General features: G+C 46.5%; 2 protein-coding genes and 1 long non-coding RNA gene across 5 annotated transcripts; all 3 read right to left on the bottom strand.

Moving 5' to 3' along the window:
• Positions 1-8,960: 8,960 nt before the first annotated feature.
• LOC123605575 (C-C chemokine receptor type 5-like) lies at positions 8,961-13,824 on the bottom strand. 3 transcript variants are annotated; one of them, XM_045492639.1, is made up of 3 exons: positions 13,727-13,767; positions 12,898-13,048; positions 8,961-11,976 (listed from the first exon to the last, which is right to left on the bottom strand). In XM_045492639.1, exon 3 carries the CDS (start codon positions 11,963-11,965, stop codon positions 10,907-10,909), a length of 1,059 nt encoding a protein of 352 aa, XP_045348595.1. In that variant the 5' UTR covers positions 11,966-11,976; positions 12,898-13,048; positions 13,727-13,767; the 3' UTR covers positions 8,961-10,906. The 3 variants fall into 3 exon arrangements, with proteins under 3 accessions (XP_045348595.1, XP_045348596.1, XP_045348597.1); XM_045492640.1 differs by lacking the exon at positions 12,898-13,048 and having other exon boundaries at positions 13,727-13,824; XM_045492641.1 differs by lacking the exons at positions 12,898-13,048; positions 13,727-13,767 and adding an exon at positions 13,330-13,678.
• Positions 13,825-19,218: 5,394 nt separating this feature from the next.
• On the bottom strand, positions 19,219-41,350 carry LOC123605576. The gene is made up of 5 exons (XR_006715815.1): positions 41,340-41,350; positions 25,979-25,982; positions 23,792-23,795; positions 20,446-22,453; positions 19,219-20,036 (listed from the first exon to the last, which is right to left on the bottom strand). It is a non-coding gene; the product is annotated as an uncharacterized LOC123605576 (long non-coding RNA).
• CCR2 (C-C motif chemokine receptor 2) lies at positions 22,447-29,182 on the bottom strand. Its single transcript, XM_045492638.1, has 3 exons — positions 28,405-29,182; positions 28,133-28,241; positions 22,447-23,654 (listed from the first exon to the last, which is right to left on the bottom strand). The coding sequence occupies exon 3, from the start codon at positions 23,641-23,643 to the stop codon at positions 22,522-22,524; it is 1,122 nt and encodes a 373-aa protein (XP_045348594.1). The 5' UTR covers positions 23,644-23,654; positions 28,133-28,241; positions 28,405-29,182; the 3' UTR covers positions 22,447-22,521.
• Positions 41,351-66,508: the final 25,158 nt, after the last annotated feature.

Genomic DNA, 66,508 nt, shown 5'->3' with positions numbered 1-66,508 from the left:
AAAGCTCCCCCCGCAGCACCGTCACATCGGGGGGCGGGATTTCCACATATGAATTTTGGGGTGTCACCAACACTCAGTCTACGACCGCTGGCAAACAACCTGTGCGTGAAAACCCATCAAGTCGTCTGGAAAAAGAAAAGGGCAGCTAAAAAATATGGAGTGGAAAACCTTGTTGAGTGTGGGAGACGTGGGGACTTTATGCCTGCACTAGGGAGGGCTCAGGCTCCCCTAGCAGTGATGGGGACAGCCGGAACACCCCCGGGGTTGATCACAGGAGAGAAGGAATTGCGAGGTGTCTTCTCTTGGGAAAGACGGGGCCCCAGGTGATGGGGTTTCGGGGTGATGGTGGGGTTCGGAGCCGAAGGCCAAGAAGGAATTCTTGAAGGTGCACGTAGGTGATTTTATTAAAGCACAGGGACAGGACCGTGGGCAGAAAGAGCTGCACTGGGGTTGTGACAGGTAACTGATTATATACCTTCAGGCTGGGAGGGGGTTAGAGACAGCGTAAGGGTCTAAGGAATTTTCAAAGCAAGGTTTCCAGGACCCTGAGGGCCTCAGTGTCAGGAAAACGTCATTTATTACCGTTCAGTAAAACCTCAGTCATGAGACCATTCAGATGTATATCAGGGGCCATATGCTTGGAGTATGATTGCCAGCATATATCTTGGGGGAGTTGAGATAAAGGAAGTTTCCAAAGGACTTTTTTTTTTTTTTTAATATTTTCTTTTCAACGTTTATTTATTTTTGGGACAGAGAGAGACAGAGCATGAACGGGGGAGGGGCAGAGAGAGGGAGACACAGAATCAGAAACAGGCTCCAGGCTCTGAGCCGTCAGCCCAGAGCCTGACGCGGGGCTCGAACTCACGGACCGCGAGATCGTGACCTGGCTGAAGTCGGCCGCTTAACCGACTGCGCCACCCAGGCGCCCCACCAAAGGACTTTTTATATGTTAAAGTAGACTTATAGGATCCGGCGGGGGGGGGGGGGGTCAGGATAATGTGAAGCCAAGATTCCTTTTTGCCCCCAGCAAAGTGTCATCACTGAGGCAGCTGAGCTCCTGGAGGGAGGTCACGCTGCCTGTTGCAAGGACTCGCCAACGGGCTGCAGGCAGTAAGGGAATTTCAGTTTTCATTTGCCTTAGTTTCCCACATCGCCATGGCAAGCACTGAAACCCCTTTCCTTGGCTCTTGGGTAGCGGGGAGTGTCCGAGGAAAGTCACACAGATTCCCCTCCCCGCTGGGGGCGGGGGCTGTGCTGTTAGCCCGGACTTTGCCCGCAGCTTACCCCAAGGTCCCTCATCACCAGGAAGCTCTGCATTGGGGCATCTCCCCCGGCGGTCTCCATTCCCCCCTCCGGGCACTGCCGGCCACACTGGGGTGCATTCGTGGTCGTCGCTTTTAGGAGCAAGAATGTGATTGGCTCACCCCGGGCAGCGCACGGCACTCACCTGGACTTTGTGGGACCAGGCATCCGCTCTAATTTGTGACCACTGCAATGACAAGATCACCAGTCCGGGGGGGGGGGGGGGGGGACTCTGACTCCCTGGCTCCACTGGTCAATGTTCACATCACGGAAACAGTGGCCGTGTGTCCTGTATGGGGCACCAGGACTCGCCCCACGCATTGAAGGGCCTCCCCGAAGAGCAAAGCACCTGAAATGATGCTTGGGCACGTAGTCATTTAACTGGAAATACAGAAATAGGGCCAACCCTGGGGGTAGGAGAGAAAATATTATAAAAACGGCATTTAGGGGGCGCCTGGCGGCTCAGTCGGTTAAGCATCTGACTGCGGCTCAGGTCATGATCCCACAGTTGGTGGGTTCGAGCCCCGCATCGGGCTCGGTGCTGACAGCTCGGAGCCTGGAGCCTGCTTCGGATTCTGTGTCTCCCTCTCTCTCTCTGCCCCTCTCCCCACTCTCTCTCAAAAATAAATAAAATGGTAGCTTAGAGAGCACATGTGAGTCTCAGAACGGGAAACGGGGAAAGCATCATTTCCACTCTAAAAAAAAAAAATGGCATTTTAAGTTAGTAGGAAAATAATTTAATAAACCATCTTGGGAGGATGGGGTGCCATCCGGGGCAAAAACCTTGGATCCCCACTTTACTCCACGCTGCAAGATGAATTCCAGGATACAAATTGTAAAAGATGAAGCCATAACAGCTTTAGAAATAAAAACGGGAGAGTTTTGCAATCTCAGCATGGGGAAGGCTTTCCTAACCATGTCATAAAACCCAGAAATCAAAGAAAAAGTTGATAAGTTCATTTGTGGGTTGCCTCGGGGCCTCCGTCGGGTAAGGTCCGACTCTTGATTTCGGCTCAGGTCATGATCGCACGGTTCGTGGGTTCCAGCCCAACATTGGGCTGTGGTGACGGTGCAGAGCCTGCCTGGGGCTCTCCCTCCCCCTCTCTCTACTCCTCTCCGCTTGCGTGTGTGCGCACGCATGCTCCCTCGCGCGCAAAATAAATAGACATTACGAAAAATAAGTTCACTTGCATGAAAATAAAATCTGCCTGGCAAACAATAAGAAATACTAATAGCCAAAGTTCACTGGGTGGTTGTCATATGCCAATTAGCCTATTAACTCATCTCCTCCTTGGAACAATCAGTGAGGTTGGTATCATGATCCCCATTCCACAGACGGGCAAAATGAGGCACGGAGAGCTTAAGAAATCTGCCCAAGATCGTAAAGTGGAAAAAACCAAGGTGCGGTAAAGAATCCTACGAGCGTTTGTGATTTGTGGAAACACAGGAGATAAGGGGATAGATGTGATTTTGGTTATATGCGCAGGAAGTACCTCCCAAATGATAAGAGACTGGTAACTTTATTGCCTCCAGGGCAGACGACCTAGCAGGCAGAAGCAGGGGTGGGAAGGAGACGTTCCACTTATTTCCTGTGGTACAAACAAACTGAAAACAAACGCGGAGACAGGGAAACTACAAAACCAGCCCCAGGAACCCAAGGAGGCTGGTGTCTCGGTGTGTAGACAGGTCCTCTCCCCACCCCTCGATGACCGCCCCCCCCCCCCCCCGAAAGGGCAGCGGGTGCTGGGACAATCAGAGACAAGAACATTCTGTTCAGCGTAAGCTATTTAAGGAGGCACGGAACCGAGAGACATTTGTAGCCAGGCTTTCTTTACGGAATGGTCAGAGGACGCACTGACTGTCCGTCTGTCTGTCTCACTCACAAGGCTGTGCCGTTTTAGGTATCTGGACGGTGCCTTGCCCCATTTTGCCTATTTTCGCTGGCATAGTTGTGCCTTCTCGTAGCCTCTACCTACGGTGCTCCTATGCAGCTCTCACTCTCCCCATGGGCAAGCTCCCTTACCCCATGCCCCGTGTCTTGCATAGGCCCTCCACGAATGTTCACTGAATGAATGAATGAATGAATGAATGGGCTGCCCACAGTTAACGCACATGAGAACTGTGTTCCCACCTTGCTGCTTCTGTCAGAATCCCAGAGGGAGGGGGTGGGGAGTTGGCCTGCCTCCCTCATTTCCCAGTTTGCTTAGAGCTGCAGGGCCGACATCTGGCCAGAATTACTTTCTCAGGTTAATCCCCCCACCCCCCACCCCCACCCAAAGCCTTTCCAAGCGCACTACACAAGTTCGGACGTATTGAACACGACGCCACCAAGTTGGGAGACCCTTTCCGTCCATTGCTGTCAATCCACGGTGTTTGAGTTCACGCCCGAGAGCCCCCTCGGGTCCGCGGGGGTTCCATTCCACTGCAGAAAGTGAGCTGGGTTGCCCACCACGCCGAGGAGCCTTCTTTAGGGGAGTGCAATTCCAGTTTGAAGAAGAAATAGCCACTATTAGGAAAGTAGCTAACGGTTCCAAGAACTTCCGCGTGCCAGGCACTGCCTTAAACCAATGTGCGATTTCTCATTAAATCCTCCGCACAAACGTATGAGGCAGTAGGTATTGCTATCGGCCCCATATCACAGATGAGGAAACGGAGGCTAGAAGCATTACAACTTGCCTAGGAATCCCTGATCCCAGAGTCCAAGTTATACTGATGCTTCTTGGATACTTACTGTATGCCAGACTTAGCCTTGTCCGTTCATAGATGCACTGAATGTTTTAAAATGAAATGAAATGAAAAATCCAGTCCCGTAGTCACATTAGGCACGTTTTGCACCAGTCTGGAGTCATCTCCGTCATTACAGAGCGTCCTTCTGGTCAGGGCTGGTCTAGATACTATATACCGACATAACTTTCAGATGTTAATAGACGTGAATAGTATCCAGAATGACAGGAAAGGACTCTGAGGTCCACAGAGGGACTCTGAGTCACCTCCCCAAGCTCCTACAGCCTCAAGGTTGGACCTCAAATCAGTCTGACTTTGAACTCCCCACTCTTTTGTCCACCAGGCTCCACTTTCCACCCTTTGAAAGGAGTGAGATAATCAATCAACAGAGAGTCCCGATTTGATGATCTGTTGGAAAAAAAATCATAATTGTCTGGGGCAGCTGGGTGGCTCAGTCGGTTGAGTGTCTGAGTTCGGCTCAAGTCATGATCTCGTGGTGTGTGAGTTCGAGCCCCCACGCAAGTCTCACTGCTGTCAGACTGTCAGCGCGGAGCCCCTTTTGGATCCTCTGGCCCCCTCTCTCTGCCTCTCCCCCGCTGATGCTCTTCCAAGTAGAAATAAATATTTTTTAAAAAATCATAATTTTCTTAAAAGGGATTTTTGAAGAATATTAGCTAGTGGAAATAAACCAAAGCACAGGAATTCTAGGGTGAATACGGGCCATTGCTGTTTTGAGGCTGACTTGTTGCTTTCTCTGAAGGATTATCATCACCTTGCCCAGGGCTCACACAGACTTCCAGAGTTTTCCAGGTCTTCAGGGATAATGCTTTACTGGACGCAGTTGAAGGGATGGCTCCCGGAGGGACAAGGAAATGGGGTGGGGAGGGGTGGGGGGAGAACTCTTTTGCCAACATAAGCAATACCAATATTCATTTGTAACACATCGCAAACAGACCTTTCCTACCCGAGAGACTTCTTCTGTCTTGAATTTGAAGCCACCAAGCTCCGCGTGGGCAACAGACACCCCATCTTTATTTACTCTTCACCTGGAATGGATGGGTTAAAACATAATCCGAAAGCAGAAATGAAAGCATGATGCTTGGTACGTCAAATAGAGATATTTTACGTTGCCAACTAAAGCTAGATGCATATGCTTTAAAGACCAGCTTGTGGGAAGACAGAGTTAATGTTCTGCTGGGACGATCGAGGAGTCGAATCCGGAGCCTTCCTGGCCTGTGTGCCACCCACTTCTAGGCCGGCAGGATTCTTCTTCAGACAGCAGCCCACATCCAGCAGGCTCGGTTTGATGGGCTGTAAGCAGTGGTTTCCAAAGTTGGCTGCGCTTAGAGCTTCCTAGAACTCCGAGCTTCTGCAGACCCATCAAATCGGAGCGCTGCGGGTAGGGCTGGGTATCACTATTTGTCCAACTCCCCCAGGTAACTCCAAGGAGCAGCTAAGATTAAGCCAGCGGCCGTAAGCACAGTCCCCACGAATTCCGGATCTTGCTCTCCCTCATCGACGTGGGTGCCGGCTGTCAGGGGAGTTAGAACGGCTCCCACCTGCTCTCCTCAATGGCGCATCGCTGGCTGGCAGGTGCAATGGAGGGAGCCTGTGAAAACTGAGGCCAGGCCTGTTATGTCACACACCTATTGTGTCAGTGCGTCTGGCACTGGGGGTGGGCTCTGCTCTTCTTCCATAAAGTGAGGGGTCAGGCTGACTGGTCCTCAGCAACCTTCCTGTTTTCAGATGATGCGATACCATTAAGAGGAATCGAAGTGAGGGAAACACAGTAATAGAGAAAGGGAAGTATGAATAAAGAAGAAATCCACCCACACGGCAACCGTATTGGATCGCTTCGATCCATGCTGGATACACATGGGAGTCATGCGAGACGGGCTCGTGGCATTGGATGGCGAAAAATGCTTTGTCACAAAACAGTTTGTGACTTTGTTGCAAGGCTGTGGGTTCAGGGATCTGCAGAGTTTGGCCCGAGAGAGCTGGGACCTTCAGTTCACCGCAGGCATCGACTTGTGTCCTCCACTGGCGCTCCTTTTCCTGGTCAGTGAGTTGAGCATTATCTACCCTGAGCTGCTGTGGAACCACCTCTTGTCCACAACAGGAATGGTAGCAGCAGAGACCAACATGAACCAGCCGAATGTATAACCACCCGAGTCAAGGCTGGCTGCGGGACGCCCTTGTTGGATACCAAGGTGACCACAGGGAGGCAGTATAGCCCAAGATTCTCAATGGCCCGGGAGGCCTTTCCGTTGGTTCCTTTGAAAAGACTTTCAAGCGTTTAAAACACGAGTTACCATCGTAAGAAAAAGAAACTCAACCAAGTTCCTGAAACATGACGGAACCACAATGACACAGAACTTATGATCGAATTAAAGTAGTGACAATATGAAGCCAAAAATAAGTGAGCCTTGGAAAAAACGCTTGTAGAAAAAAACCTAAGGCATGGCGCGCCTGGCTGGCTCAAGTCAGTTGAGCGTCGGACTCATGATTTCAGCTCAAGTCACGATCCCAGGGTCGTGGGATCAAGCCCCAGCGTTGAGCTCTGCACTGGGCATAGAGCCTGCTTAAGATCCTCTCTCCCTCTGCCCCTCCCCACATGTGCTCACTCTCGCTGTCTCTCTATCTAAAAAGAAAAAGAAAAGAAAAGAAAATATGGCACCGTCGCAACATCTATCTACAGAAATATTCAAGTTTGGCTGTGTTTCAGGAAAATACCAAGCAAGACTTTCATAGTGAGTTTTACTTAAGAGCAAAAGAACACTGTTTCCTCCCAGGAGCGGCAGCATCTCAGGGTGTGGGAGTTCTCCACGCCCTCAGGTTAAGCAAGGGGGTATGAACAAGCTATGAAGGAGAGCAGTCCGGTGGTTCATGGCCACGCCCCTTGCTCACATCTCCACATCTCCTGTGCCTTCATCAGAAAGTCAACAATGAAACTCCGATGTTCCTGTTGAGGAGTCTGTCCTTCCCTTGGATAGGAAAGCAGTGACCTGATTTAATCACAACAGCGGCAAGACTGGTAGCCTTTTAGCTGGAGGTATTTGGAACCTTGGGATACACGTGTGAATGGAATCCTAATGTCTGAATTTGCACATTTTCCCTCCCCGCTCAGGGCGTTCACTTTACTTGGACTTTATCCATGGCCCACACATAACTCCCTCCATGACAGACGCCCCTGGGCCGGGGAGCAGGTGGCTTCACCCAAGTTGTGATGAGGGGAGTCAGAACCTGAAAGTCACGATGAGTTCAAGCCTGTTTGTCAATCTAAGGACTGGGGCAGAGGAGGGGTGGGCCCAGGAGGGCCCACAAAGTGAGGGGCGTGGGGTGGATGGAACTGTGCCCCGGACCCTTCCTCTACTCCGACTCAGTCCCCTCCCTCCCTTCCTTGGGTCACACCTCCTGTTGAAGGAGTTGGAAGGCGGTCTTTCCTGTTGTTAGGGAAAAGCTGTCCTAAAACCGGCTCCAGCTGCCCTTGCCTTCTGCTCATTCCCCGGATGTCCAAGTAGGACCGTGACCTACCTGGTCTCAAGACCAGCCTGCCCCGGGCTGTACATGCCACCTGGACCAGTCGCCTCTTCCCGGAGCACCTGTTCTCTCTGGGGATAAGAGACACGTGCACAGAAAGCCAAACGTCAAGGACAAATCCATGGTCATCGCTGCAATTACAGGCCAGTTTTTAGAAGGGATTTGAAATGAAAGAAAAGCAACCTTTATAGCAGCCAGGTCCTCGCGTGTCATGTGTCTGCAGTTTGGGATTACAGAGCAAGGACCAGACTGTGACATCGTATGCCTTCTTCATTTTCTTGTTGTAATTTTTTTTTTTTTGAGTTTAGTTATTTTCAGAGAGAGAGAGAGAGCATGCACATGTGCACATGTGTGCAGGGGAGGGGCAGAGAGAGAGAAGAGAGAGAGAGAGAGAGAGAGAGAGAATCCCCAGCAGGCTCCGCACCATCAGCACAGGGCCCGACTCAGGGCTTGAAGCCACAAACCATGAGATCATGACCTGAGCCAAAATCAAGGGTCAGATGCTTAACCGACTGAGTCACCCAGGAGCCACTAGGCCTTCCTCATTTTCAAACATAGACAATTGGCGTGGGCTTACACATACATTGGTTTTCTTTTTTTCTTTTTTCTTTTGTTTATTTTTTAATGTTTATTTATTTTTGAGACAGAGAGAGACAGAGCATGAAAGGGGGAGGGTCAGAGAGAGAGGGAGACGCAGAATCTGAAACAGGCTCCAGGCTCCGAGCCATCAGCACAGAGCCCAACGCGGGGCTGGAACTCACAGACCATGAGATCATGACCTGAGCCGAAGTCGGACGCTCAACCGGCTGAGCCACCCAGGCGCCCCGCTTTTTTTTTTTTTTAAATGTGTCAATTCTTTTGCTCCAGTAGTAGAATTAGATTAGAAACTGGAAAGTTTTCAGTGTCCGTTGCTCAGAAATGCCACCCTTAGAGGCAGCATCTTCAGACAAAGTATTCTGGCAATTTGACCCAGGAAGGGGGGCAACTTTTAAAAAGCATTTCAAAGGAAGTATAGCTCTCTGTGCGTGTACGTATGGAGTTTTCCAAAACGGTGACTTAACAAAATCCTTTCACGGTTTTGTTTTGCTTTGTTTGTTTGTTTGTTTGTTTTTAAAATTTTTAAAAATGTTTATTGAATTTTGAGAGAGAGACTGAGCAGGAGTGGGGGAGGGGCAGAGAGAGAGAGAAGGAGACACAGAATCCGGAAGCAGGCTCCAGGCTTTGAGCTGCCAGCACAGAGCCCGGTGTGGGGCTCAAACCCACGAACGGCAAGATCATGACCTGAGCCGAAGTCGGACACTTAACCGACGGAGCCACCCAGGCGCCCGGCTTTCGCAGTTTTGAACGCTATTCTCTACATGTGCGCTTGACGGAAAGAATAGAAACACGGTCAGTTATTTTACAGGGTGATTTTTTACTAGGCAAGGGTTTTCTTCCAAGCGATTTGTAACTTTCTATATACATGAGCCGGATCACATCATACATGCTATGTATTCTACACACAAAGATCTCAGAGTGCCTTTGAGTTGACCCAGAGGCTAGGTCATAGGATGCTTGTGCCCTTGAAACGACCTCAAGAGCACTTCTGGTTGCTCCCCGTCGACACCCGCGCTCTCAAGGTCATATTTCAGAGCTGAGAAACATCAGTAGCACCTCTTACTATTCTGATACCTTCATCTTGTGAGTGAGTCTCACTGCTTTGATGTTGCCTCACCTAATGTCTCCCAAATGGTCTTAGCTCCTCCCGGATTCCAAACCATCTTGGGCAGGTACAAAAAAGTACAAGGAGCAACTGCCAAACACGAAATCATGACCCTGTCTTTGAAAGGAATAGATCCCTTAGTGTCTGGGGGTGTGTCGGGAGAAGGTGTTTGGAAGGAGAGTCTAAAGCCACCGCACTCAGCCTGAAAACACCGAGTTCCGTAAAATGGTGCTTCTCGGAGCTGAGTCAGCTGGAGGCGGCCTGTTTCCAAATGAATCTGTCCCTTCTCCCCTCTGCCCACTGCGAGTTAACTCCGGAAGACAACGCTTAGGGAGGCAGTGGTGTGTCCTGTGGGCAGAAACTTAGTCATCCTGGCTTCCCTCCCCCCTCCGGGGCTTCTTTGCTTAGTGCTTATAAAAGCCCTGGATGTTCATTAACGACACAGTCGTAGTTGGATGTCATAGCTGACGTAAACGTGTTCCCAGGCCTCAGACTCCCCGCATTTCCTAAACCTAGTGCTTCCAAGCCCCCTGGAGACGCCCCCTGGTTGGAGCTGGGCTGGGAAGGACAACTCCAAAGGCAGGAGCGGCCACCGCTAGAGAGCCCAGGGTCTGTCTACGGAAGGCTGTGTTAAAGCTGGCAAAACCAGAGGCTTCCTCTTCCACCAGCCCCTCCTGGTTTCGATGCAAGCCTTGGCCCCTTTCCATGCCTGACGTTTCCTTAAGGGCATCTCCAGTCCTCGTGCGTGAAGCCTAGAGGTTCTCTCTGCCTCCCCACGGCCCCTCACCTCCAACCCCAATCCACCCCAAGTTCTGTTGACTCTCATCCTGCATGCTGCAAGGGTGTCACCATCCCTGGTCCCTGGACCTACATGGAAAGCCTCCTCGCCTCACCCGACCTAAAGGCTCACCTTTCTAGGCCATCGTTCGGCCGCTCAACGAGCTTCCGGCGACAGTGGCCGGGGATCCCCCCCGCTCTGCTCTGGCTTTGACAAGCGGTGCCGTGCAGGCTCCCTATGGTCCGGGCTCGCCTTGCCTCTCCCCAGCCAGTGCCGACCCCCCACCGCAGAGCCGCCCCGCGCATGTGCGGGGCCTGCAGGCCTGGAGCTAACCTTCCTCCCCTCTCCCCTTCTCCCTGAAGAAGCCTTCGCAGCTCTCACCCGGTCCTGATCGCCTGTGGAACTTGCCAACCACACCCTGGAGGGGAGATCGCTCTTGGAAGAGCTCGTTTCTTAACAGATCACCCACAAGCACCTGCTTTCAGCACACTTACAACCTGCACCTGTTGCCTCGAGCAGATCAGAAACCGTACAATATGCATCTTGATTGGTTTTGTTATTCCTGTTTGGGTCACCAAACTCAAGAATTAGCAGTTCTCTGGGGCTTTTTTTTTTTTTTTTTTATAATGAAATTTTTGCAGCAAAGGAAGAGTTTGCCAATAAGTTGTTGTGTGCGGAGGGGAGGTGAGGAGGTTTGCTATGTCATCAACATATATTGATTCGGCTTTCCAGACGTGACGGGCTTCAATGGTGGGATAGATGCCAGGTGCACGGATGACTCTTAGGCCCTCTATGACAGTAACTTCCTTTTTAAAAGGGTCACTCCTGCCCCTAGGCTGTGTACAAACACCTGGTCCAGGTCACAAGCCGACAGAGATTTCCTGCTCTCCGGTGGATCGGGTGTAAACCGAGCTCGCTCTGTCGGGGGCCTTTCCCTGGAAGACAGGACAACGTTTGCAGAAGCGCCTGGCGATGTGCTTTTGAAAAAACACCAAGAGGTAGCTTCTGAACTTCTCCCCGACGAAGGCGTAGATGATGGGGTTGATGCAACAGTGCGTCATTCCCAGGGTCTCCGTCACCTGCATGGCTTGGTCCAGTCTGTTGGAGCTACTGCAGTTATTGAGGCCAAAGGATTCCGGGAAGGTGCTCAGCAGGAGGACGATGTTGTTGGGGGCCCAGAAGAGAAAGTAACCGATCATGATCACGAAAATGAGCTTCACGGCCCTGTGCTTCTTCTTCTCGTTCCGACACCGGAACAGGGTCCTGAGGATCGCGGAGTAGCAGATGATCATGACGAGCAGGGGCAGGACCAGGCCCAAGATGGTCATCTTCAGTGTCTGGAAGTTCTTCCAGAAATGATACTGATTGGATGGAAAATGAGGGCTGCACGTCAAACGAGAACCCTCTTTTTGGGATCTGCTGAAGATACACCCCGGCAGAGAGGCGACCACGGCCGCCGCCCAGGTGACCGCGCTTGTCACCGCCCCAAAGGTGACCGTCCTGGCCTTTAAAGCGAACACAGCGTGGACGATGGCCAGGTACCTATCGACGGTCAGGAGGATGATGAAGAAGTTTCCGCCAAAGTACCCGACGTGATAGAGCCCGGTGACCGTCTTACACATCCCATCCCCGAAGACCCACCCGTTGGCGGCATAGTGGGCCCAGAAGGGGAGGGTGAAAAGGAAGAGCAGGTCGGAGATGGCCAGGTTCAGCAGGTAGACGTCAGTCATGCCCCTCAGCTTTTTGCAGTTGATGAGGATGAGGACGACCAGCAGGTTGCCCACGAAGCCGGAAATGAACACGAGTGAGTAGAGCGGAGGCAGGAGCCTGGCTGCGATTTGCCTCACGTCGGTTTTCTGGCAGGGCTCCGACAGCTCGTATTCAATGTCATAGTAGGGGCTCGTGGCTTGATAATCCATTTTGCTCGACGCTGTGAATAAAGAAAAAGTGATCGTCTATGATACCCCCGAATGTACTTGGCGGTGGTCCGCCATGGGTGCAAACCGTCTCATCCACGAACAGGCTTTTCAACATTGGTACGTAGGTTTCTACATTTAACGGAGTTCCCTTGTTTGGCCGAAAGAAAGAAAGAAGAAAGAAAGAGAAATAAAGAAAGAAAGAAGGAAGGAAAGAAAGAAAGGAAGAAAAGGAAAAAGAAAGAACTTTTTCAGGAAAAGGAAGGATCGCTATCACCTCTGCTCACTGGATGGAGACCATGACTCTTGGTTGGGGGGGTTCACAAAAGCATCGTCTGACCCAATAAAACCTGGCACTCTGTAGCAACGTGGGACGAATGAAGCTTTAACAACGTCAAGAAACTGACTCAGGCGCTGTCTAACACTGTCTTACCGTCTCTGCTGCAGCTGCCTTCTCTGGGGTGAGCTTATACAGAGCGTCCCCCGGAGTGTGTGTTGCTAACCATGGACGGTTCCCAAGGGCACCCTGTGGGCCAACAACTTCACACCCATTCATTCAATTAATCCTCACAGTCACCCTATGAGTCAGGTCATGTTATCGTCCCCATTTTGCAGATTAGAACTCAAGGCACAGAGAGGATGAGTAACTTGCCCAACCACACACAGCTAGAAAGCAGCTGATTTTGAAGGCAGGCAGCCTGCACTCTCATCCAGCAGCTACCTAGTCTCTCGCTTCTTGGTGAGGGAAGTGGAGTGTGGTATCGTCAGCCTGGCACCTCGACGCGGTCCGGATGAAACGGGCCACTGCCCAAGTCCCCCGAGAGGGTCGTAGCAGCCAGTAGCCAGCTATAAAGTCCGGGCTGCCATTGTCACGTGTAGTCTAAGTTTGTGTTTACAGTTCCCGAATTGCTATGATTAAGAGCTCCCGCACATACCCAAGCAATCCAGGTAGAAAACATCTCAGGTGTCACCATGCATATTCTGGGTTTGCTCAGCCCCTCCATGACCCGCTGGCTAGCCTGGTCTATTTCGGTTCCACTTCCTGGTAGAAGTTTCTTTAATAAATCCTCTTGGGTTTCATGCTTCCTGTCCCTCGGATTAGGTAGCAAGGAGACACATACAGAAAATTTCACCTTAAATTCTGAGCCAGAGCAAGAACCATACATTAAAGGACACGAAATGTGCTGTAGAGCTGATATAGTAAAGGGAAAGTTTATTTGATATTTGTAGTCCAATATGAATTCGGACAATTTTTACCCTTCCCTCTTTTCTGAGAAAAACAAACAAACGAAAAAACTGGACTTAGATACAACTCGTCTTGGACATACATTCACAGGGCATCCTGCCTGGTCAGTTTCAGTTCTTACCAGAAGATCATTCTGCCAAGATTTTGGCCAAGAATCATCTCTCTGAAAAGATTTCTTTTGAAAGGTGAAGTTTCTTCCTTCCTTCCTTCCTTCTTTTTTTTTTCTTTCTTTCTTTCTTTCTTTCTTTCTTTCTTTCTTTCTTTCTCTCTTTCTTTCTTTTAAATATTGCTCCCTTTACAACAATCTTTCATTCACAATCATGTTTTGTATCTTCGATGTTATCACAGTCTGAAATTGATTCTAAATTCTAACTCTTTTCTCCTCTCGAAGATTATGTTTTAAGATAGCTCTATGAGCATCTGGTGTGTGTCCAGTCTTCTAGGGTTTCCTGTAAAGCTTTTTACTCATCACAGAAGCCTAGCTAACTAACAGACAGAGTGGCTGAGGGATGACTTACCAGGAAGGTTCTTGTAGGGGAACGGATGTCTCAGCTGCTCTGGCTAGCTGAGTTGTGCAAATCAAACATATAGGCAGCATAAAAGTAGGAAATGCATGGTTTCTACTGAAAGGGGGAGGCGGAGTTTTAATGCATAAGTACATTTCAGGGCCCAAAAAAAAAATCAAACAGTTCTTCTTCTTCTTTCCTTTTCTTTTTAATTGAACTTAAAATAGGTCAGAGACTAGATTTCTGGCCTGAGAGTTTATTTGTGGGCTTCCCTGACGACACTATTTTCTTTTGTTTTCTGCTCATGCAACTACACACAGTCTGTTAGAAAATAGAAGGACTGAAGGATATTAGTGCTAGAAAAACATTCACGTTTATCGGGTCAAACCTCTTCATTCTGCCCAAAGAAATTGCTGCTTCAGAGGCCAATGATTTATTTGTATAAGACCACAGGGCTTATCAATGGTGAGGCTGAACAGTTGAGATTCTCATTCTCTTAAGACTTGCCTGCAATGAAAACCACGGAAACCAACTTGAAATTGATAGGGGATGCTTCACGTGAAGCCCGTGGTCTCCTTTAGCCACTGTCTCCCCCATCCCCTGTGCCCAGCCCAGCCCACACCCATACCTCAGGCCCCAGTACTATTTTTCTCTGCAGACAAAAACAATTGGTCATCTAAAGGGCTTTTTTTTCCCCAAATGTTTTTATTTATTTTTGAGAGAGAGAGAGACAGAGCACAAGGGGGGAGGGGCAGAGAGTGAAGGAGACACAGAATCCGAAGCAGGTTCCAGGCTCTGAGCTATCAGCTCAGAGCCTGACGCGGGGCTTGAACTCATGAACTGCGAGATCATGACCTGAGCTGAAGTCGGACGCTTAACCAACTGAGCCACCCAGGTGCCCCTAAAGGGCTTTAACTGTAGGCTCTCATGTGAGCAAAACACATTGCCCATCTTCCTTGAGGTCGGATATATCGTGGGGCACGTCGTTACAAATTTCCTCTACCCGGTCGCTATTTTGCAGCCCTCCAAACCGGCTGGTGTTCGTGAGCGCCTGCACCACGCCAGATACACAGGCAGCAGAGATCCTCTCTCCAAAGAAAGTCTATCTGTAGTGATGAGAAATTTCCCACATAAAGTGAGCAGGAACGGACCAAAGAATAGGGTCAGGTTCAGGCTTCTAGGACAATACCACCTGCAGGCACATGGAGCTTTCTTGGTGGTTGGTTACTTACCTAAAAACCTCGACTGTTGATGGCAGAGCTGAAAACACTGCGGGAGAGCCAGCCTGAGCCTCAAGAGCGCCCTCTGGGGTCTTCCGTTTTGTCCACGACAGAATCAGAAGCGTTGGCTTGTGTGGTCTGAGAAAAGGCGGAGGAGACCCCAAACCTGGGGGGCGCAGCATAATGCAGGGCTAAGCAGGTGGCCTCCGCAGCCAGCCTGCCTGAGCTTGAAGCCCGGCCCAACCCTCAGCTTTCTCTTCTGTGGGATGGGCTGAATAATGGGTTGCCTCATGGGTTTGTGGGGAGGGGCTCATGAGGCATCCACACCCAGAATTTGGCACATAATATACACTCGATAAACATCAACCCCCTAGCTACTCATTCCGTGATCCTTTCCTAGGGAGAGTTTATTTTGTAAAAGGTTAACAAAATTGGTTCCCTGGGGTCCTTGTCTAGAGGAGGGTAGTATCAGCAAACTGGAAGCTGAAAGAGAGAAGTTAATGACTGGCGCTTGGAGAACAGGAGGAAATGATGGCTGGGGGGAAGGCAGAAAAGCTACAGAAATAGCCCAGCAGCAACCACCACCCATCCAGGGCGTACGCTTGTGTTACAACAGAGCCCAGCACTGGTCATCATAACCGGGAGAGTGAATCGGGAACAAAATCTCTGAGTTCATCCCGTGCGCGTAACTCAAGAGGGAACGCTTAGGAACCGGACTCTGCAGACCTGCTCGAGGGTTACGTCCCGGCATCAGCCTTTAACTACTTGCCTCTGAACAAGTTTCTGAAACTCCTCCAAGACTTGGTTTTCGTATCCTTAAACATGGGGCAACACACACACACACACACACACACACACCAACCAACCAACCCAACACACAAACCTATTCGATAGGTCTGTGGTCAAGATCAAAGGATATAATGAGGGCAGAGTGTTTCCCAGATATCAGCCCTCTGTGGGCTACTGAAGTGTGCTGTATATTTTGCAAAAATGTGGGTTCACAAAATGGGTAGCAAATGAATGGATATACAATTTCGCAGAAAACAGGGAGTTTTGGGTCTTCTGAGACCAGCTTTGTCTTCGCTGGTGCTGTGTGGACGTGTGGAGCTCTCAGATGCTGCCGAACGATGCTACATTTCTGCATGTGCCCGTGGCTGGCTTTCATTTTCACCACCAGGGCTGGGGCTTTGCCCTGTGTTCTGCGTGTCCAGCGTCAGGGCGGCTGAGGATGTGAGGGCAGGCTTGCCCCCAGGGGGCAGTGTGGAGCAGGTTTGGAGTCCCAGACTGTGCTGCCTTTAGCAAGAGATTCCCCTCTGCCCTTCCACTTCCTCATCTGTCAAGTGATGCCCTCGATCCCCGGGGGTTCCGAAGGCAGCTCCCCCCTTCGGTACTCCAGATGACTGTGGCCATGCCGGTTTGGACAACACTCACTGGAGGGGAAACGGGGTGATGATGCATATACGGGCTGAGACAGGGAGGCACAGCTGAGCAGGTGTCTTGTTTATGCCTCTCGGGTTTCTGGGTCCAGGGGTGGATTCTGGCCATCTCTCAGGATGGAGTTCATCCCAGCGAGTCACAAGCAAGTGAGGACCCCTGGGCACTTCAGTGTACAATCAAGGGAACATTTCAGTCTGTCTAATGTATGAAGTTAGGGGAAACAAAACGATGGAAAGTAAGGGAAAAAATCAGACATAGGCTTCCAATCTCAAAACAGTCTTTTTTTTTTTTTTTTTAGTGTTCATTTTTGACACAGACAGAGGTCACGTGGAGAGGTGGCAGAGAGAGAGGGGGCCACAGAATCCAAAGCAGGCTCCAGGCTCTGAGATGTCAGCACAGAGCCCCACGCGGGGCTCGAACTCATGAACCCTGAGATCCTGACCTGACTCAAAGCCAGATGCTTAGCTAACTGAGCCACCCAGGTGCCCCTCAACACAATCCTTTTAAACACGGGATGTGTCTCAATCCAGACTTTTTCCCACGTATACCTTTTGGTTCATTTTCCCACACATACACCAGTCCTTCATGCTTCTCTCTCTGTTTTCTTTCTTTCTCTTCTGTTCTTTTTTTCTTTTTTTGCTAAAGATCACAGTATAGGCCTTTCATCGGGTTATTCAAAAAAAAAAAAAAAAACGCTCCCTCTATGTGACTCTTCCATTGTTATTTTTATGGTGGATTTATTTATTTATGAATTACTCGTTTGTTTTTATGGCAGTATAATTTAGATGCAGCAAAGCGTACCGATCCTAGGTGCACAGCTTGGGGAAGTTTCGGTATGCACACGCCCACATAACCACCTTCCCCCTCGCTGATCGAGGTGATAGGGAATTGTCTCATCGCCCCAGAAGGTCGCCTTGTGCCGTGCCCAGAGGTAAGGGCCACTCTGACTTCTGTCACCGGGGATCCTCCTGTGCCTCTCCTTTAAGTCCATATAAGTGGAATCGTAGATGCTACCCTCTGTCACGTCTGGCTTCTCTTGTTCGACGGACTGCCATAACCAGTCTCGCCAGAGCCTTGCTATCAGACGTTCCGGCTCCTTCCGTCGGTCCGCACTACAACAGCCCGTTTCCAGTATCTGCTGTCAGTGCTCTGTGACTCCCACCAAGGACGACACTCCCGGTGTCCCCAAAGCCACCTTCCCCAAGAAATCCAGAGAATCCCCGTGGTCCTCAAAGAAACAGGAAGAATCCCTCCTTACTGACATTTTGTCACCTGTGTGCCTTAGCAATGATGCCTTAGCAATGGCCCGTGACTCCCAGCACTGCTTCACCTTCTGCCTCAGACACACGACGCGGTGAGTGGGGCTGGGGGTCATCACGCTGTCCTCTCTAGACTAATGTCTCTGTGGTCCAGGCCCTTCCCGGGATGGCGGGGGTGGGGGTGGGGGGTGAATGCAGTGCAACGCACCGATTAAGGGCTGTGAGAGGCCCAGGGTGACTTTGGCGGATCGGATGACACCTGAACCTCTGGGTTGAGGTCTACGCAAAACAGGATATCATGTAGGACTTTTCCTGTTGCCCCAGAACAGGCAGTTGCAGCCTGAGGCTGAGGGCAGGGAGGTGTTACGTACCCTCCAGTTCTAAGGAAACCACTGACACCCGGGTTACCCATCTCCCTCGGGGGCTCACAACTGTGCCCCCAGTTGTCGTGTCAACTCCTCCCACCCCAGTCCTATAAGGAGACACATCTGGGCAGGAAAGGCTTGTAGAAAAGGGTGGGATTGGTGGGGAGGTGAGAGGGGGCTCCTGTCCTCAAAGCCAAGGGTGTGTGGGGGTCTGAGAGAATCGTGCGAGGAATGGGGGGCCAGCACCTCCTTTCTGGGTGGGGCATCTCCCGGGCAGCCGGCCAGCCGGGCAGGTGAGGAGGGGACTGGAGAGCCGAGGTGGTGGACACAGGGCAGTGAGGCAGCAAGGAGGGCTCGAGGATGTGAGATGCCCCTGGGTCAAGTTCCAAACGTAGATCCGAAGTGACCACGTCCAAAGAGTTCGCCAACTGCAATCACTCACCGTGCCCAGGGCCAGCCCTCCCCCCAATTCACGGGAGGTCCGCTCACCAGCCTGGATGCCTCTTCCCTCATGACAAGCTGCTTCTTGGTGACCTCTGGTGGCCTTTGGGCTGCTGGCTAATCTTCCCTGAAGCTTCCCTGAAGCCCTGGCAAATCTTCCATTTGTTAGAGAAACCCGGATAAGGAGAAAAAGGCAAAGTGGAAGGAGGGGGTCCGGGTGGCTCACTCCCAAGGAGGCGACAGGGCCAGCTGCTTTGAGCGTCGTGCATCGCGGATGACAGCAGGGAGGAGGAGGGGCTCTGCCAAGCCCCCAACTCCACCAGAAGTCTTAAGACACCCGCCCCTGGGAATGATGATCTTCCCTGACGTCTGCTGGACTCAAACCGCCCACTCAAGGGTTCTCCTCGGGATAAAGACAGGGTTTCCGCTTCTAGAATGGAGAGGGTTGACAGCTTTTACGTGGCGCTTTCCCTGGTGGCACTCAAATCCCACTGTAGCTGTTACCACTGTGATGTAGGGCTTTCATCGAGTTAGCTACCCTCTCCTCTGGGCTCTCGGATGATTTCACATCGACCTCTATCTCCGCACTCTGCACTGTGCCTGCTGATTTGCAAACACTCCATCCTCCACCCCTCCACGCCCCCACCCCCCCGTCCCTGCACTTGGAGGTCTGAGTACGGGGGAACTGACACATCGTTCTTATGGACCTGCCCCAGACCGGTGCGTGACGGATCCCCAGGCATGCTTGTCACCCTGAATTCCAGGATAGAACCACAAACAGATACTTTTCCAAATTTTATTTAGAAAGCCACCCTGTACCGTATGTACTAATTCGCTTTTGTGCTTCTTGGCCAACAGCCCCCGCGGCCCGGTGGCTTCAAACAGCGAGCACGGACCGCTTGCCCCTGTGACACGTGGCTGCTGTGTGCCTGGGCTCTGGCCGTGTTCTCTGCGTCTTCCTGCTGGCTCGCCACAGTGCCCGGGGTGGCCCGGGATGCACCTTCCGGTGGCTGAGCAGGGGGAGTCAGGGGCTCGGCCCAACCACTCTACCCCTCCGTGTGGCTGAGGCAGATGTCCCTCCGCTCACTCTTCGGTGGCCGAGCCTCCTGGGGAGGGGTTGGGGGGGGGGAACACCTGCAGGGCACACTGTCAGTCACATGGCGAGGACGAGAATGTGTAATCGCACAGGGGAAGGAGTGAAAAGCGAAAAATAAGACAATCTAAGGTTTATCATTATTATTATTGTGGTTAGAACACTTCACACGCCTTCTACCCCCCCTGCCAGATTTTTCAGTGTATCATACATCATTCTATCTACAGGTAGAATGTTGGAAAGCAGATGTTTGGAACTTGACATCTTGTATAACTGGAATTTGGGGCACTTTTGTAGACGTATAGAGAAAATGCGGCATATACATGCAGTGGAATATTACTCAACCTTACAGAGAAGGATGTCCTGCCTTGTGCGGCGACATGGGTGAAGCTTGGGGACATTATGCTGGGTGAGAGAAGCCACTCGTAGGGGGATGAATAATCCACGATTCTCCTTCTACGGGGTGTCTAAAATAGTCAGAATCGTGGATGTGGTGGTTGCTAGAGGCTGGAGAGAGGAGAAAATGGGGAGTCGCTAATCAGATTTAAAAAAAATTTTTTAAATGTTTATTTATTTTTGAGAGAGAGAGAGAGAAAGAGAGTGAGCAGGGGAGGGGCAGAGAGAGAGGGAGACACAGAATCAGAAGCAGGCTCCAGGCTCCGTGCTGTCAGCCCAGAGGCCCATGGGGGGAGGGGGCAAACTCACGAATCTTGAAATCATGACCTGAGTCAAATTCAGACACTTAGCCAACTGAGCCAACCAGGCGCCGCCCCCCCCCCCAGATATATATATATTTTTAAAAAACAATATAGTGCGAGCATTGATTCATTTTCCAAATCATAGCTTTAAAAACCCCAATATTTCCATCTCATCACCAAAACAAAATTTCACGCATTCATTCAGATGATACAAATACCTGAAGGTGAAGCATGCACGCCCCTCTCCAAACACACACGCTTCTTTCCGGAGCCTTCTCTGGCTGTGAAGCAGGAAAGTAGAAGCAGAGTAACTTCCAGCTCCCGAGTTGCCAGGTTCCAGAAGCCCCGTGTTTCCTGCTTGCACCAGATCCGAAATGCACTGGGTCCCTGCGTGGCTGTTTTTCACTTGGCTCCGCCGAGATAAAAGCCTTTGCTTCCTTAAGTGACCCAACGCCCCTCCTTTACAAATTGGGTTTCAACGTTTGGTTAGGGCTCCGTGCGATATAGGAGCTCCCGATCCAAACCGGACAGTTTGAGCCTCAATGAGGATATCCACAAAGCACCGAAGCATCCAAACAGCATCAAACCCCTGACGTCCTGGGCTGCGCGAGGACACAAAAGAGATGTCTGGCAGTGAGTCCGGGAGAATAAAGACGCAGTTGGGATGGCAGTTGTGGAGTATGTGCTGTGATCCCCATGATACTAGTTAGACACCAATCACTAGGCAGCCCGTGGATCACAGACCCGACTCCCCGATCGACACTATTTATGCTGCACTGGTAGTGTTCCCAGCATCCCGCGCTCCGACATTTTAAGCTCAAAGCCAGATTTCGGTGACTAATACGGTATTTTCAGACTTGACCTAAGAGCAACTCTTCAAATGACGTTTTGCCCCATTTACAAGTTGTAGTTTTAGGTTTACTTCTATTTTTACTCGAGGGTGATGATGATGACGATGAGTTTTGTTTATTTTTTTTACGTATCTGAACTCTACGCCTGTATCCAAAAATGAGGCGCTGGAAGGTAGTTTGCAAAAACGCTTTTCCCCAGCCCTTCTAGAGTCTTCCACCCTGCCTGGTGGGTTAGACCCTGATGTTCACAGGCCGCCTGTGACGTCCAAGGCAGGGCCTCTGTCACGTCTCCCGGGCCGCTTCTCTGTCCCGGCGACACACCCCGGGGCCCACGCCTGTCGCTCCCTATCTCGCGGGCCCACTGAGGAGTTCTGGGCGCACCGTTTTCTACTCCCCACGGCTAACTCTCCTGGGGGCCGGGCAATCCTCTGGGCACCAGTGATGTGATGAGGCCTGGGGGAGCGCGGCAGAAGGGGCTAGGGCAGCAGGAAGCAGGGATAGACAGCAAGATCCAAAGACATGAGGCCTCTATGGGTTCCGATGCCTCCTTCCTGGCCTTCCTGGCCTCCGATTCCGGAAAACACTGCTGGGGCAGCGGCCTCACACACCCTCCTGAGCTCCTGATGCAGGAACGAAGCCTTCACTCCTTCCTATCATCACTACCTGCACCCCCCTCCCCCACCGCCCGCCTTTCCCTGGTTACGACCCGTCGAGGGCTCTTATTTTTTCATCTCATTATAGATTACGCGTATTTTATTAACCAAGAACGTTCTTACATTTTTACATCGGGGGGAGGTGGCATGTGAGACGCATGTGAACAACGGGCCATGGGGGTTGCTAGATTTCAGGTGTAGGGTGCGTGGTTATCGCAGATAAATCACAAGGAAGCAAAAATGTGTCCCGTGCTTGCACCGGAGAGGATGATTGGACCCAAAGGAAGCTCTCCGAGAGTTGTTATGGTTCCCAGGCTCTGGGACCCGGGGGTGGCGGGGTGGGGGGGGGGGGAGGCCTTCCAGGCGGGGCTGGGGACAATGCTGCTGAAACCTTCCTCCTCACCCAGGCTCAGCCATGCCCGCAGTTCCCTCCTCCTGGCACGGCCGGGACCCCACACGCCATCCCCCTGTGTCTGCTCAGCCCCCTCCCTGCCTCCAGCTGGGCCCCTGACCAGAGAGAGAGCACTGCGGGGCGAGCGAGGCGTAGGTGAAGGCTGGGAGAGGGGCATAGGCATTCTCCAGATGTGGCGTTTCCCAGGAACTGGGGAGGAGCTCTTTGGAGAGTCACGGTCTGCACCTGCAGTTGTTCTGGAACATTCCCTGAGCGCCCGTTGGCCGCACAGGGAGGGACGAAGTCTGTCTTGGTGAGTCCGACCCTGAGCCTTTTATCACATGCAGTTTTCCGTCCCCCCCCCCCCCCCTTGACGGTCGGAGGCAAACCGTTACTCGTTTACAAGCCCGCGGACACCTCCTGCTCGCCTGTGGAAGGCGTGTATGTGGAACTCACTCGATCCGCGGTCTCCCCGTAGAAGACCGGGCACTGTTTGCAGAGATGCTTGGCGATGTGCTTTCGGAAGAACACGGAGAGATGCCTTCTGAACTTCTCCCCGACGAAGGCGTAGATGATGGGGTTGATGCAACAGTGCGTCATTCCCAGGGTCTCCGTCACCTGCGTGGCTTGGTCCAGCTGACTGGTGCTCTGGCAGTCACTCACGTTAAAGGATTCCGGGAAGGTGCTCAGCAGGAGGACGATGTTGTTGGGGGCCCAGAAGAGAAAGTAAATGATCATGATCACGAAAATGAGCTTCACGGCCCTGTGCTTCTTCTTCTCGTTCCGACACCGGAACAGGGTCCTGAGGATCGCGGAGTAGCAGATGATCATGACGAGCAGGGGCAGGACCAGGCCCAAGACGCTCCTCGTGACTGCGTGGAAAGTCTTCCATCCTGGTGGGAAAGAAGGGCGGCAGGAGTAAAAAGAGTCTTCCCACTGCAACTTGTTAAAGACGCACCCCGGCAGAGAGGCGACCACGGCCGCCACCCAGGTGACCGCGCTTGTCACCGCCCCAAAGGTGACCGTCCTGGCCTTTAAAGCGAACACAGCGTGGACGATAGCCAGGTACCTATCGACGGTCAGGAGGATGATGAAGAAGTTTCCGCCAAAGTACCCGACGTGATAGAGCCCGGTGACCGTCTTACACATCCCATCCCCGAAGACCCACCCGTTGGCGGCATAGTGGGCCCAGAAGGGGAGGGTGAAAAGGAAGAGCAGGTCGGAGATGGCCAGGTTCAGCAGGTAGACGTCAGTCATGCCCCTCAGCTTTTTGCAGTTGATGAGGATGAGGACGACCAGCAGGTTGCCCACGAAGCCGGAAATGAACACGAGTGAGTAGAGCGGAGGCAGGAGCCTGGCTGCGATTTGCCTCACGTCGGTTTTCTGGCACGGTGCGCTGTAATCATAGTCGTAATTGGTGGTGGGTTCCTCGTGGCCCCCCTGGTTGCCGGTTGTGAACAGAGACTGGGGTGTGGACAGCATGGGGTAGCTGAACAGGGCAAGCGTGTCGTTGTCGCCCATCTTCCTCCGCCCTGTAATCAGAGGACGAAACGATCACACACCGCGTATCGGACATTAAAAATGTCCCCGCTCCCCTTCAGCCCCGGCCCAGCGTTCGTCTTCCTTTCGCGGTCATCACCTTGAAAGCTCGCATGCGCCCGTCGATCACTTCCCTTTACTCCTTCCAGCAGATACCGCTTGTCGACCCTCCGGCCGTTTCTCAACACCCCGGGCCTTCCCAGAAAGCTCGACTCCTATTACAAAGTTCCCCTCGCCGCACACTTGCTTTTTTTCCTACCTCCTCTGCCGGGCCGCGCAGGCCTGTGACCCACTCCTGGACGGCCAGGGGGTCCCTGGAAATGCTCTCCTCTGATGGGAGAGAAGCAGCAGAAGCCCTGGCCCCCCTGGCCCCTTCTGCCTCTGCAGCTTGTCTTGTGAGGGCCTGGTGCTTGGGACCCTGAACAAAAGACTCAGAGGACGGAGCAAAACGAGGCAGAGTCCCAGCATCACCAAGTCATAAGCCCTGGCCTTGAACAGCCCATCCTCTGAAAAAAATAAATAAATAAAGCCTTGTTTGTAAGCTACGGTGCGTTCCATGTTATGTGGCTGGAAGGCCGAGAGTGTTTTCGCTGACACCCCTGTCCACCCTCTGCCTCCGTCACCCTGCCAAAGCTTCTCCTGCAAGATTGCAGTGACAATCCCACTGCTCAATGCCTGGCTCTCCTTCAGCCTTATCCTCGTTGAGCATCGGACCCGTCTGTTAGGTTCTTCCATTTAAAACTCATTTTGGGGGCTCCTGGGGGGCTCAGCCGGTTGAGCATCTTACTGTTGATTTCAGCTCAGGGCGTGATCTCGGTTTGTGAGGTCGAGCCCCACCTCGGGCTCTGTGCTGATGGTACAGAGCCTGCTTGGGATTCTTTCTCTCTCTCTCTCTCTCTCTCTCTCCCCCTCTCCCTGCCCCTCCCTCCCTCTCTCAAAATTGCTAAACATTTGGGAAAAAACACAAACTCGCCTGGCTTCCGGGAGGTTAGTGCCTGTCTCGCACCTTCTTATTCATTTTCTTCGTTGGTGTCTCCTTCCCCCGTCTACACTGCGAGAATCCCCGGGCACGATCCTTGGCTGCCGCCTCGTTACCCGCTGTCTCTTTATTCTCACCCCAAAGTTCTTGCTGAGTCGTGTGGTGTAATTACAGGGTTTTAGGCCCCCCGAATGCCAATGCTGCCCGAAGCGCTGGCTTCTGGTCTCAACTTTCAACCCCTACCTCTCAGAGTTGAGTTTCCTACTGCCTCCTGCATATAAGAACTCACTCATTTGACCAGCATTTATTGAGCACCTACTGTGAGCCATGCTGCATTCTAGGTAGTGGAGATACAGCAGTGGGCAAAATGGGCATCATACAGGTACCTCACATTCAACCCACCCCGAGCCCAACACGCCCGGAAGCATCCTTCAGCTGGTGGACTCCTTATCTTGGCTACTATCCTTGACTGTCCAGGAAGCGGGAGTGGGCATTGTCCCGGGTCCCTCGTCTTCAGAAGGCTGGGAGCAGGCCTCAGGAACCAACAGACCCAGGTTCAAATCCTGCCTCCAACGACTTACGAGTTGTGGTATTTGGGGCTAACTACTTCCTCGATTCGCAGTTTCTTTTTTTTTTTTTTTTTTTTTTTTTTTAATTTTTTTTTTTTCAACGTTTATTTTTTTTTGGGACAGAGAGAGACAGAGCATGAACGGGGGAGGGGCAGAGAGAGAGGGAGACACAGAATCGGAAACAGGCTCCAGGCTCCGAGCCATCGGCCCAGAGCCCGACGCGGGGCTCGAACTCACAGACCGCGAGATCGTGACCTGGCTGAAGTCGGACGCTTAACCGACTGCGCCACCCAGGCGCCCCTCGCAGTTTCTGAATGTATAAAACGCTAACTCTGCTGAGTGGCCGCAGAGATGAGCGAAGAGGAGGACCGAGCGCAGCGCCCGGAGCAGGGATGGGCTCTGTGCGACCTCTGTCGAGTCCAGTGAACTTCACCTCGTAAACACCTCCGGGTCTGGCCCCCCTGCCAGCCCCTACCGCCTGGCCTCGGACGCCGCTCGCCTCATCGTTGCCGTCGTCTCGCCTTGCACGCGGCTTGCTCCTGACCACGCTCCGTTTCCACCTGTCTTGCCCAGCACCGCGCTGGGAGATCGGGCGCTCCTCTGCTGAAAACCGCCAGCAGCCCCACGATTTGTATGTGGCGGGACCTCAAAGGCAATGTCCTAGCCTAGACTCGTGAGCTCCCAGCCGTCCGCCAGCTGCTCCGATTCCCCTTCTCTGTGAAGCCAAACCCACCTCCCCCCTCGATCACTCGAGAGCGTCTCATAAAACCGTGCTTGCCTCTTGACAGGCCCTTATCACACGACCTTCCATCCTGTGCTCCCTGAGGTCCAGCTCATGTTCCTGTCCCCGGCTCTTAGGATAGCCTCTGGCTACAGGAGGCACCAAGAAATGTTCATTGAGAGACTGCGTGAAAGTCTTTATACTGAGTCTGACATCTAACATCAAGAGTCTCAAGAAAGTCGATTCTTGGGGCGCCTGGGTGGCGCAGTCGGTTAAGCGTCCGACTTCAGCCAGGTCACGATCTCGCGGTCCGTGAGTTCGAGCCCCGCGTCGGGCTCTGGGCTGATGGCTCGGAGCCTGGAGCCTGTTTCCGATTCTGTGTCTCCCTCTCTCTCTGCCCCTCCCCCGTTCATGCTCTGTCTCTCTCTGTCCCAAAAATAAATAAACGTTGAAAAAAAAAAAAAAAAGAAAGTCGATTCTTTTTCCTGGTAGTGGCTGGGAATCGGTTTTTCTCTTTGTGCACGCCCTCATTCTTCCGTTTCTCTTGTGATCGATACTTCTAGGTTTTGCATTTCACCAAGCCAGATTCTTGGAAATCTGCAGCAACTAAATAAAACCTTTAATCCAGCTTGGGAAGAAAAACAACGTATCCACCACAAGGATGACACCTGGGATCGTTAAACTGAGGGCTCCTCGAACTCCAGGTGCTGTGCTATGTGCTTTGCCCGCGTTAATTAATTTACTCTTTGCAATAATTTTGTGAGCATGTGTTCACCCATCTTTACGGTGCAGAAATTCGAAATGCGGGCACGGATGAGTTAAACGACTTCCCCAGATTCACAGGACAAGTGATAGCTGAGCTGGATTTTGAACGTGGGGCTCTTCAGTTACAAAAAGACCCCAGGAGCTTCTATTCCCAGGCTGGGAGCGCAGAGACGGATGCGGAACCGGTAACGATTTTCTAGGTATCCTTGCATGCCTTGAACAGAACTTCTTTGGCATTTGGATTTAAAGCCCACACACTCACCCACACGAGCATGCCCCACTCATGCACACATGCACACACATACACACACACACACACACACACACACACTACTAGAAAATAAACGCCATGAGGGCTTAGGGATTCGCCTTGCAAAGAGAGATCTTGGTGCCCCAGAGCCTCAGCCGGCACCCAGAGGCTGCTGAAGAAATACCATTTCGGTAAATGAATGACAGAAAACCAGCAGGCTGCAAGCTACCGAGAAACGCGATGCCCCACTGTGGACTAGCCTCCCAGGTAATGCAGCGGGAGACCCGACAGGGGGGTCCTTGCACACAGCCCTTTAACTGCAGCACACCCTCTAGGCTGTTCTGTAACCAACCACAGGGTTAGCCTCCTCATCTGGGTAGGAAAGTGTGCAGTAGGCCCATGGTTCTCAAAGGCTGGGCTTCAGCAGCACACAGGAAGTCTGTAGTCAGAAATGCACAACCCAGACCCTCTGGCGGTTCAGAACGGGGGCCGGTGGGGGGAGAGGATGGAGCGCGAGGAAGTCGGTTGCTCTGACGGCTTCCACCTTGCCTCCCCTCCTCTTTGTTTGCCTGCACTGGCTTCTCAACTACCAGCCGCCTCTTCCCACACTGCTTCTCCCCAGTCACTCCAGCACACCTAGCTCCTAGCACAGCAGACACTTAGCAAGGTGCCGCTTTCAAGTGGCAGGACACATCCTGAATCAGTAAAAAGCCGCCTCTCAGAAAAAGAGGTTCCTCACTTCAGCCTCCGTGGCTGTCCTGAATTGAGGCAAGGGGCCCATTGTGGTTCAGGGCCTGGACCATCACATACATGGAATATGGGGGCGGGTAGTATTTGGGATAGAAAGTTCCAGTTCTTTCAAGCCCTTGGAGGCTGGGGAGGGCAGAGTGAGGGGCAGTAGCCTGAGCATCCTTACTCTCCTGTCTTCTTCAGCGTGCTGTCCTCTCACCTGAGCCCCGTGGGGGGCTCTCAGCCTGCTCTGAACTTGTTCACTGCTATCAGAGCCTCTCCAATGATCCTGGTGCACACCCCACCCTCCACCCTTTCCTCCATGAAGACGATCCCCCAGGAGCCTGGGCTATGCAGCCCTCAGGGTGCTCCCATCCCTACATCTCCAGCGTCGGGATGCTTTCAGCCTGTGACTCATAAAATAATGAAAAAAAAAAAAAAAAGCACCCACAACTCACCAGTGGATGGCTTCTCCCAAGTGGCCCTGGAGCGTCAGGCTTCCCAGCAACTGAACCAAAGAGATCTGGAGGTAGAAACTTGGTGTGCAGAAGAAGGAAATAATGTTTCCTGCAAAAAAGAAGGCGGAGATACACGGGCAAGTAATGTTAAAAATTTTAAGAAAAAAAAAAAAAAAACCTACACACAACAGTGAAACAGTTCTTCTTTTCCAGCCAGGAACCCTATACCCTAGGTTGAGGACTTCAGAGTAATATTAATTTTGAAATCTTACTTATGCAACCTTGAGTATGAGTCAGGCACGCCCTGTACATCTGCTCCTGTGTCTAACGACTCTGGGGTTATCTTGTGGGTCTCTCTATCTGGAAATCTTCCTCCTCTCTTCTGCCGGTGATAATTTGCATGAAATAAGCACAACAGAACTTCATTCTTCAGAGGATAAATGCCAACAGGGGGGCTGTGGGTGATGGTGGAGACAATATAAGGAGTTTCGTGTGACCATCCACAATGGATTTGGGATCAGATTGGAAATTTTATCTAGGTACAGATTTTTAATGAAAAGGGGATGCAAAATTGTCTCTTGTATTAGAGATGTCCTTAGCAAGAAGGGCCTCAATTATTGTAGGTTCCACTCTCCAGAAAGAAGTTTTTATAAAAGAAAACACCACTGAGAGTCTGGGAAGAGATTACCATGGAAAGCACCAGAAATCTCTCTCCCTATCCAGGCAACAATTGTACCGACAGAATCTGTCTGACCTAACTATTCCAGAACTCTGGAGTCTACTGAAGGCCCTGCAACGGTCAGGGGAAGCCTTGGATGATCAGTTGCAGTTAACTTTGGTCATTTTTAGCTCTTGGCACAGTAGCAGCTATCTGTGCCCCACCCACTCCCCTTGGCACACATGCATAAAGATGTAATTCTGTGACACTAGCCACCAAACGGGATGAGGACAGAGCCGTAAAGCAGCAGGGTTTTGTGTGTTGTTGATGTCGAACTGGTATAAATTTAAACTAGAATGGGGGCGCTTGGGTGGCTCAGTCAGTTAAGCATCCGACTTCGGCTCAGGTCATGATCTCGCAGTCTGTGAGTTCGAGCCCTGCGTCGGGCTCTGTGCTGACAGCTCAGAGCCTGGAGCCTGCTTCGGATTCTGTGTCTCCCTCTCTCTCTGCCCCTCCCCTGCTCATGCTCTGTCTCTCTTTGTCTCTCAATAATAAATAAATGTTAAAAAAATTTTAAACTAGAATGTTATAACCTTGGGATATTATATGTGATCTCTGTGGTAACCACAAAGAAAATAGCTTTAGAACATACACGAAAGGAAATAAAAGGGAATTTAAATATTTTGCTACAAAGAAATCAACCAAATACAAAATAAGACAGTAGGCTAAGAAAAAAGGGACAAAAAAAACTGTAAGTGTGCACATAGGAAAAAATGCCAAAACGACAGAACTAAGTCCTTCCTTATCAGTAATTACTTTAAATGTAAATGGATTAAATTCTCCAATCAAAAGATAGAGAGATGGTAGAATGAATAACAAAACAAAACAAAACCTGATCTAACTATATGTTGTCAACATGAGACTCGTTTTTGGTCTAAACACACAAATATATTGAAAGTGAAAGGATGGGGAAAAATATTAACTAAAAGATATTAAACAAAAGAGAGCAGGGATGACTATACCAATGTCAGACAAAATAGCCTTTATTTACTATAATAATAATTATTATTATCATTATTATTATTATTATTTTAAGCAGGCTTCACACTCAGCACAGAGCCCAACGTGGGACTCAAACTCACGACCCTGAGATCAAGACCTGAGCTGAGATCAAGAGTCAGACCCTTAACCGAGCCAACCAGGAGACCCTGACAAAATAGACTTTACATCAAAAAAAGTTTACAGAAGATAAGGACAGATGTTGTATATTAAAGGGTTCAATACAGTCAGAAGACATAACAATTATGAGTATCTATACCTAATGACAGGTCATCAAAATATATGAAGCAAAAACTGACAGGACTGAAGGGAGAAAAAGACAGGTGCACAATAATAGTTGGAGATTTCAATACCCTGTTCTTGATAATGAATAGAACAGCCAGATGGAAGATGAGTAAGAAAGCACAGGACTTGAGGGGCGCCTGGGTGGCTCAGTCGATTAAGCGTCCGACTTCGGTTCAGGTCACGATCTCGTGGTCCGTGAGTTCGAGCCCCGTGTCGGGCTCTGGGCTGATGGCTCGGAGCCTGGAGCCTGCTTCCGATTCTGTGTCTCCCTCTCTCTCTGCCCCTCCCCCGTTCATGCTCTGTCTCTCTCTGTCTCAAAAATAAATAAACGTTAAAAAAAAATTAAGAAAAAAAGAAGAAAGCACAGGACTTGAACACACAATAAGCCAACTGGATCTAACAGACTTACATGGAGTACTCTATCCAAGAATAATAGCATTATGTGTTCTTCTCAAAGGCACTTGGGACATTTTTTTCAGGAGAAGCTGTATTGAAACTAGACAGAGAACTTCTAAAACTCAACAACTAAACAGCAACTCAATTCAAAACTGGGCAAAGGACTCGAATAGACATTTCTTCAAAGAAGATACACCAATGGCCAAGAAGCACGTGCTATGCTCAATACCACTGATCATCAGGGAAACGGAAATCAAAGCTACAATGAGACACCACTTCACAGCCATCAGGATGGCCACTATCCAAACAACAGAAAATAACAAGTGTTGGGGAGGGTGTGGACAGACAGAAACCTTTGCTTACTCTTATGGGGATGTAAAAATGGTACCGCTGCTGTAGGAAATGGTGTGGTGGTTCCCCCAAAATGTAAAAGTAGAATTACTATGTGATCTGACAATTCCACTTCTGGTTATGTACTCAAAAGAACTGAAAGCAGGGTCTTGAAGAGATATTTATATGCCCATGTTGATAGCCATATTATTCACGAGAGCTCCAACATGGATGAATGGACGAGCAAAATGCGGCACACGCATACTATGGCATATTATTCGGTCTTCAAAAAGAAGAAAATCCTGACATAGCCTACACCACGGAAGAACCTTGAAGACATTATGCCGAGTGAAATAAGCCAGTCACAAAAAAGACCAGATGAGTCCTCTTACATGAGACATGAGATACTTAGTCAAAACAGTCGAGACAGAGAGTAGGATGGTGGGTGCCAGGGGCTTGGGTGAGGGATGAATGGGGAGCTCATGTTTCATGGGTACAGAGCTTTGGTTTTACGAAATGAGACGAGTTCTGGGGATGGATGATGGTGACGGCTGCACAACATCACAAGCGTTTTTAACGCCACTGAACCATACACTCAAAAGTGGTTAAAATTGTAAGAGTCTATGTGACGCAAACGTAAGGTGTTACGTTTGTTTTGTCACAATAAAAAAAGAAAAGACAAAGAGAAATCGTAAGAGTTTATGTGACGCAAACATAATGTGTTACGTTTGTTTTGTCACAATAAAAAAAGAAAAGACAAAGAGAAATCGTAAGAGTTTATGTGACGCAAACATAATGTGTTATGTTTGTTTTGTCACAATAAAAAAAGAAAAGACAAAGACAGGGCGAATTCTGCAATTTAGGCAATTGTGCTTAGGAATATTCCTCAGGTCCCAGAGGGAACATTGGGTCACCTGAGTTGGCTCCACACACTTTCTGGAATTCAGGAGATCTGAGTGCCTATGCTGGTGCCTTGGTGAATCTCTAAGCTTTGACTTCTCCAACTATAAACTGGGAATAACGAGGCCTCCGGGGTCGGTGGGGCTTCAATGGATACAAAGCAACTAGTATAGTGTCTGGTATGAAGTAGGCACTCAACAGAATAGTGGCTAACGACAACAGTAAAACACTCCGTGAAATCTGGGGGGGCCCTTCTGGATTTCTATGTGTTGTAACCATGTATCCTGCATACGACCTGGTTTTTGTGTGAAGAAAGAAGGGCCTCAGGTCTTTCCTTAGAAGACAGCTCCTGGCATGGTCAGGAACATGAAAAGTTCTCCACTTGGTCCCTAATGTGGTCTCTGAGTGGGGGTCAGAAGGGTCTTTCCGAGATTTCAATGGTAAAACAGATCGTACTCACCCAGTGATGCTGGGTCTGTGCCCACTTTATGGAATGCCCTCACTGGGGCCTCTTGCTGCTGGTTCCTTTGAGTCAGTCTGCGATGGGGAAGGTCAAGACCCCAGAATTTTGCCCTTGTTGATTTCTGTCTTCGCACTAGACATCACCGACTCCAGCCTTGCTTTATAAACAGAGAGAGGCAGAGAGGTAGGGGGGTGGCAGAGCCAGAATCTGAATCTTTGTCTTATGTCTAGCACAGAGAACGGAAGGCACATTCAGACGACAATTTGAAGACACAGCGTAAGGCTGATCGAACGTATGGAAGGGTGGGCCGTGTGAAGAGAACCAATAGGTGGCGAGAAGTACAAAGACTAGTGGGAACTCTTACCCTATGCTTGAAGGGCCAAACGAATAAATATCACCCAATCCCCATTGCGAGCTGAAGATAGAAGGACCCAGCTGCTGCTAGAACTTCCACAGGGCAGGAGGAGAGCAGGAACAGAAGTCCTCTGACCTCCTGCCAGTGCCTGAACCCAACAAGAAGAGGGAGAAGCTGGAGTCCAGCTGACGTAGCCAACAGGTGTCAGCTTCCTGGTAAATCAGAGTGGATCTGGGGGAGCATGGTTAATAGTCACTCAGCTATTAAGTGAATTAAGTCAAACTTCTTTTTTTTTTTTTGTCACTAGGTTCTCACTTGATCAAGAAGACGGGAAAGTTTATCAACCAGCCTCAGGTTACTTTGATGACTCCCCTTCTAACTAACTCCCTTACTTATTTGTGATGGGATTTGTTCGGTTGACACCCTTAGGAGATAAATTCTTGCCCTTTTTTCAACACAGATGTTTTGGTTGATTGTGGTTTCTATGGTTTGCATGCTTCCTGTGACCTACTAAAATAGATCAGCGAGTTCTAGGATTTTACATGTTCAGTATGGGTTAAAAACAGTGATCTCGACGAATGTGATACCCATGGAAAAAGCACCGTTATACATTCCTACATGCTCTGCTCATATTTCTAGGGTAAAAATAACACAAATTATTTCCACTGTTTTTGACTCAAGTCACAAAGTAACATGACAGCAAGAAAGCCTGGAAACTGCAAATGGCTTTTGGAAAGCCAAAGTGTCAGGTAAGAGAAGCCAGACATGAATGCTTCCCTCCTCCTCTTCCAAGTTCACCACCATTTCCAAGTGAACCAAGAATAGACAAGGGTATGTGATGAAAAGAAAGAAAGAGAGAAAGAAGGAAAGAAAGAGGGAAAGAAAGAGAAAGAAAGAAAAAAGAAAGAGAGAAAGAAAGAAAGAAAAGAAAGAAAGGAAGGAAGGAAGGAAGGAAGGAAGGAAGGAAGGAAGAAAAAAGAAAAAGAAAGAAAGAAATCATAAAGAAGTGTAAAGGTAGCAGACTGGATGTTTTCCATACCTTAAGGCCAAATAAACTTTGGAAAATAAAAGTGAAGTCAAAATCTTTAGTACATCCAGCTGCTGAAAAGCCCTCTCAAGTGACTTAAGAGGATGTCATTTGAACCTGAGGTAGGGAGGAAGGGAGATAATCTTGTATTCTACAGCCCAGTGTTTTAAACTACTCTGCGACTAGACTCAGATCTTGGTCTCGGAGGTGGCCTGCTCTGGGGAGAAAGCTATGGCTGGGGATGGGTCAGGACACAGTACTTGGAAGGCATTTTTAGAGACCCCCAGGACATTGCAACAGTGTGGGACGGGGGCTGGTTCTGGGGAATCAGAAGCTAGACTTCACTGTCGCCGCCATCACCTGCCCTCCCCGCAAGGCGTGGTGAGTAAGAGGAGGTGAATACCTACAGGATGAGGTTTCATACACGGCAGTAGAAGCCATAACTACTCCTCTCCCACCTCTGACAGCTACCACTTGAGTGTGGTTTCTGAGGTGTCCCAGGGAGGGGCATAATGTTGTAGCCATCTGAAAACAACTCAAATAGTGCTCTTTGCAGGTGCTGGTGGCATGAGAAGAAACCCGCAAATCTGGATGTGGCAGAGATTCTGATCGGAGGACGTGACTGAGGCCTCCCTCTGGATGGGCGGTGGGTGATGGAAGATAGAAAGACCCTTCCCAAGTATGGCTAGTTGAAGATGTGCCCAACCGCTGCTGGCTTTATAAGAACCATAAATAATACTTGGTGGTGAGGAAAGATCAAGTGTGGAGAGGACAACTCATTGGTAATGCAGTGCAGGTATACATCCATATAAAGATATAGTATGTGTTATATATATAATATATTATATATCTATTTAAAGTAATGCATGCTTAAAGCAAATGTTAGTTCTTTGAAAAGATAACAAAGTTGACAAAGCCCTAGCTGTACTAAGAAAAAAAGAAAACACATAAATACCTAAAATCAGATGAAAGTGGGGATATTACTCGTGAATTTATAGAAATAAAAAAGATTGTAAGAGAATATCATATACGATGTCCACCAACAAATTAAGTAACACGGACAAATGAAATGAAACGGAAAAATCCCTAGAAAAACACAAACTGCCAAAAACTGCCTCAAGAAGAAATAGAAAACCTGAAAAGATCTGTAAAAAATAAAGAGATTAAACCAGAAATCAAAAATCTCCCAACAGATAAATGCCCAGGACTGAGTGGCTTCATTGGTGAGTTCTACCAAACCTTTAAAGAAAAACTAACATCAGTTTTTCTCCAACTGTTCCTAAAAATAGAAAAAGGGGGATATTTCCTAACTCATTCTATGAAATCGGAATTGACGTGCTAGCAAAACCAGACAAAGACACCACAAGAAAACTGCAGACCAATATCTTTTTTGGATGTAGATGTGAATATATTTTTTCTTCACTCTGTTAATATCAGGTATGATATTGGTTGATTTTCCTATGTTGAATCACCCTTGCTTTCTTTGGATAAATTCTATATGGTCATGGAGTATAATTCTTTTAATGTGCCATTAGATTGAGCTTGCCAGTATTTTGCTGAGAGTTTTGCCTCTTTGCAAAAAACAACCTTGGAGGATTCCAGCTTCCCGATTTCAAAATGTACTACAAAGCTACATTAACTGGCATAAGGATAGACCTATAGATCAGTGGAATGTAATTGAGAGCCCAGAAATAAACTCCTACGTCTATTGATTTTCAGCAAGGTTGCCAAGACCACCAACTGGAGAAAGAACATTCTCTTCAACAAATGGTGCTGAGACAACTGAATATCCACATGCGAGAGAATGGAGTTGGATCCCTTCCTCACATCATATATAAAAATGAACTCAAAGTGGATCAATGATGTAAATATAAGAGCCAAAACGATATAATTCTTAGAAGAAAATACAGAGGTGAATCTTTATGACCTCTGATTTTGACCGAATTCTTAGATACGACACCAAGAACATGAGTGGCAACAACCAAATAGGTAAATTGGACTTCAACAATGATGAAGCACGCAGCCTTCTTGAGATTCTCTCTCTCTCTCTCTCTCTCTCTCTCTCTCTTTCTCTCCCTCTGTCCCTCTCCCCTGCTTGCTGACGACACACACTCTCTTTCTAAAAAAAAAAAGTAGTATTTTAACTGACCTCAAAAATATGGAGGGTGAATAAGAGTTGACCAAAGAGATTTCATCATAATGGTGATATTGATGATGATGATGGCAATGGAAGACATTATTAAATGCTTATAGGCACTGTTCTAGTGCTTTCTGTCTAGTGGCCGCATTTAATCCTTATGACAACCCTCTGAGCTCAATGCTATTATTATACTCAATGTTCAGGAGAAAAACTGAGGCAATGAATTTAAGAATCTCTCCTTAAGTCAACTCAGCACTGGGATTCAAGTCCAAGCAGTGTGCCTCAACACCCCTGCTCTTTTTTTTAAAGTCTATTTATTTATTAATAAATATTAATTAATATTTATTAATTAATAAATATTTATTTATTTATTATTTTGAGTTTATTTATTTTAAGTTTATTTATTTTTTTAAAGTTTATTTATTTATTGGGGCATCTGGGTGGCTCAGTCAATTAAGCACCCGACTTCAGCTCAGGTCATGATCTCACGATTCATGGGTTCGAGCCCTGAATCAGGGTCTGTGCTGACAGCTTCTTCAGATTCTGTCTCCCTCTCTCTCTGCTCCTCCCCCACTCTCTCTCTGTCTCTCTCTCTCTCAAAAATAAACAAAAGTTTATTTATTTACTTTTTGAGAGAGAGAGAGAGAGAGAGCAGGGGAGGGACAGAGAGAGAGGGAGACAGAGAATCCCAAGCAGGCTCTGCACTGTCACTCTGCAGTGACAGTGCAGAGCCTGATGGGGGGCTTGAACTCACGAATGGTGAGATCATGAACTGAGCCGAAATCAAGAGTTGGACGCTTAACTGACTGAGCCACCCAGGTGCCCCTTAATACCCCTGCTGTTAACCACTGTGTGAAGAATCCAGGTAGAGGGACTTATACAAGTGAAGGCCAGGAAGCAGAAAAGAGCCAGTTAAAAAAATTACATGTTGCATTTTTGTTTTCAAAATGGAAAATTTAAATATACAGAAAAATTTTTTAGCTTATTTATTTATTTTTGAGAGAGACAGAGAGGGCAAGTAGGGGAAAGACACAGAGAGAGAGAGAGAGAATCCCAAGAGGCTCCGCACTGTCATCGCAGTGCCCGATATGGGGTTGGAACTCTCGAACCGTGAGATCATGACCTGAGCCGAAATCAAGAGTCAGATACTGAACCGACTGAGCCACCCAGGTGCCCCAGAATATACGGAAGTATTTTTTAAGATGACAGAGTGGCTGTGAACCTACTGCCCCACATTTAACAAATCTTATTTTGCTTTATTCTATTTTGAAAAGGTAAAAATTTAGAGCTACGATTGAAATTACCTTGTATGCCTGCCCCTGGTCCTCATTTGTCTTTCTCTCCCTTTCTCCTCTCGGTTAACAACACTGTTCTGAATTGTGTGCATATCGTTCTCACGCATGATTTACTTCTTTTTACTATGGATACAAGTGTTGTTTTAAAGCTTAAGAAATACTGTTTGCATCATCTGCACCCTTATGATTTTTAAGATTTCTCTTACTAGTGTAATTGCCTTTTGGGGGAAAATTAGTAAAAGTAGGAGCATTAGATCAAAGAATATGTCCCCGTAAATGCTTATGCATGAAAGAGAAGCCTAGTAATCAGACCGTGTTTGGAATGGTCCCAGCGCGGGGAAAGGTTATACAGGTGCACAACATAGTTACTGGACAGCTTATATGTCCTGCTGGGCTCACCACACGTGCAGCTGCCATCTGTCACCGTACAACGCTGTGACAACATCATTGCCTACGTTCCCTATGCTGTGCCTTTTCTTCCCTCGACTTACTCATGCCATGACCGGAAGCCTGCATCTCCCACTGCCCTGCCCCCATCTTGCCCATCCCCCACCCCTCCCCGCTGGCAACCATCAGTTTGTTCTCTGTATTTATAGGTCTCTTTCTGCTTTTTGTTTGCTTATTCATTTGTGTTTTTTTTTTCCTTTAGCTTCCACATATAAGCGAAACTATATGGTATTTATCTTCCTCATCAGACTTGAATATATTTGCCTGTCTGATGGTTAGCAGCATTTGACTGTGGTTTTAATTTTTTTTTTTAAGTTTTATTTTTCAAATTTGTGAGGGAGACAGAGACAGAGCCCGAGCAGGGGAGGGGCAGAGAGATGGAGACAGAATCAGAAGCGGGCTCCAGGCTCTGAGCTGTCAGCACAGAGCCCGACGGGGGCTCGAACTCAGGAGCAGTGAGATCATGACCTGAGCTGAAGTTGGATGCCCAACCGACTGAGCCACCCAGGGGGCCCCTTGACTGTGGTTTTAATTTGCATTGCCTGATTACTAATGAAGTTTGTTGGAGCTGTTTACAAATTCTGGACACTAATCTTTGTTTAAGAAATACTGTTGGCAGATATATTCTCACTGTGATTTATTTTAACTTTATTCCTGGATTTCTTTTGATGGACACAATTTTTTTTTTTTTTGAGAGAGAGAGAGCGAATGCAAATGGGGGAGGCAGAGGGAGAGAGAGAGAGGGAGAGAGAGAGAGAGAGAGAATCTTAATCTTAAGCACAACCCTGGGATCATGACCTGAGCCGAAATCAAGAGTCAGACGCTTAACCAACGAGCCACCCAGGCACCCCAGAAATTTTTCTTTTAATTCAACTTAGTAAAATATTTCTTGACGACTAGTGTTTTCTATATCTTGTTTAAAGAATCCCTCTCTATCTTACAGTCATGAAGATTGTGTTCTAAACGCATTAAATGTTTGCTTGTCGTACTTAGGCACCTGATTTATCTAGAATTTATTTTTGTGCATAGAGTGAGGTAAGGGTCTATTTTTTTCTAAATGCTAACTAATTGTGTCATTATTGAGTAGTTTATCCTTTCCCTGATTTTTAACAGTTTTATTGAGATATTACGCACAAACCACCAAACTCACCAATCGAAAATGTAAAATTCCCTTTTTTTTTTTTTTTTTTTTTTTAGTATACTCACAAGCTAATTTTAAGATATTTTCATCATCCCGAAAAGAAACCCTGGAGTCATTATCAATCACTCTCCATTATCTCTCCCACTCCCTGTCTCTCCACCCCGCCAGCACCAGGAAAACCCTCATCTACCTTGTGTCTGTGTTGATTTGTCTATTCTGGACACTTCACAGAAATGCAGTCATACAATATATGGTCTTCCGTGAGTGGCCTTCTTTCACTTGGCACAATTTTTCCACACTTCATCCATGTTGTAGCGTGTATCAGAACTTTACTCCTTTTATGGCCAAATCATATTTTATAGACATGCCACATTTTATTTATCCACTCATTAGTTGATGGATATTTGGTTTGTTTCCATTTTGGGGCTATTACATTTATTCATTGCTACTATAATATTGCTAATGTTATAATTAATATAATGTCATATATTATATTATTTGAACTACATTATATTTTATAATATCAGAGTATAATTAATATGACATTGTAGATTGTATTGTTTATATTATACTCGCGTAATGTTCTATTTGATGCGCTAATGTATTATTAATATATAATTATAATAATATGCAATATATCTTAATATATGAATTTATATTATATATATAATATTGTCCAATATAATATATTACATTGATATAATATACTATTGCTAATATACACTTTTGTATACTAGTTTTTTTTTTATGTAGAATATTGCCAAGGTGATCTGGCAGAAAAGCTTTTTTTTAAATTTTTGCTTTTAATTTTATTTTTTAAATTTACATCCAAATTAGTTAGCATCTAGTGCAACAAAGATGTCAGTAGATTCCTTAATGCCCCTTACCCATTTAGCCCATCCCCCCTCCCACAACCCCTCCCGTCACCCCTCCCGTCACCCTCAGTTGGTTCTCCATATTTATGAGTCTCTCCTGTTTTGTCCCCTCCCTGTTTTTATATTATTTTTGTGTCCCTTCCCTTATGTTCATCTGTTCTGTGTCTTAAAGTCCTCATAGGAGTGAAGTCATGATTTTTGTCTTTCTCTGACTAATTTCACTCAGCATAATACCCTCCAGTTCCATCCACATAGTGGCAGATGGCAAGGTTTCATTCTTCTTGATTGCCGAGTAATACTCCATTGTATATATATATACCACATCTTCTTTATCCATTCATCCATCGATGGACATTTGGGTTCTTTCCATACTTTGGCTATTGTTGATAGTGCTGCCATAAACGTGGGGGTGCATGTGTCCCTTCGAAACAGCACACCTGTATCCCTTGGATAAATACCTAGTAGGGCAATTGCTGGGTCATAGGGTAGTTCTATTTTTAGTTTTTTGAGGAACCGCCATACTGTTTTCCAGAGTGGCTGCACCAGCTTCCATCCCCATGTATACTAGGTTTTATGTGGATATAGGACTTCATTTCTCTTGGATGTATACCTAGAAGTGAATCGCTAGCTCCAACAGTACCCAAGGCTTCACTTATTGGGGAACTACCACACCGTTTGTCAAAGCACCTGCTATACAATTTATATTCCTATCAGCAATGTATGAGGGTTGTAATTTCTCCACATCCTTGCCAACAGTAGTTGCTACCTGTGTTTTTAATTATAAACATCTGGGTAAATGTGAGTTGGGATCTCATTGTGGTTTCGACTTGCATTTCCCTAAGAGATAATGATGTTGAACATCTTTTCATGTGTTTATCGGCCATTTTTGCGTATTCTTTGGAGCCTGTTCCATGCATACCTGTTCACATCCTTTTTTAAGTTGGGCTACTTATCTTTTTGGTATTTGGTTGTAGGCATTCTTTAGGTATTCTGGATACATGTCTCTTACTAGGTATATTATATCCAAATATTTTCTCCCATTCTGTGGGTTTCTTGAAAGCAAGTCTTTTTGCTTTCTTGATGGTGTCCTTGGTAGCACAGAAATCTTTTTAATTTTGATAAAGTTCAATTCATCCGTTCTCTTTTTATTCTTGGTGCTTTTGGTGTCATATCTAAGAAAACATTGCCTAACCCAAAGTTTACAATAAGTATTGAAATCAGTAAGCGTGAGTCTTCAACTTTGGTTATTCTTCTTTTCAAGATTGTTCTGACGGTCCTGGGTCCTTGCGTTTCCATATCAACTTTGTGATCAGTGTGTCAATTTCTGCAAGAATGGCAGCAGGAATTTAGTGGAGGTTGAGCTGAATCTGTAGTTCAGTTTGGGAAATCCTGCCATCTTAACAATACTGAGGGTTATTATCACTTCTCCTTTTTCTAGCCCACCATTCTGACACGAAGTTTCTGTCCCCGGGGTCACTGGGTGGTCTCAAACGTGCCCAGCCACAGTGTCCACATTCAAACAACAGGAAAGAGCAAGTGAGGAAGAAAAACAAAAAAGGCAGCCTCTGCCTTCATTTTAAGGAGAATCCGCAGAAGTTCTACATAAGTCTTCTGTTCGCTTCTCATTGTCCAGACTTAATACCTAGTAGCAAGGGAAGCCGGGAAAAAGTCCTCTTTTGCCTGGATATCGTTGCCTGGCCCAGGATTTTGTTACTAAACAAGATGGGGCTCCTAAGGAAGGAGAGTCTCTAGAAGGTGCACAGTAGTCTCTGTTAGAGTCAGACATTTGTGAATTTCTATCCCTCCATCCCAACCTGCTATCAGGAGTACTAGAACCTCACTCGCCTCTGACTGTAAGCCCTAAACCTTAGCTCGGGTATTCACTAGTAATCTCATTTTGAATAAAAGAATATTTGGTCTTCTCCTTTTATGCTTGTCTTTCCTTGTCCAGCTGCTTTGTGGTGTTCTCCATCTAGTCCCTCGGGCCAGAACCAGGCTTTGTGTGGGGATGCTGAGCACTGGCCCTGAGAAGATATTGGGGGTATAACAGCAGGTGCCCTGCTTCAGTGCCTGGATTCCAGGTGACATCTGGTCCTCCTGTGTCCTTAGGCTTATTGCTTGGTACAAGCTGTAGCCCGGGGAAAGTGTGGACAACACCTGGCAGCCTTCTTTCAGGAGTTACCCACCTTGGATTTCCAGGCTCCCCATCTCAAGCACACACTTTTAGTACCCATTACCTCTCAGAAACCACACCCTGGCTGCCATCAGCTACTTCTGGATCTGGGCCCGGCAAGCTTATGGTTTAGCGCCACTCACCACATTGGTTTTGTGCTCCACTTCTGGCTCCCAGAGATGCTTGTTTTAGAACCTAGATTTGTCTTTTTTGGAGGTATATTATGTGTGTGTATATATATGTACATATATATCTCTCTCTCCAAATACATGTATGTATATGTGTGTGTGTATTTAAACCACTGCCATATCATCATAGGAGAAAGGATACAGCCAAAGAGTGAAGTTTCTAAGCCATCTGGATCAGAAATCACCATTTTTCAAGGAACCAAAAGAAGGCCAGTGTGCCCAGAGCACAAAGTGTAATCTGAAGGTCTGTGGGGCTCGAAGGGGCTGCATTGTAGAATACTTTGTTAAGGAGTTTAAGAACAACACGTCGTTGTACAGGCTTTTGATCAGGAGCATGTAGAAGGCGAGCAAGAGACTACATTTCCCAGAATTCCCCTCCTTGTGCGGTTTTTAATATGGCTTCTCTTTTCTTTGTGGTTAGAGGTGGCCCATTTGTGATTTGGCAGGCAGCAAGGAGGAAAGGCCATTGTTTTCAAAAGTGGTGGCAGCCAGAGATAAGGGTTCTTCAGACTTCTCTCTCAGCTCTTGCTTCACTGTCAAGAGAATCAGGAATTTTACTGTTCATAAAGTATTGCTGTTAAGATCTTATTTATTTATTTATTTATTTTTTCAACGTTTATTTATTTTTGGGACAGAGAGAGACAGAGCATGAACGGGGGAGGGGCAGAGAGAGAGGGAGACACAGAATCGGAAACAGGCTCCAGGCTCTGAGCCATCAGCCCAGAGCCCGACGCGGGGCTCGAACTCACGGACCGCGAGATCGTGACCTGGCTGAAGTCGGACACTTAACCGACTGCGCCACCCAGGCGCCCCAAGATCTTATTTATTACCTGGGGCCCAAAGGGATTTGGGACTAGCTGGGCGCTTTTCATTATATTTTACTATCTTTTCCTCTTTGACTCATGAAGTTGGCCAATATTTAGCTGGCTTTAAAGTCGGGTGGATGGGTATTGCCATAGGTACTAATTAGCCTGTAGAGTCTTTTGATGAATCGCCCTCTATGCTTGTTAATGACTTTGCAGTGACCTTCATGATTCTTTAGGGGAATTCATATCAGGGGAAATAAATGGCTCACTTGTAATATATGCAAATATGACTGGAAACAGAATATATGCACTCATTCATCAAATGCTAGCTGAACACCTAAAGTATTTTGGTGCCGTGCTAATGAAATACAAAGACGCGTAAGACATGATAAGGTTCTGTCTTTTAGGGAATGAAAATGTGGCAAGCTGGGGAGGTTTTACTCCAAGGCATCGTAAGATAATGGCCACAAATGAAGAACTCTGCATTTTGTAAAGCTCAGAGGAAGGAGAACCTCCTGATGGGGGTTTTCATGAAAGACTTCATGAAAAAAAGGCATTTGAAATGAGCTCCAGAGAATTTAAATCTGGGACGATGGGGAGGGAGGACATTTCGGGTAGAGTAAATGGCATGAACAAAGTTGCAGGTAGAGAGAGTCATAGCATACAGTATGTGGTGTAGACACTGGGGACAAGGCTAAGATGGTAAATTGACTTGTGGATGTCACAGCAGACCTTGAATGAAAAGCTCAGGAGTTTTCGGCAATGAGGAGGAACAGATTTGTTATCCCAGGACTGCCTTCAATAAATTGGTGTTTTGATGAGGTGACCCTGATGGAGGTGGGCAGAATGGATTGAGGCCAAACAAACCTACGGGCTTGAGGAGCTAGGAGGCCACTGTAAGAGTTACCTGGGGTGAGGTAACTGGAGAGAAAGCGATGGAAGGGGAAGGAGGGTGGGACGTGGATGAGAAGCTAAAGGGGAAATGGTTGGGCTTGTGTGTATGTTATTGATTAAGGGAGGCAATGGAGATACTGGACGAAGAGCTTTAGTTCTTATTTGTCACATCAGCCTGATCCATCTTCAAGTTAGAGCCTAGGGCGTCACTACTCAAAGTGTGGTCCGTGACCGGTAGCATCGGCATCACCAGGGAGCACGTGGGTCTAGTGCTGTCCCCTCGTGACCCGGATGACCCAGGATGCTCTAGGCAGCCTCCCCGGAGAAGCAGCCTCGGGAGGCAGACAGCCTACGATTCGGATCCCAGCTTTTCCAGGCCCAGCTGGTGAGCCTGAGAAGGCAACTTTATTTCTCTGAGACGCAGCTTCCTACCTGACAGGGTCGTACGTAAGTCCTCAGAAAACGGGAGCTCTTTGTATTATTATTTCCTCTTCTGTACAAGGACACAATTGACCCTGCATCATAGGCTTCTAAGAGTGCTCTGAGAGGTAACCCTCGCTGACACTCTTTGATCTAGAAGCGGTAAGTCTTTTCCGGGAGTGCCTTGGGGTAACTATGTAAGCCAGTTGTGGTTTTGACCTTGCCCTCTCTAAGGCTGCCATCCCAGCAATCAGTTCCCCTCCCTGGACTCCATCTTTGAGGTCATGAAGCCGGTATATCTGTACTTGACTTTCTACTCTCACAGATGTTTTAAGAGCGCCACCACCCTCCACCGTCAAATAACAAAGAAGGCGGGTTAAAAGCTCATTTGTAAATTGTGAAATACCTGCTAATTATTGCTTTTGCTTTTCTATTGAGTAAAAGGAATTGTTAATTCTTGCACCGGGGGTTCTCAAACCTTAGTGCATCAGAATTCACCGATGGGTTTGTTAACACCTGAACCCCAGAGTTTCAGGTTCCATGGGCCTGGGGTGGGGCTGAGAATGTGGATTTCTGACAAGTTCCCAGGTGCTGCCGAGGGGGGGACCTCACTCCGAGAACCATGGTCTTCGAGGTAAACCTGGCACTGGGGAAAGCTCAGGGGACAGATGCCAACTCAACGGAATGAGCACATCATGTTGATATGGCGGTCCGATGAAAAAAAACACAGGACTGGTGTCCGAAAGTGACTTTCCAGCCCGTCTCTGGCCCTTATTAGCTCTGCGGCCCTTCTCTGAGGTGGGAGGGATGGACATTTTCAAGACAAGCCCTTTTAGCTCTAACAGCCCAGCTCTTCAGGTCAGGTTGCTTGAATTCTCAACTGGACTGGTGCAGAGCTGTTTTCTCAGAGCTGTTTCCCATTGACTATTTTTTCCCCTTTTTTTGGCAGAGTAGTCAGGGAAAAGGGGGAAGCTTCTGGAAATCTCCATTCCTCTTTTCATTTACCTTCCTCTTTTTGTTTCTGGCTCTTAAACCCTGCCTTCTCTGAAATGTTTCAGTTCCTTCTCTTATTTTTAGACGAACTTTCCTTCTTTCAACAGATGTAGCAAGGGTACATTTTGCATAGCTCTTGAGGGGCCAGGACCCTAGAGGGAGACTCATTCTGGAATAGACATGGGCTGGGTCCCCCAAGGCCTTCTTCTTTCTTCTAAGATTTCTGGTTTTAGACGCTGGGTTTTTGTTGGTGGTGTTATTGCTGTAGCTTAAAATCAAGTCTGGAGTCTCCTTGGGAAGTCATTCATTGGGGTGAAGGCAAAGCCACTTCATTCAGTGACGGTCAACTTCGATTAAGACTTTTGGCCTCTCTTTAGTACCTTTTGCTCTATATTTCATTCTTTTGTGATGTATTTCACACCTAAGGGAAACTATATGCACCACACTCAATGCATTATACCCGCCAGATGCTTTCCTTCCCTCTCTTTCTTTTCTGATCTCTCTGTACCCCTGTTAATTAGGTTGATAAAATGGCCTCTTCCTTAGCAAAGTTCTGATGTTCTTTAACCCCGAGAATAGATTAAAAAGTCTTTCAGGCCATAACAAACTGAGAGCTTTTGCTCTAAGTTTACAAAAAGACAGGATGCCTGATTTCACCATTTTTCTTCAACATAATACTGAGGGTCTTGGCCAGATCAGTTAGGCGAGAAAAAGAAGTAAAAGGCATCAAAACCAACAAGAAAGAAGCAAAATTACCTGTTTCCAGATGATAGGATTGCATATATAGAAAACCCTAAAGAGTCCACAAAAATACCTGTTAGAACTAATAAACAAATCCAGCACAGTTGGAGGATACAAAGTCAATACACAAAAAACCCAATGCATTTTTATATAACAACAATGAACAAACTGAGAAGGAAATTAAGAAAACAATTTAGCTTATAAAAGCATCAAAAAGAATAAAATAGTTGTACACTGAAACTACAAAACCCTGCTGAAAGAAACTCAAGAAGACAAAAATAAGCATCCCATGATCCTAGATTAGAAGACTTAATATCGCTAAGATGTGACTACTAACTGAGACGATCTACAGATTTAGCGCAACCCCCATCAAAATCCCAACAGTATTTTTTTCAGAAATAGAAAAATCCACTCTAAATGTTATTTTCTTTTAATGTTTATTCATTTTTGAAAGATAGAGAGAAAAAGCACAAGCAAGGGTGGGGCAGAGAGAGAGGGGGACACAGAATCCAAAGCAGGCTCCAGGCTCTGAGCTGTCAGCACAGAGCCTGATGTGGGGCTCGAACCCATGAACCGTGAGATCACGACTGAGTCGAAGTCGGATGCTCAACTGACTGAACCCCCCGGGCGCCCCAGAAAAATCCACCCTAAAATTCGCATGGAATTTTAAAGGACCCTAAATAGCCAAAACAACAAAATTGGAGTTCTTACATTTCCTGATTTCAAACTTATACAAAGTTACAATAATCAAAACGGTGGTAGAGTGGCATAAAGACAGATATGAAGGTCAATGGAATAGAATATAATATGCAGGTAGGGTCAAATAAATTTTGACAGGGGTACCAAGACCATTCAGTATAGACAGGTCAGTATTTTCAACATGGTGTTGGGAAAACTGGATCTCCACATGCAAAAGAATAAATTGGGACCTTTATCTTACACCATATACAAAAATTAACTCAAAATGGATCAAAGACTTAAGTGTAAGAGCTAAAATCATAAAACTGTTAGAAGAAAACATGGGGGAAAAACTTCATGACATTGGACTTGGCAGTGACTTCTTGGGTCTGACACAAAGAATTTGACTTCATCAAAATGAAAATCTTTGTTCCTCAAAGGACACCATGAACAGAATGAAAAGGCAACCCCCTAAGTGGGAGAAAATTTGTAAGTTGTATACCTGATAAGAGATTAATATCCAAAATATATGAAGAACTCCTATAATTCAACAACAAAAACCAAACAACCCAATTCAAAACGAGGCAGAGGGCTTGAAAAGACATTTCTCCAGAAAAGAAAATGTCCAGTAAGTACCTGAAAAGATGTTCCACGTCACTAACAACTAGGGAAATGCAAATCAAAGCCACAATGAGATACCACTCTATACCCATTAGGATGGTTTCATCAAAAAAAAAAAAAAAAAAAAAAAAAAAAAACCAAACCAAAAAAAAAAACCAGAAAGGAGCACCTGGGTGGCTCCGTAGGTTAAGCGTCTGACTCTTGACTTCCGCTCAGGTCATGATCTCACAGTTCATGGGTTCAAGCCCTGCATTGAGCTCTGTGCTAACAGTGAAGAGCCTACTTAGGATTCTCTCTCTCCCTCTCTCTCTCTGCCCCTCCCTTGCTTGTGCTCTCTCTCTCACTCAAAATAAATAAATAAAACATTAAAAAAAAAAACCCAGAAAATAGCTTGCGTTGATAAAGATGTAGAGAAATTGGACTCCTCGTGCATTGCTGTTGGGAATGTAAAATGCTCCAACCACTGCAGAAAACAACATGGTGACTCCTTAAAAAGTTGAATATAGAGTTACCATATGATCCAGCAATCCCACATCTAGGTGTATACTCAAAAGAATTGAGAGTAGACCTCGCCCAGATGTTTTACACCCATGTTCATAGTAATGTCATTCACAGTAGCCAAGGGAGGAAGCAACGTTCATCAGTAGATGAATGGATAAGCAAAATGCAGTATATACATACAGTGGAATATCATTCGGTCTTAATAAGGAAGGAAATTCTGGGGCGCCTGCGTGGCTCAGTCGGGGAAGCATCTGACTCTTGGTTTTGGCTCAGGTCATGATCTCGAGGTTTTGTGAGTTCAAGCCTTGTGCCGGGCTCTGTGCTGGCAGTGTGGAGCCTGCTTGGGATTCTCTCTCTCCCTCTCTCTCTGCCCCTGCCCCGCTCACACTGTCTCTGTATCTCTCAAAGTAAATAAACGAACTTTTTAAAAAAAAAAAAAAAAGGAAGGAAATTCTATAACATGGATGCTATGAGATGGATGAACCTTGGAGTCTTTATATCATGCAATAAGCCCGTTACAAAAGGACAAATACTATATGATTCTACTTCATATGAGTTACCCAGAGTAGTCAAATTCCTAGAGACAGGAAGTAGAAAGGTGGGTGCCAGGGGGGCAGGAGAAGCAGGGAATGGGGACTTGGTGCTTCGTGGGGACAGATTGTCAGTTTGGGAAGATGAGAAAGTTCTGGAGATGGATGGTGGGGATGGCTATACAGCAGCGTGAATGTACTTGTGCCCCTGAACTGTGCACTTAGAAATGGCTAACATGGTAAATTTTACAGTATGTCTATTTTACCACACACACACACACACACACACACACACACACACAAATGTCTCTCAGACTGAATTTCACCACACTGTGGCCCAGGAGAGCTGGGAGTGACCTCTCCGGTTCCATGATGTAACCCGCCGGGTTACAGCGAAAGAGACCGAGGTCCTGAGAACTGGCACTGCTAGATCCAGGCTATGGAGCCACTGGTGACAGAGCCAAGTCGTGATGGCTTTCCTTCTGTTACACTGCACTGAACTCCCATGTGACTTCTCCAACTAGCCTCCTTGCACTTGACTCCCCTCTTACCTCACGTCCTCTGCAAAACCTCCAGGCGGCTCCTTTGATATCAGAGTTCAGGTCCGTATTCCCCAGATTAAAATCTTCTCATCCTCCCATCCCCTCCCATGCCCTCCCAGGCCCTCCCAGGCCCTCCCATGCCCTCCCATGCCCTCCCATGCCCTGTTATGCGTTTAAAATCAAATTCTCCAGTGTGGCGTAGCAGACCTTCTGAGATCAGGCCCTCTGCCTCCCCGCCCTCTCTTCTTGCCGCTACACGATGTGCGCCCCGGCCACACCAAGTCCATTCTAGGTCCCTGAAGTGATTATGCAGCCTCGCACTGTGTCTCCTGCCTGAGTGCTTTCCGCCCCTCATCTACCCACAAAACACCATTGCAGGTGTCCTCTCCTCCAGGAGGCTGCCCTGGTTCAGCCACACCCAGGCTGATGTCAGCACTGTGCTGAGTGACACGTCCCCCACCTTCCTGTATCTCTGCTGGGCCACGAGGATCCAAAAGACAGGGGTCAAGTCTCTGATCTTGTGAACAAGGGACACGGATGGTTGGTGTGGGGTGGCATGTGCTATGAACTTGGAGGATAAGAAGCTGCGGGCAGAGGGTTGAGTGAGGATCCGGAACGTTGTTTCACATTTGTATTTCTGGAGCCTAGTGTACATTTTTGCCTGGTACAGAATAGGCACTCAATGAATGAGTGAGTGAATGAACAAAACAAAGTCATGGTAGCAGGAAGGGAGCAGAGAGTTTTGTCCCGGGTGTCATCTCAATGGCAGACAGTGTGCTTTAGGGTCAGTGTGACATTTTCTTCAGCATCTTTTAGAAGTTTGACTTTTTTAAAACATCCAAGACTGTTCTCCTTACACTCTGGCTCAATGGTGCCCTGACGGAAAAGGAACATGCACTATGTGTGCGCGCACACACACACACACACGCACACACACGCACACACACACACACAGAATGATGATTGGAGCTGACCTCAGCAGATTTCTACCCCACCACCCCTGCTTCTCTGAGTCAGCTACAGGGAGAGAGAGTCATGCCTTTTCCTGGACACACATACGTTTCGTGTAGGGCAGAGAGGATTGGAGTTTCGAGGTTAAGGGTGTTAAAACGAGTGCTTCTCCATCTTGGATGTGCACTTGAATCATCAGGAGATGTTGTCAGAATGCGCGTTCCGCTTCAGTGAGATTCACATTTGTAACAAGCTCTTGGCTGAAGCTGCTGGTCCCCAACCACTGCTTGAGTATCAAGGTCTATGATGGTACTTCATGGAAAAGGTCGAGAAGCATTGCACAAAAGCATTGGTTCTCCACTGGGGGTAGGTACTAGAATTACCTGCGGAACTTGGTAAGACTACAATGGCCCAGGCCCTATCTTGCTTCAAAGAACCTGGGCCTCTAGAGGATTCTGATAGACACCAAAGTTTGAGAGCCACTGCGCTAATAGATGACTTTAGATGCTCCAGGGGTTGAGCTCTGGCCCGTAAGAAAATAGCAAAACAACTATCTACTGGTTAGAAATAAGGTGGCTCATTACCCCCACCCCAGCTTTATTGAGGTATAATTGACAAAATTTAGGGAAGCTCATTATTGTTCATTGGTTCACTCATGCTTCCAGTCATTCAACAAACACATACTGAGTACTTACCATGTATCAGGCATGATCTTGAATACAAGGAGCATGGGGGTACATAGATTCTGCTCTCAAGTTCATAGTTTAGTGGGGGAGACAGATGCTAAACAGGTCCTTGGAATATTGTTAACAGTACCTGGAGCTCATACTGTGGAAGAAATGAGGTAAGACATGCATGTTTATAATTCACCAAACCTTCAGGGAACAGCTATTCTGAATCACGTGTTAAGTTGACAAAGCTGAGTAGGACAGACTCCTGCCCTCTAGAAACTCCCAGGCTATTGGCAAAAAAAAGGAATATGAAAACGTTAGCCTGTGGGGTCCCCTGGAGTCCCCACGGATAACTCAGAGAAGACAAGAACTTGTCTGGCCCATGGATTGTTGGAATCAATGCCTAGGGGGGCACCGTGGAAATAGGATAGGTTTTCATTCAAAGAAGCTAGCTCTCACAGATATTTCGAAATGCCTACTTAATAACAGTTTCTCCAGCTCCGTCCCAGTTATGGCCATCTATGACCATAATCCACATCCCACAGGGAACTGGAGGAGGGGAGGGTTTTGATGTTTAATCTTAGCAGGGTTTCACTTTCTTGTGACATTCCGTGGCCAACGATGCCACCAGCATTGTCCCCAAGTACTCCAGCTCCAATGCTTGATTATGGATTTCAAATCCTTACAGATCCTAAGTCCTAAGTTAAATTGACTCTACACACCAGAGCAGGGAGATGTGCATTTTGATTTTCCTCTTTAGAAGGTTGCAACTCACTTCAAGCAGAAATGAATCACTTCCTGTGGCTCCCCTCTGCTTTGGGGTTAAGGACCTGAACTACATGGTCAAAGTCAAGGTTGTGAGCAAAGTTCTGGTGGTAGGACTCCGGTGCCTTCAGCTGCAGTCTCTCATGTGACAGGCCCAGTTGTAAGCTCACACACCTGAAATAGCACGTGTTTCAATCTCAGTCTTTGATTGTTTCACCAAACATAACTGAATGGAAAGAGGAAGTCATCATCTCCAACCTCAGGGATGAGGAACCAGTGTATGTTACACATTCAATACAGATTTAATACCAAGCACTGGAATAGTTGTCATTTTTAAAAGAGAATGAAATCATTTTTATATGTGAGGTACCAAGGACACCATTTTACACATTCTTCCTTTTCATACTATAATTTTCCCTTGGCCCTATCTGTACAAAGCACACAAGAATGTCCTCCCTCTTCTCCCGTGAAAATTTTTTTTCCTTCTCTTACTTTTCCTCTAACATAATTCATGAAATTATTCTATGTTGTATCTATGTAGCGATGGGTCAGCAAGTGCTGAGGACTGAGGGAGAAGCAGTGGGGAGAGACATATTGAAGTCCTGTGTCCTCAAGAAGGATGTCTTCCAATGAAAGAGGCAGGACTTAACATACCGGGAAGGGTATCCAACAATGTTGGCTTGCTTGCATTTCGTAGAAGAGTAAAGTCCCAAACTATGCATGGTGCTAGATCGTTTTTTTATTTGCACTCATGAAAAAAGATTAATGTGCCATTTTCTTTTGCTATCTCTGTATGAGTTTGGTCTCAGAGTAATGTTAGTCTCGTAGAATGAATTGGGAAGTACTGCTTCCTCTTCAGTTTTATGGAGGAGTTTATTAAGAATTGTTATTATTTTTTTCTTTAATTGTCTAGTAGATTTGAAGCCGTCTGGGTCCAGGGTTTTCTTTTCTTTTCTTTTTTAATGTTTATTGATTTTTGAGAGAGAGAGAGAGAGAGAGAGAGAGAGAGAGAGAGAGAGAGAGAAAGCATGAGCAGGGAAGGGGCAGAGAGAGAGGGAGGCACAGAATCCGAAGCAGGCTCCGGGCTCTGAGCTCTCAGCACAGGGCCCGATGAGGGGCCTGAACCCATGAGCTGTGAGATCGTGAACTGATCCGAAGCTGGGTGCTTAACCGACTGAGTCCCAGGTGCTCCTGGGTCTAGAGTTTTCTTTATTGGGTGGGGATTAGCTACAGTTTCAATTCCTTTCATAGTTATGGGGTTATTCAGTCTATCTGTTTCTTTTGGATGATCTCCAATTGTCTGTGTCTTTCAAGCAATTTTTTTCATTTAATTTGTTTAATTTACTGCCATAACATTGTTCATAATATTCCCTTATTATCTGTGGGATCTGTAGTGATATTGCCTCTCTCATTCTAGATATTGGTAATTTGTGTCTTCTTTCTTTTTTTCTTAATCAGTCTGGCTAGTTTTATTAATCTTGTTGATCTTCTCAAAGAACTAGATTTTCATTGATTTTTTGGTTTTCTAGTACAATGATTTAGGTTCTTATCTTTATTTTCTTTCTTATGTTTACTTTGGGTTTAGCTTGTTCAACTTTTTCTAGTTTCTTAAGGTGTAGGCTGAAGTCATTGATTGTAGTCCTTTCTTCTTTTCTTTTCTATTCTTTTTTTAAAGTTTATTTTGAGAGAGAGAGAGAAGAGAATAGACCTGCATGAGTGGGGGAGGGGCAGAGAGAGAGGGAAAGAGAGAATCCCAAGCAGGCTGTGTGCTGTCAGTGCAGAGCCCAATGTAGGGCTTGATCTCAAGGAACCATGAGATCGTGACCTGAGCTGAAATCAAGAGTTGGACACTGAACTGACTGAGCCATCCAGGTGTCCCTTTTTTCTTTTCTAATGTGAGAGTTTCATGCTATCAATTTCCCTCTAAGCACTACTTTAGCTGCATCCTACAGATAGAGTGCAATGTAGAATAAGACCAAAACTAAACAAAAGTGAAGAAATGTTATCTTTGAAAATCCTCGGGAAGACTAAAAGAAAAATTGTTTTTCCTGTACCCTGCTCACAACACTTCATATAAAGGAAAACCTTATTTCCTCTTCCCACAGAATACTTTTCACACCAAATGTGTGGGAGTTTTCCCCACACCAGCCAATTCTCCAGTACTCTCCAGACACCAGTCCGGTGTCCTACAATCCAATTCTGACACTATCTACCTGGAGTGAGCACAGACCCCACAAGTGAAGTGCTCAGTCTGTTGGATTGCTCCCACTTCAAGCACCAACTGCAAATTGGGTTCAATAATTTGCTAGAACAGCTCACAAAACTTTGGAAAATGAATTAGTTACTAGATTACTGGTTCATTATAAAAGGATACAACTCAGGAACAGCCAGATGGAAGAGACGCATGGGGCAAGGTAGGGGGAAAGGGTGTGGAGATGCCACGCCCTCTTGGGGGTGCGCAATCCTCCGGGCAACTCAATGTATTCACCAATGGAAGCTCTCCGAACCCCTTTGGTTAGGGTTTTGATGGAGTCTGTCTTACACAGGCATGATTCATTAGATTGTTGGCTCTTGGTGATTGAACTCAATCTCCAGCCCGTCTCCTTCCAAAAGTTGAAATGTGAAGAACAGAGAGGTACGGTACGTGGAAGGTTGGGCAAAAAGTTCCAACCTTCTGATCCGGGGAATCATGGTTGGTTCCCTGGCAACCATCACCCCACCCTCAGAGGCTTTCCAAAAGTCACCTCATTACCATAAACTCAGGTGTGGGCAAAAGGGGTTTGTCATGAATAACAAAAGATGCTCCTTTCAGCTTTATCCTGCCTGTGCTATTTCAGAACCTGCGAACAAAAACCCAGTGTTATAGCAAAAGGTACTTTCTTCAGTCTTATCACTTAGGAAATTACAAGGGTTTTAGGAGCTGTGGCCAGAAGTCGGGAGGAAGACCAAATATCTATATTCTTATTACGCCACAGTATCGCAGAAGACAAACAGAACAATTTGTTGGTAAATACAACGTTGTCATTCAGGACCTTCAAGGATGGTTGTGTGGCCGTGGTGCTACGGGATGGAGGCTGAGATACAGCCCGAACTCTGCTCATCGAACGCAATGCCAACCATGGCTCCTTAGAAGAAATACGTTTTTCTGACTGGCCGAAGTTGCCCTAAGGATGCTCCATCAATGTTTTCCTTTTCCTTCGCTATTGGAACAGATTTTTTTTTTTTTAATTTTGCTTAAAACTTGCTTTCATTTTGCAAAATTTGCTTTCATTTTGCGAAGTAATCGGCTTGCTCTGAGTAGCCATGTGGGACAAAATTAAAGAGGCATCTTTATGCTGACGTGTCCTTATCCTATGAGGCTGGATAAGAGTCTTTGGTCTGTTAAATATAAATATTTCCTTCTGCTCTGTTGCCTTTTAAATTGGTTTATTGTGTCTGACTGTCTTCCTTTATTGCTATGATTTTATGTTTTACTTACTAGGGCTCTCCCTCCTCCAAAGGAATAAAAACATTCTTCTATGCTTTTCCTAGGGTTTGTAGAGTTTTATTTTATACATTTAGATATTTAAGCCATCTGGAATTTGTTTCTTCTATATGGTACGGATAGTTGAACTTTATTTCTTTCCGAGGTATAACCAACTTTCCCAGCACCATTTGTTGAATAACCTATCCTTTCTCAACTGATTCGAAATACCGCTTTTATTATGTACTAAATCCCTATACGCACATGAGTTTGTTTAGACTATTTCGTTTCATTCATTTGCCTACTTCTGCACCTACATCCCATCTTAAATAAAATCATTTCCATCTCATTTGCCACGAGCGCTCTATAAAGGCATGTACCGGAGTTGTGTCTTTCCGCATCGTCAGCTTTATTCAGTCATGAAGCAAGGTTAACATAATTGTCAAGCAGGTTCACGATTCCAAACTCAATGCCATTTCACTGCGCATTTACCTTGGCTTCCTACACGTCACGCAAAACAAAGCACAAGACAAAGTCACACAACGAACAAGATACAACAATGAGGGGTAAAAAGTTAACCAACAAACGCAAAGTCAGTCGGTGAGCGCGTCCTTATGATGAGGCCTCGTTCGTGCCTGCAGCTTATTACGTTCAAGCAGTGCAGGACCCTCTGTTGTGTTTAGAGATTAGTCAGGCAGAGGCCTCATGGCAGTTGCCTTCTCCTTCTTCTTCTTCTTCTTCTTCTCCTTCTTCTTTTTTTTAAGTAGGCTTTGCGCCCAGCGCAGGATCCCGAGATCAAGACCTAAGCTGAGATCAAGAGTTGGTCGCTTAACTGACTGAGCCACCCACGTGCCCCATGCGAGTGACCTTTTTAGGTGGTCAGGCCTGGGAGTGTCAGTGGCTGACGAGTCTGACAGTTGGCTCCAAAATCCTTTTTATTTACTTTTTTAATTATTTTTTTAATGTTTGCTTATTTTTGAAAGAGTGAGAGAGAGAGAGAGAGAGAGCGAGTGGGGGAGGGGCAGAGAGAGAGGGAGGCACAGACTCGGAAACAGGTTCCGGGCTCTGAGCTGTCAGCACAGATCCTGGTGCGGGGCTCGAACTCATGAACTGCAAGATCATGACCTGAGCTGAAGTTGGACGCTTAACCGACTGAGCCAGCCAGGCGCCCCCAAATCCTTCCTTTTTAAAGTGGTTTAGTCAGTCTTCGGACTTAACAGGACCCCTTTGGTTCTAGTGATTATCAGCTCCTGGTTTTCCCAGGTTCACATGGCCTTGCTGATGATCAGTTCTTAGCATTGCCAGTCTGTGCTGGTTTGGGTGATATCTGGTCTTGGCTGCAATGCCCTTGGCTGTTGGCGTCACTGCTTCACGTGAGTGACTCTGTCTTGCTCTGTACCCTGTTGCTTCCGTGTATGTTTTGATCTCCGGAAGGGTGAGACTTGATTCTTCTGTTTCAAATATAGTTTGGTGTGTCATATTTTATTTTCTATGGGAACTTGGGATCATTTTCTCCGGTTAAAATAAAACTATTACGGGACGCCTGGGTGGCTCAGTCTGTTGAGCATCTGACTTCAGCTCCGGTCACGATCTCACGGTTTGTGAGTTCGAGCCCCGCGTCAGGCTCTGTGCTGACAGCTCAGAGCCGGGAGCCTGCTTTGGATTCCGTGTCTCCCTCTCTGTCTGCCCCACCCCTGCTTGTGCTCTGTCTCTCAAAGAATGAATAAACGTTAAAAAAAATTCAAATGCCACTATTACGAATACTGTATTGATTTATAGTTCAACTTGAGGAGAATGGGCATCTTAACAACAGTAGTCTCTTTATCCAGAAACATGGTAAGGCTGTACATTTATTCAGGTCCTATATTCTGTCCTTCATATAATAAGCATTTCAGATAAATTGTGACATTTTGACTTTTTGCAACAACCCCCTGAGGTGAGGGATGCTATTCTCATTTTAAATGCGAGGAACCAAAGGCTCAGATAGTTTTCGTAATTTTTCTGAGGCCACATACTACCAGAAGCAAGCTCCATCAGAAACCAGTACCTTTTCCGCTGTACCTTGTTATCAGCCATTCGTCCTTCACATTACAAATATTAATCACTTCCCTGAATATTGATTTTGACCTGGGGAGAAAGAAGAGAACGTGACCTCGTTCAAGACTTGGGGAGAAAAGAAGATATATAATTGATGGGGTCAAAAGAACATTTATTATTATGGCTTCCTCTTTCCCTTTTCAGAAATAACTCAGATCCCACTCGGGAAGCCAAAGCGGGGAGAGATGTCGGCCTCTTACTTTCCGACACCTTGTGGATGAGCATGTCATCTAGGCTGAACCTAGGCTGCCATCTGGACGCTTCCATCTGCAGGGAGTGGGGGTTGGGTGGCGCTCACTGAGGAGCCGGTGCTGGGCAGCAGTAGAAATAGAGTATTCATGTCACCAGGATAATGGGTGAGCCCTGGCTACTGCCCAAGTCTGGATCCCCAGTCTCCTCATATTATGGCAGCCGCTGCTAGCCTTTCAGTGACATTCCTCGTCCCTATGTCAATTACCGTTGTTCCTGTTGCTTGCAACTAAGAGCCTTGACTAGTATAGACGTTGGTGTCTGGAAAGGCACGGGCCACAGACCCTCAGGGCAATGGGGAGACTGGGATTGGTTGGTTTCCTGGCCTGGCTGGGGCCAAAGCTGGTGAGAAGCCAGCTGGCGGTAAGGGATGGGTGTCTGAAACAACTAATGAAAGTATCCCCTGTGGTCACTGGTAATAAAATGCTGTGATGTCATCTGGAATTCACTTCATAACACTTTGGCTTTAAGACATATAATACAGATGCGTGTGATTTCGCTTTAAGCCCCGGTATCCTGGGGGCATCAGCTAACTTTTGAAATACCCCAATCACAAATGCACCCTCCTGGGGTTAGTTAACTTTGGAAGAATTTAGTGAAGAGCCTTACTCCAAAAAATTATGTGCTTTCCCTCCACTGATTTCCAAGGCCACAGTTACCAGGTAGTAAATGACTTTATTTTTGTGCATCTATTACAATCCTTTGTATTTTATTTTATTGGTGTATTCATTTACTTTTGTACCAATACTACAGTTCTGTTTTTGTTTTTTTTAAAATGACTAGTGTTTTTTTTTTTGTTTTTTTTTTTTTAATTTTGTTTTTTTTTTTTAATGTTTATTTATTTTTTTTTTTTGAGACAGAGAGAGACAGAGCATGAACAGGGGAGGGGCAGAGAGACAGGGAGACACAGAATCTGAAACAGGCTCCAAGCTCTGAGCGGTCAGCACAGAGCCCGACGCGGGGCTCGAACTCACGGACCGTGAGATCATGACCTGAGCCAAAGTCAGACGCTTAACCGACCGAGCCACCCAGGCGCCCCTAAATGACTAGTGTTTTGACATATAATAGGAGAATACCCTTGTATTGTTTTAATTTGGGGTGGACTGAACTGGTTCTGGAAGTCAGATTCTGGTTCCAGAGTGGGCAAAAGGGAGAAACCACATGTCTTACAGAGTGTCATCAAGGGTCAGCCCTGCAGAGATGTGCTGCATTTGATGATGGCCCCTAGAGTTGCATACAGTGTTCTACACATGACTAAGGCAAAGTAGGAGACTTTTTACCTTATTTGCTTCGGGCTCTCTTTGCATAGATGTCTATCAGAGTAATTCCTATCTTTAGGGATCGACTCTTCTTCCAACTAAACATGCACTTTGCAGCCAATGAAGGGTGTTGGGTATTTCACAAGCATAAACGGATGCAAGGTTAGATCTCCCCCATCTTGCCTTGTGCAGTTAAAAATCATTAATTCAGGGGCGCCTGGGTGGCTCAGTCAGTTGAGTGTCCGACTTTGGCTCAGGTCATGATCTCGCGCTCTGTGAGTTCGAGATCCACGTCGGGCTCTGTGCTGACAGCTCGGAGCCTGTTTTGCATTCTGTGTCTCCCTCTCTCTTTGACCCTTCCCCATTCATGCTCTGTCTCTCTCTGTCTCAAAAATAAACACACGTTAAAAAAATTTTTTTAAAATCGTTAATTTATACTTTACTGTAATAATAGGTATTAGGCAAGAAAAATCACACAATATTCTAACAGGGAGATTTCTGTCATTTTTCTGTTTTTGTGCAATTCTCGTTTGTAATTCCTGTTCAAAACATACATAAGCACGTCTAACTTTACGATTGTACTCAGACTAGGAAACAATTAATTTTATGTTTTTATCGCATACTGTGAGATCTTTTTCTCTTGCTATGTTGTCTTTAGAATAACACCAAATTTCCTCCCTTTTTAAAAGCTGCGTAATGTGGCTGATATATATATCAAATTACTGAATATTATCAGCATTGTTATTGCTTTGTCTCCAGATTTTTGCTATTATAAAGAGTGCTCTCGTGAGCCTCTTTTTGCATTTGGCATTTTTCTCTTTTTAGATTTTTTTCCCCCAGAATAAAGCCATAGGAATGGAATTACTATGTCAAAGAGGAAAAATCATTTGTGACTGTTGAAACATTTGTCCATTCACTTTCTGACAGTGTTATGCCAATTAATGAAACACCAATGGGTCATGTTCACTACAAACTTATAAACATTAGCTATTATCATCACTTAACATTTTTGAGAGATTCGTTCTTTTTTAAAATATTTCTTTATTTTGAAAGAGAGAGAGTGCACACGCGAGTGTGTGTGAGCGAGGGAAGGGGAGAGAGACTTACAAGCGGGCTCGGCGCTCTCACTGCAGAGCTCGATCTCACGAACTGTGAGATCATGACCTGAGCCAAAATCGAGAGTTGGGCCCTTAACCAACTGAGCCACTCAGGTGCCCTGAGAGGTTAGTTCTTATGCCTCTAAAACAAGATTTTATACTTATTTCTATTAAATTTTATCCTCTTATCCTGAAAGAACTAGGTTAGTTATTTCAGTCTGTCAAGATGTTTTTGAAATCTGGTTCTGTTATTTATTTATTTATTTATTTTAATGTTTTAAAATGTTTATTTTTGAGAGAGAGAGAGAGTTGGGGAGGAGCAGCGAGGGAGAGAGAGACACAGAATCCGAAGCAGGCTCCAGGCTCCGAGCTGTCAGCACAGAGCCCGACGTGGGGCTCGAACTCACAAACCACGAGATCGTGACCTGAGCCGAAGTCGGACGCTTAACCGACTGAGCTCCCCAGGCGCCCCAGAAATCTGATTCTGTTATTTAACTCATTAGCTGTCATTCCCAACTTTGTGCCAATTACTTCTCCAAATAAGGCATAGCTTCAGTGTTCTCATTCAAGGAACTAACAAATCACTGACTAGAAAATAGTTCAATATGATGCATTTTAACTTACCCCTAAACACCTTCTTCGACGGTAAGGTTAGCCTATTAATCACCTATTGTTAGATACCGGTGTTGACCCAGTCAGTCTTCATTTCTCCTGTAAGCTATTCCATAGCCTCTACTCAACCCAATCCAATTAAATTTATTTCTCGGGGCGCCTGGGTGGCTCAGTCAGTTGAGCGTCCGACTTCGGCTCGGGTCACGATCTTGCCGCCCGTGGGTTCAAGCCCCGCGTCGGGCTCTGGGCTGATGGCTCGGAGCCTGGAGCCTGCTTCGGATTCTGTGTCTCCCTCTCTCTCTGCCCCTCCCCGCTCACGCCCTGTCTCTCTCTGTCTCAAAAATAAAATAAAACATTAAAAAAAATTTAAAAAAAAAAGATTTTTCGTGAGCCTCCAGATGCCAAGATACATAGTCGGCAGCAGAAGGTTTACCAGATACCTTGTTGTCATGGAGGTTCGTCAGGCATTCCTGGATTTAACAATTGAGTAACTTCGCTAAAAAAGGGAAACGGGGTTGGTGTGGCGTGAATTGTTGTTAGTGGATTTACATCGTCTTGTAGTGGAACAGCTGGCTGCTCTGCCAGAGGAGGGGGGTGGCGATGGGCCAAGGGATTAAGCAACAACAAAACCAGGGGTGGGCAAGTGGGGTGGAACTGAGAAGTTATTGCCTAAGCATGCACAAGAGGGGCTAAACCAGAAGTTCATAAGCATGGTGGACTCATTGCAGGGAAATTAGGTCAAGGGTAGGGGCAGAAATGAAAAAGTCTACAAAAACTTACAGTCTAGCCTTACAGTCTAGCTGTGGGAAAGAGGCGTAAAAGTAAACAAACAGAAAGTTCCAAGGAGATGAAGAAAAAGTATTTTTCCCTGTTCCTCCCACTAAGTACGAGTAAAACCCCAATCGTCATATACTAAACAAGCATAGGGAAACTCTGAAAGGTGGAGAGAAGACAGCGGGCCAGCCTGAGACCTTCGAACTTGCAAGGAATAATACAGTGGAGAGTTCTCTGGCTTTTCTTTGTGTCTCCTATGTCCTCGGGTGCTGAGGAAGCTAGAAACCTGGAAATGACAACAGATGCAGACAAAAAATAGCTCCAACAAAAGCTGGCTCTCTGGAGCCAAAGGACTAGAAAGACAAAAAACGTTTAGACATTCAAATGCTCTACTCCAGCCAAACACCACAGAAAAGGCTGTGGTCTCAACCCCAGCCATACCCTCCAAGGCCAGTGGGGACCATACACTTTCACCCTCCACAGGTTGTAACAAGACCGGCCAAACCTCTCACCTCTTCCCATAGCGGTATGGTGACAGAGAAGGGCAGGTAGAAAGCAGGGACTTCCACCACCACCACGTGGTAATGAAGTTCACCCCTCCTCCCTGCAGTGTCAATGGAGACTATGTGAAAAGCCTGGACTTCAGCTCCTACCCAGCAGTAAAAAAGCACACCTCCCACTCCCCGCTGGGGTGGTGTCAGAGGAAAGCTAGTGGGAAGGCAGTACGTTTACCACCATCCATCACTAACAAGGTCCAGCGATAATGTGATGTCAGTGGGGGAACAGTAATGAGGCACACCCACCCCTCCCATCTAGAATAGTATTAGCAGAAACCTAGTAGGAACTCCCAGTTCCACCTAGCAGTACAAGAGTCCCCCTTCCCCCTTGCGTGTCAATGGAGACCAACCAAGTGGAAAATTTAGATTTCTACCCCTCCATGTCAGTAACAAGGCAGCCCTCTTTCCTACCAGAGCAGTGTCAAAGGAAGACAGTGAACACACATGGTTGAGATAAGATTCAGCGTCTGATATTATGCGACTTAAAATGTCCAGCTTTCAATAGGCAGTCCCTTGTACCACAAAGCAGTAAAATCTCGGCTTGAATGAAAAGAAGATAGTCAATAGCTTCCAACACCAAAATGGCAGTGATGTTAGAAATGCAAATATTGGGGCGCCTGGGTGGCGCAGTTGGTTAAGCGTCCGACTTCAGCCAGGTCACGATCTCACGGTCCGGGAGTTCGAGCCCCGCGTCAGGCTCTGGGCTGATGGCTCAGAGCCTGGAGCCTGTTTCCGATTCTGTGTCTCCCTCTCTCTCTGCCCCTCCCCCGTTCATGCTCTGTCTCTCTCTGTCCCAAAAAAAATAAATAAACGTTGAAAAAAAAAAAAAAGAAATGCAAATATTTACAAGCAGCCATCATATAAAGGCTTCAATAAGCAATGATGAACACACTCGAAGCATATGAATAAGTCAAATAACTCAGGAAAGAAACAGAAGATACAGAGAAGAGCCGCAAGAAAATTTTAGAACTGAGAAATACAACAACAATGAAATCTTGCTGGGAGGGCTCAACAGCATAATGGAAGGAACAAGGCAGGTCGGGGGTGGGGGGACCAGTGCATCTGAAGAATTAACAATAGAAATAGCCTATACTGAACAACAAAAAGAAAAAAATATTTAGAAAAAAAGAAAAAAGAACCAAGCTTCAGGAACCTGTGGGGCAAAAAAAAAAAAAAAAAAAAAAAAAAAAAAAAGAAAAGAAAAAGAAAAGAAAACAAATCTAACATTCATGTCATCAGAGTCCCAAAAGGAGAGGACAAAGAGGATGAGGCTGAAAAAGTACTCAAAGACATAATGGGTGAAAGCTTTATAAACTTGGCAAGAGGCCTAGTTTGAAACCCACAGATTCAGGAAGCTGAGAAAATTGCAAACAAGATAAACGCCCCCAAGTCCACACTAAACCACATTATTGTCAAACTTCTGAAAATTAAAGACAACGAAAATATCTTGAAAACAGCTGTGAGACTTATTAACCTATAAGAGGCAAACAATTAGAATGATAGTGAAGTTTTCATCAGAAATCAGAAAAGCCCAAGTTAGTGGCACAACATTTTCCAGTGCTAAACACACATGTCCCCCCACACACACCACCACCACCACCACCACCACCAACAACAACAACTATTACTCCAGGATTCTATACCCAGTGGAAATAGCCTTCAGGCGTGAAGGAAAAATCAAGACATTATCAGATGAGAGTAAAGAGAGATTCTGTTACCAGCAAACCACCTAAACAGAAAGGAAATAATAAAATAAATCTTAGAATGTCAAAAAGGGCAAGAACAATGAAGAGTAAAAATATGGGTAAAAGAAATACATTTTCCTTTCGATCTTGAGTTTCCTAAATGTTTGATGCTTGCAGCAGACATTGAACCACTTTTTGATGTGGCTTGAAATAATATGTAGAGGAAATATTTAAGACAATTTAAATATAAATGGGGAAGGATAAAGGGAAGTAGAAGGAAGTTTCTACATGTCATTTAAATTGCTGAAATGTCAGTACCAGTAAACTCTGCTGTTATGCATATAACGGGTAATAACTAGAATGACTACCAAAAAAAAAAAAAAAAAAAAGAAACTATACAAAAAGAGATCTCTTCGGGGCACCTGGGTGGCTCAGTCAGTTGGGCGTCCGACTTCAGCTCAGGTCATGATTTTACGGTTTGTGGGTGTGAGTCCCACATCGGGCTCTGTGCTGACAGCTCAGAGCCTGGAGCCTTCTTCAGATTCTGTGTCTCCTTCTCTCTCTGCCCCACCCCCACTTGCAATCTGTCTCTCTGTCTTTCAAAAATGAATAAACATTGGGGCGCCTGGGTGGCGCAGTCTGTTAAGTGTCCGACTTCAGCCAGGTCACGATCTCACGGTCCGTGAGTTCGAGCCCCGCGTCGGGCTCTGGGCTGATGGCTCAGAGCCTGGAGCCTGTTTCCGATTCTGTGTCTCCGTCTCTCTCTGCCCCTCCCCCGTTCATGCTCTGTCTCTCTCTGTCCCAAAAATAAATAAACGTTGAAAAAAAAAATTAAAAAAAAAAAATGAATAAACATTAAAAAAAAAAAAAAAGAGATCTCATCAGAAACACTATGGCTAAATCAGAATGGAATTCTAAAAAAAAAAAAAAATGTACAAATGTCTCACAGAAAGGCAGATTAAAAAATAGAGAAATGACAAAGAGGAAAATCCAGAAAATAAAAATAAATGGTAGATGTAACACGTTAATAATTACATTAAATGTAAATGGTGTAAACACACCTATTAAAACACAACGATAGGCATGATTTAAAAAATATGATCCAACTATCTGCTCTCATAAGAATCTCACTTTAAATACAACAATACAGGGCGCCTGGGTGGCGCAGCTGGTTAAGCGTCCGACTTCAGCCAGGTCACGATCTCGCGGTCCGGGAGTTGGAGCCCCGCGTCAGGCTCTGGGCTGATGGCTCAGAGCCTGGAGCCTGTTTCCGATTCTGTGTCTCCCTCTCTCTCTGCCCCTCCCCCGTTCATGCTCTGTCTCTCTCTGTCCCAAAAATAAAATAAAAACATTAAAAAAAAAATAAAAAAGAACAGAAGGTATTAATGGATATTTCACCAAAGAGGATATTCAGATGGCAAAAAAAAAAAAAAAAAAAAAAAAATAGTACATGGAAAGATGTTCAATATTGCTTCCCATTAGGGAAGTCCAAATTATTATTTAAAAAAAAATTTTTTTTTAACATTTATTTATTTTTGAGACAGAGAGAGAGAGAGCATGAACAAGGGAGGGTCAGAGAAAGAGGGAAACACAGAATCCGAAACAGGCTCCAGGCTCCGAGCTGTCGGCCCAGAGCCCGACGCGGGGCTCGAACCCACGGACTGTGAGATCATGACCTGAGTGAAGTCGGACGCTTAACCGACTGAGCCACCCAGGCACCCCATGGGAAATCCAAATTAAGTCACAATGAGCTATCATTAAATACCTATCAGATCGGCCCAAATCAAATGCTGGTGACAACACAGTAAAACGTCACAGCCATCCTGAAAAAAGTTTGGAAGTTTCTTAACAAAGAAACAAAGAAAACCCAACAAAGGGTTGATGGAGGGGAGGTGGGGGGGGGGGGATGGGCTAAATGGGTGATGGGAATTAAAGAGGGCACTTGTTGGGATGAGCACTGGGTGTTGTATGTAAGTGATGAAGCACTGGGTTCTACTCCTGAAACTATACTGCTCTGTATGTTAACTAACTTGAATTAAAAAAAAATTTTTTTATTAATAAAAAAATAGGTGGTTTTACTGCAAAAAAAATAAAAACATAAGAGGAACTGCAAAGAGAATTAAGTATCGTATCTGGCTTCCAAAAACATCAGAGGAGAAAGAAACAAACTCTAAAGATGGGGAAAGGGATTTAAGAATGAGCTAAAAGGGAAAAGCTGGCGAACGGGAACAAAATAGGATGGCTAGAGTCAGTCTGATTATATCAATACTCATAAAAAAAAAATGGCAAAAAGTAAATGGGCTGGCATCACTATCAAAAGACATAAATTAGGATACCTGGGTGGCTCAGTTGGTTGAGCGTCTGATTCTCGACCTCAGTTCGGGTCTCGGTCTCAGGGTCGTGAGTTCAAGCCCCAAGCGGAGCTCCGTGCTGGGTGGGAAGCCTACTAAAAAAAAAAAAAAAAAAAAAAAAAAAAGTCATAAATTATCAGGCACTGCTTACCCTGGAAAAAAAGTAACCAAAAGAAAAAAAAAAAAAACGCTGAGGTAGAAGATCAAAATAGAATTTAAGGCAAAATCATTAAGAAAAGAAGAAAGCTAAATAATATTACACGAATGACCCATTAAGAAAGCAATTTTCATTTTGTTGATATTATAGTTACAGTGAGCAATGTAAAATTCACAGTTATATAATTAATTAGAAGGTATTCTTCTAATTTTATTTTATAATTTTTATTACTTGATTTCTAAACTGTAAAAATGATCTTATTATAATCATTGGGTGTAAGTATTATGGAGTATTAAATATTAACTTTTTATAAGTTTTATAAACAAAGTATCTTCCCATTTTTAAATGAGAAATGAGGTTGCTCCTATAGACATAAGCTTTTCTCATCATTTCTGCTTGAGGCTGCTGGACGCATTGCAGAGCAGGATTTTTGATGACAGTAATTACAAATTGTTATCATCACCGTCAATGAGAAACTTTCTTCACTCGAGCAGGTAATAAGAACGAAAGCAGGGGCGCCTGGGTGGCTCAGTTCGTTGGGTGTTCGACTTCGGCTCAGGTCACGATCTCACAGTCTGTGAGTTCGAGCCCCTCATCGGGCTCCGTGCTGACAGCTAGGAGCCTGGAGCCTGGAGCCTGCTTCGGATTCTGTGTCTCCCTCTCTCTCTATGCCCCTCCCCTGCCCACCCTCTGTCTCTCTGTCTCTCTCAAAAAAATATTAACAAAAAATGAAAGCAAAATGTTCACAACGATGCAAACTTTTGCAACAGCTGAAATTATACCTGAGGAATCTAGTCGTTCTTTGGCTTTCGTTACCAAATGTCATGTTGACATTTCTTGTCATACTGAGATACACACAACTGTCAAAGGCAGCCAGATGCTTTATACTACGAGTTTCAAACCTGGTGCAGCTCCGCTTTACGAATCATGCATTCATTGCCAGAACAGTCACCCCTGCAGCCGGTTAGGATGCCACAAATAAGCGGATGAAGCCTGCCTGGCCCCTGACCTCTACCAACCAGAGGCCTTGGCTGTTCCCCATATCCTGGGCACCTGGACCATGAACAAGCTGTCCTGTAATTCCACAGACCCCCATGCCCTTGATGGGGAGCCAGGAGCTCTGCAGCTGGCTGGAGTCGTGGATGGCCCCCAGAGATGTCTCCTGGCGGGGGCCCAGCCCATGACCACAGAATGCAAAGGCTGCGCAGAGGTCGTGTTCTTGCTGCCCAT

This window comes from Leopardus geoffroyi, chromosome A2 (genome assembly GCF_018350155.1).
Source record: "Leopardus geoffroyi isolate Oge1 chromosome A2, O.geoffroyi_Oge1_pat1.0, whole genome shotgun sequence".
NCBI lineage: Eukaryota > Metazoa > Chordata > Mammalia > Carnivora > Felidae > Leopardus > Leopardus geoffroyi.
This window is presented reverse-complemented; position numbering and strand designations above follow the sequence as displayed.

Coding starts and splice junctions, on each gene's coding strand:
- CCR2 (XM_045492638.1), bottom strand. CDS start 23,643: ATGGGCGACAACGACACGCTTGCCCTGTTCAGCTACCCCATGCTGTCC.
- LOC123605575 (XM_045492640.1), bottom strand. CDS start 11,965: ATGGATTATCAAGCCACGAGCCCCTACTATGACATTGAATACGAGCTG.